Below are 72089 nucleotides of genomic sequence, written 5' to 3'. Positions count from 1 at the left end.
CTTGAACAACCAAAAACAGTTTCATTAAACTTTTAATATCTCTACAAAAACTAACTTAATACTTAATACTTAAAATGGCGTACATAATACAAAATGGAAGTTATCTAGATCCTTTCAGTTACCACCCAAAATTTGCTGAAATTTTATTGAATCCATTTTTCCTTCTACTCGTGAGATGTTCCCTGTGCCACTGGCTGCAACACAACCCCAAAGCATGATTGATCCAACCCCATGCTTAACAGTTGGACAGAGGTTCTTGTCATTAAATTCTGTGCCCCTTCTTCTCCAAACGTACCTTTGCTCATTCCAGCCAAAAAGTTCAATTTTAACCTCATCGGTCCACAGAACTTGTTTCCAAAATGCATCAGGCTTGTCTATATGTTCATTTGCAAAGTTCAAACGATGATTTTTGTGGTGAGGACGTAGAAGAGGTTTTCTTCTGATGACTCTTCCATGAAGACCATATTTGTACAAGTATCTCTTTATAGTGGAATAGTGACCACAACTCCAGTGTCTGCCAGATCTTTCTGGAGGGATCGTGCAGTCAAACGTGGGTTTTGAATTGTTTTTCTCACAATCCTGCGAGCTGTTCTGTCTGATATTTTTCTTGGTCTTCCAGATGTTGCTTTAACTTCCACTGTTCCTGATGACTGCCATTTCTTAATGACATTCCGAACAGAGGATATTGACATCTGAAAACGCTTTGCTATCTTCTTATAGCCTTCTCCAGCTTTGTGAGCGTCAACTATTTTCAGTTTCAGTTTTCTAGACAACTGCTTAGAAGAAGCCATGGTGCTGATTGTTGGGGCAAGGTCAGATGAGTCTGGGCATTTAAAACCTTTGAGATTGACATCACCTGGTCTTCCCAGATGATGATTGAGAACAATCCATGACGCTGGCAGGTCTCAGCTTGGCAAAGGGGGCAGTGCATGCTATAAATTCTGCAGGGTGCCCAAACTTTTGCAGACACCATTTTTTTTTTTTTCTGTTATTTTGAAAGTGTAAATGATGGAAATAAAATCTAACTTTTGTTGACATATTATAAGAATGTCTAATCTGTAATTTGATGCCTTTTGGAGATTTTTCCATCTTTCCTTGGCTTCTTTATGCACATTAATACAAATTTTTAGCTGGGGTGCCCAAACTTTCGATCTCCACTGTAAATGTATAAAGTGTACATTTCATTGACATTAAATCTTTTCCTATTGTTTAGTATCTTCACTTCATCCAGAATTAACACAATTTGCAATTGAATCCAAACAGAAAAACGTGTAAATTGTAAAGCGATCTCGTGGTGCCTTCTGGGTATTGCTTGTTAGGTGGAAATGGATGAATTTAATGCGTTTGGCACCAAATATGTTTATATGACTTCCTTGTAGTTTTATGAGGTTTTATTTTTATGTAAATTAGCCATTAATCATTAATTATTCATTTCTAGGTTCACTTTTCGACAGGTGAATCATATCATTCAGTAATAAAGTCCTATTTTTGTTGGCACTGAGGATTTCTATCCTCCTTGTAGTGTTTCCTTTCAATGTATTCATTGCGCTCAGCTGACCTGAAGAATTCTCTCCTGTCCTTGGGGACTCTCACACCTTTCTCCCATGTTGTCTCCTCCCTCATACTCCGTCACTTGACTCCTCCTCTTCTCATGAGCCGAATCCTAATTCACAGGACAGTCCACCCCCCTGATGACATCACACACCTTCTCGTGAGCCGAGTCCTAATTCACAGGACAGTCCGCCTCCCTGATGACATCACACGCCTTCTCATGAGCCCAGTCCTAATTCACAGGACAGTCCACCCCCCGATGACATCACACAGCTTCTCATGAGCCGAGTCCTAATTCGCAGGACAGTCCGCCCCCCTGATGACATCACACAGCTTCTCATGAGCCGAGTCCTAATTCGCAGGACAGTCCGCCCCCCTGATGACATCACACAGCTTCTCATGAGCCGAGTCCTAATTCGCAGGACAGTCCACCCCCCTGATGACATCACACACCTTCTCACGAGCCGAGTCCTAATTCGCAGGACAGTCCGCCCCCCTGATGACATCACACACCTTCTCATGAGCCCAGTCCTAATTCACAGGACAGTCCACCCCCCCGATGACTTCACACGCCTTCTCATGAGCCCAGTCCTAATTCACAGGACAGTCCACCCCCCCGATGACATCACACACCTTCTCATGAGCCCAGTCCTAATTCACAGGACAGTCCACCCCCCCCGATGACATCACACGCCTTCTCATGAGCCCAGTCCTAATTCACAGGACAGTCCACCCCCCCGATGACATCACACAGCTTCTCATGAGCCGAGTCCTAATTCACAGGACAGTCCACCCCCCCGATGACATCACACGCCTTCTCATGAGCCCAGTCCTAATTCACAGGACAGTCCACCCCCCCGATGACTTCACACGCCTTCTCATGAGCCCAGTCCTAATTCACAGGACAGTCCACCCCCCCGATGACATCACACACCTTCTCATGAGCCCAGTCCTAATTCACAGGACAGTCCACCCCCCCCGATGACATCACACGCCTTCTCATGAGCCCAGTCCTAATTCACAGGACAGTCCACCCCCCCGATGACATCACACAGCTTCTCATGAGCCGAGTCCTAATTCACAGGACAGTCCACCCCCCCGATGACATCACACGCCTTCTCATGAGCCCAGTCCTAATTCACAGGACAGTCCACCCCCCCGATGACATCACACACCTTCTCATGAGCCCAGTCCTAATTCACAGGACAGTCCACCCCCCCGATGACATCACACACCTTCTCATGAGCCGAGTCCTAATTCACAGGACAGTCCACCCCCCCGATGACATCACACACCTTCTCATGAGCCCAGTCCTAATTCACAGGACAGTCCACCCCCCCGATGACATCACACAGCTTCTCATGAGCCCAGTCCTAATTCACAGGACAGTCCACCCCCCCGATGACATCACACAGCTTCGCATGAGCCCAGTCCTAATTCACAGGACAGTCCACCCCCCCGATGACATCACACACCTTCTCATGAGCCCAGTCCTAATTCACAGGACAGTCCACCCCCCCGATGACATCACACAGCTTCTCATGAGCCCAGTCCTAATTCACAGGACAGTCCACCCCCCCGATGACATCACACAGCTTCTCATGAGCCCAGTCCTAATTCACAGGACAGTCCACCCCCCCAATGACATCACACACCTTCTCATGAGCCGAGTCCTAATTCACAGGACAGTCCACCCCCCTGATGACATCACACACCTTCTCATGAGCCGAGTCCTAATTCACAGGACAGTCCACCCCCCTGATGACATCACACACCTTCTATATAAGGGAATACAGATACAAAAGCATATTATGTCACAATAATGAACAAAAAACATTCAAATTATATACCAACATATACAGTATAAAAATAAAGAAGAGCAATAATTCTAGCGCAAGAGCTAACTTTTAACTAAATTGGTAACCCAGTGGTCACCAAACTGCGGCCCGGGGGCCAGATGTGGCCCTTTCCTTGCCTTTATTTGGCCCTTGGGCACTATTTTTCCCACTGACACCAACAATGGAGTACTAATCCTCCATTGACACCAATGATGGGGCACTATTCTTTTCACTGACACCAATGATAGGGCACTATTCTTTTTACTGACACCAAGGATGAAGCATTCCACCCACTGATACCAATGATGGGTCACTATTCCTCCCACTGACACCAATGATGGGGCACTATTCCTCCCACTGACACCAATGATGGGGCACTATTCCTCCCACTGACACCAATGATGGGGCACTATTCCTCCCACTGACACCAATGATGGGTCACTATTCCTCCCCCTGACACCAATGATGGGGCACTATTCCTCCCACTGACACCAATGATGAGGCACTATTCCTCCCACTGACACCAATGATGGGGCACTATTCCTCCCACTGACACCAATGATGGGGCACTATTCCTCTCACTGATACCAATGATGGGGCACTATTCCTCCACTGATACCAATGATGGGACACTATTCCTCCCACTGACACCAATGATGGGGCACTATTCCTCCCACTGATACCAATGATGGGGCACTATTCCTCCACTGATACCAATGATGGGACACTATTCCTCCCACTGACACCAATGATGGGGCACTATTCCTCCCACTGACACCAATGATGGGGCACTATTCCTCCCACTGACACCAATAATGGGGCACTATTCCTCCACTGACACCAGTGATGGGGCACTATTCTTTTCAATGACACCAAGGATGAAGCATTCCACCCACTGACACCAATGATGGGGCTCTATTCCTCCACCGACACCAGTGATGTGGCACTATTCTTTTCACTGACACCAAGGATGAAGCATTACACCCGATGATACCAATGATGGAGGCTCTATTCCTCTACCGACACCAATAGTGGAGCACTATTCTTTTCATTGACCAAGGATGAAGCATTCCTCCCACTGACACCAATGATGGGGCACTATTCCTCCATTGACACTAATGATGGGTTACTATTCCTCCCACTGACACCAATGATGGGGGCAGCACAGTAGCTAAATGGTTAGTACTTCTGCCTAGCAGTACTAGGGTTGTTGGTTTGAATCACAGCAATGGCACCACCTGCCTGGAGTTTGCATGTTCTCCCTGTGCCTGCATGGGTTTCCTCCAGGTACTCCGGTTTCCTCCCACACTCCAAAGACATGCTGGCAGGTGAATTGGCGCCTGTCTAAATTGTCCCTAGTATGTGTATGTATGAATGTGAGTTAGGGACCTTAGATTGTACGCCCCTTGAGGGTTAGGGACCGATGTGAATGTACAATATATATGTAAAGCGCTGCATAAACTGACAGCGATATACAGTTGCAAGAAAAAGTATGTGAACCCCTTGGGATTACGTGGAGTTTTGCATGAATTGGGCATAAAATGTGCTCTGAACGTCATCTAAGTCACAACAATAGAAGAACACAGTCTGCTGAACATAATACTACACAAACATTAGATGTTGCCATGGTTTAATTGCACATAACATGTAAACATTCACAGTGCAGGGAGGAAAAAGTATGTGAGGTCCTAGCTTAATGACTTCTCCCAGAGCTAATTGGAGCCAGGAGTGAGCCAACCTTGACTCCAATCAGTGTGATGATATTGGATGTGTTGCTGACAGCTGTCCTGCCCTTAAAAAACACACACCTGTTTTGGGTTTACTGGTTTCAAGAAGCACTGTCTGATGTGAACCATGCCTCGCAGAAAAGAGCTCTCAGAAGACCTACGATCAAGAATTGTTGACTTGCATGAAGCTGGAAAGGGTTACAAAAGTATCTCCAAAAGCCTTGATGTTCATGTGTCCACGGTAAGACAGACTGTCTACAAATGGAGAAAGTTTAGCACTGTTGCTACTCTCCCTAGGCGTGGTCGCCCTGTAAAAATGACTGCAAGAGCACAGCGCAGAATGCTGCATGAGGTAAAGAAGAATCCCAGAGTGTCAGCTAAAGACCTACAGAAATCTCTGGCACATGCTAACATTTTTGTTGACACATCTACAATAAGAAAAACATTAAACAAGAATGGAGTACATGGGAGGACACCACGGAGGAAGCCATTGCTGTCCAAAAAGAAGATTGCAGCACGTATGAAGTTTGCAGAAGAGCACCTGGATGTTCCACAGCACTACTGGCAAAATATACTGTGGACAGATGAAACCAAGATTGAGTTGTTTGGGAAGAACACACAACACTGTGTGTGGAGAAAAAAAGGCACAGTACACCAACATCAAAACCTCATCCCCACTGTGAAACATGGCGGAGGGAGCATCATGGTTTGGGGCTGCTTTGCTGCCTCAGGGCCTGGACGGATCGTTGTCATTGATGGGAAAATGAATTCCAGAGTTTATCAAGACATTTTGCAGGAAAACGTACGACCATCTGTCCGCCAACTGAAGCTCTGCAGAGGATGGGTGATGCAACAGGACAATGACCCAAAGCATACAAGTCATTCAACAAAACAATGGCTGCCACAGCACAGAATACGCCTTCTGGAGTGGCCCAGTCAGAGTCCTGACCTCAACCCGATTGAAATGCTGTGGCATGACCTTAAGAGAGTGATTCACACCAGACATCCCAAGAATATTGCTACACTGAAACAGTTTTGTGAAGAGGAGTGGTCCAAAATTACTCCAGATCGTTGTGCAGGTCTGATCTGCAACTACAGGAAACGTTTGGTTGAGGTTATTGCTGCCAAAGGAGGGTCAACCAGTTATTAAGTCCAAAGGTTCACATACTTTTTCCTCCCTGCACTGTGAATGTTTACATGTTATGTGCAATTAAACCATGGCAACATCTAATGTTTGTGTAGTATTATGTTCAGCAGACTGTGTTCTATTGTTGTGACTTAGATGACGTTCAGAGCACATTTTATGCCCAATTCATGCAAAACTCCACGAAATCCCAAGGGGTTCACATACTTTTTCTTGCAACTGTATAAGTACCTGAAATAAATATTCCTCTTACTGACACCAAGCATGAAACATTTCACCCACTGACACCAATGATGGGACACTATTCCTCCCACTGATACCAATGATGGGGCACTATTCCTCCCACTGACACCAATGATGGGGCACTATTCCTCCCACTGACACCAATGATGGGGCACTATTCCTCCCACTGACACCAATGATGGGGCACTATTCCTCCCACTGACACCAATGATGGGGCACTATTCCTTCCACTGACACCAATGATGGGGCACTATTCCTCCCACTGACACCAATGATGGGGCACTATTTCTCCCACTGACACCAATGATTGGGCATTATTCCTCCCACTGATACCAATGATGGGGCACTATTTCTCCCACTGACACCAATGATTGGGCACTATTCCTCCCACTGACACCAATGATGGGGCACTATTTCTCCCACTGACAACAATTATGAGGCACTATTTCTCCCACTGACACCAATGATGGGGCACTTTTCCTCCCACTGATACCAATGATGGGGCACTATTCCTCCCACTGACACCAATGATGGGGCACTATTCCTCCCACTGACACCAATGATGGGGCATTGTTTGCTTTTCTGCTCACAAGCAGTGGGCTCTCTCAAAGTCTGAAGGGCAAAAAACTGGTCCTTTGTTTAGAAAGTTTGAAGACCCCTGTGGTAGCCTGTGAAGGCTTTTAAAGCGTCACCTATGGACAGTATTAGATGCCTTCATTTCTTGCCATTTCACAGTTGTGCAAAATTTTAGTTTTTCCTGTTTGATGTCTATTTACTTGGCACAACATCATGTTTTAGATTTCACCCGTGCATGTTCAGAAAAGCATCGCGGTTTGATGACGTCAGACGACACTCATGCCGATCCCGGACATCTTGGAGATTCTGCCAGGCTTCACCATCCATGTTGCACATGCACAGCTCCGGCTGCTGGCGGACACCTTGGAGATTCCACCAGGCTTACCATCCATGTGGCACATGCACAGCTCCATCTGCTGGCGGACACCTTGGAGATTCTGTTAGGCTTACCATCCATGTGGCACATGCACAGCTCCATCTGCTGGCGGACGCCTTGGAGATTCCACCAGGCTTACCATCCATGTTGCACATGCACAGCTCCATCTGCTGGGCGGACACCTTGGAGATTCCACCAGGCTTACCATCCATGTTGCACATGCACAGCTTCTTCTGCTGGTGGACACCTTGGAGACTCCACCAGGCTTACCATCCATGTTGCACATGCACAGCTCCATCTGCTGGGCGGACACCTTGGAGATTCCACCAGGCTTACCATCCATGTTGCACATGCACAGCTTCTTCTGCTGGTGGACACCTTGGAGACTCCACCAGGCTTACCATCCATGTTGCACATGCACAGCACCGTCTGCTGGTGGACACCTTGGAGATTCCAAAAGGCTTACCATCCAAAATTTTTTTTTGTTAAAAAAAAGCTAAAAAATGCTAAAAACTGCAAACATGGGAAAACACCGCTAAACGCTAATGCAAAAACACTTAAAAACTCACGTTTTTAATGAGACTTTACATAGCTAACATTACCAGCATTATCAAAACGTCCCGCATGTATGAGGGCTTAGGTTGAACTGGATAAACACACACTCACCGGCCACTTTATTAGGTCCACCTCTTCAATTGCTTGGTAATACAAATTGCTAATCAGCCAATCACATGGCAGCAGCTCAATGCATTTAGGCCTCTAGATGTGGTGAAGACGATGAGCATAGGAATGGGGAAAAAAGGGGATTTAAGTGACTTTGAACATGACATTGTTGTTGGTGCCAGACAAGCTGAACTGAGTATTTCACAACCTGCTGATCTACTGGGATTTTCCCACACAACCATCTCTAGGGGTTACAGAGAACGGTCCGAAAAAGAGAAAATATCCAGTGAGGGGCAGTTGTGTGGAGGAAAATGCTTTGTTGATGTCAGAGGCCAGAGGAGAATGGGCAGACTGGTTGGAGATGATAGAAAGGCAACAGTAACTCCAATAACCACTCGTTACAACCAAGGTATGCAGAATACCATCTCTGAACACACAACACATCCAACCTTGAAGCAGATGGGCTACAGCAGCAGAAGACCACACCGGGTGCCAATCCTGTCAGCTAAGAACAGGAAACGAAGGCTACAATTCACACAAGAAAACCAAAACTGGACACTAGTATATTGGAAAAACGTTGCCTGGTCTGATGAGTCTGGATTTCGGCTGCAGCATTCAGATGGTAAGGTCAGGATTTGGCATCAACAACATGAAAGTTGAGTGTAAATTGGCAGTAAATTATTCTTTATTGACTTCCTTGTAGTTTTATTTATCTTTTCAAAGCCAATTGGTGCAGATTAAAGTTTATTGTTTATTATTATATTAGTGTGCTATAAGTGTATCATTTACCAGGCCAAGCAATTTCTATGTTAATAAAATCGTACTTTTTATCTTTACTTTAATTCCTGGCAGTTTTGCATTTAATGCTTCATTGTGCTCAGCTGACCTGAAGAATTATCTTAGCTAGACTTCCTTCTGGACATCTTCTCCTGTTTCTTCGTCCTCCTTCGTACTCATTCGCTTGAATCCTCTTCTTCTCACGTTCCAAGTCCTTATTTCACTGCTAGCCTACCGGACACTTCTACCCCCTTCCTGCCTACCGGGCACTTCCACCCCCTTCCTGCCTACAGGACACTTCCACCCCCTTCCTGCCTACAGGACACTTCCACCCCCTTCCTGCCTACAGGGCACTTCTACCCCCTTCCTGCCCACCGGGCACTTCTACCCCCTTCCTGCCCACCGGGCACTTCTACCCCCTTCCTGCCCACCGGGCACTTCTACCCCCTTCCTGCCTACAGGACACTTCTACCCCCTCCCTGCCTACAGGGCACTTCTACCCCCTTCCTGCCCACAGGACACTTCTACCCCCTTCCTGCCCACCGGGCACTTCTACCCCCTTCCTGCCCACCGGGCACTTCTACCCCCTTCCTGCCCACCGGGCACTTCTACCCCCTTCCTGCCCAGCGGGCACTTCTACCCCCTTCCTGCCCACAGGGCACTTCTACCCCCTTCCTGCCCACCGGGCACTTCTACCCCCTTCCTGCCTACAGGACACTTCTACCCCCTCCCTGCCTACAGGGCACTTCTACCCCCTTCCTGCCCACAGGACACTTCTACCCCCTTCCTGCCCACCGGGCACTTCTACCCCCTTCCTGCCCACAGGGCACTTCTACCCCCTTCCTGCCCACCGGGCACTTCTACCCCCTTCCTGCCCAGCGGGCACTTCTACCCCCTTCCTGCCCACAGGGCACTTCTACCCCCTTCCTGCCCACAGGGCACTTCTACCCCCTTCCTGCCTACCGGGCACTTCCACCCCCTTCCTGCCCACCGGGCACTTCCACCCCCTTCCTGCCTACAGGGCACTTCTACCCCCTTCCTGCCCACCGGGCACTTCCACCCCCTTCCTGCCCACAGGGCACTTCCACCCCCTTCCTGCCCACAGGACACTTCTACCCCCTTCCTGCCTACAGGGCACTTCTACCCCCTTCCTGCCTACAGGACACTTCTACCCCCTTCCTGCCTACCGGGCACTTCTACCCCCTTCCTGCCTACCGGGCACTTCTACCCCCTTCCTGCCTACCGGGCACTTCTACCCCCTTCCTGCCTACAGGACACTTCTACCCCCTTCCTGCCTACCGGGCACTTCTACCCCCTTCCTGCCTACAGGGCACTTCTACCCCCTTCCTGCCTACAGGGCGCTTCTACCCCCTTCCTGTCCAGACCAATTTCCAGCTGTCGCACTTTGAGTGACAATTGCGCGGTCATGCAACACTGTACCCATATGACTTTTTATCATTTTTTTGTGACAGATAGAGCTTTATTTTGTTGGTATTTAATCACCTCGGGGTTTTTTTATTTTTTTCTTAAACAAACCAAAAACCACTGAAAATTTTGAAAAAAATGTTTTTTCTTAGTTTTGGTTATAAAATTTTGTAAATAAGTGATTTTTCTCCTTCACTGATGTGCGCTAATGAGGTTGCAGTGATGGGCACTGATGAGGAGGCACTGGTAGGTGACACTGATGGGCATTGACAGGCATCACTGATGGGCACTGATAGGCGGCACTGACAGGCACTGATAGGTGACACTGAAAGGCAACTCAGATGGGCACTGATATGTGGCATTGATGTGCACTGGTAGGCACTGATATGTGGCATTGATGTGCACTGGTAGGCACTGATATGTGGCATTGATGTGCACTGGTAGGCACTGATATGTGGCATTGATGTGGCACTGATGAGCACTGACACAAGGCACTGATGGACACTGACAGGTGGCACTGCTGGGGCTACACTGATCATCAGGGCACACTGATCATCAGAGCCCTGATGATCAGTGTAGATGTCCCCTCTGAGGAATGCCGATTACCGGCTCTCCTCTCTTCTCCTCTGTCAGCGTGACAGCTCGTGAGAAGAGAAATGCTGATAACCGGCATTTCCCTGTTTACATGTGATCAGCTGTGATTGGACACAGCTGATCACATGACCGAGCTAACATCTTCGGCTCTTTCCGTGATCGGTGATCCACTGTGTCCGAGGGACACAGCGCACCACCGATCGCCGTGCTGCGCGCTCCCTGAGCCGCGCATGCACGGTGAGACTGGGAGGACATCATATGACATCCTCCCAGAACGAGAGAACCACCTTGCGTCCATCATGTTACTATATGGTGGGCGGGAGGTGGTGAAAGGCAGATTTATCTTTATTATCAATGTTAACAGTACAAAACATGAGAAATAATAATCAAATGGACAAATACGTGGATAGATAAGCATCATAGGCATGTCGATAGTCCATGCGGATGAATGAAAATGAGTCTAAACAACAACAAAATGGAAGTGTTTCAATAATACATATTACGGAAGTATAGAGAAAAATAAAAAAGAACATAGGTTCACGGGGAGCATCCCCAGACCAAATACATGTAACAAAGTGTGGTAACTCCGTGTAACCAAAAGTATAAACCCAAACAGAAAATAAAGAAGAAAAGAGACTACGGGGAAGAGAAAAAAGAGAAGTCAGTTGTAAAGATAGTGAGGGAGAAGAAGGGAGAGGGCTGGGGGACAGACATGGCAGAAAGTGGAGTCAAGGTGGCCCCACACCAGTATCCCATCAGAGTGACCCTGCCGCTCACACCCGGTACGGTCCGCGGGGCCAAACCGGCGAACATGCCAAAATGAGAATGCATCGGGGGAGCAAGGCTCAACTGGGGAACACATATCTCGGAGAGTCGAAGAGGAGGAGAATATTTTTATCATAGGTATCATTGGCAAATGGAAGCATTTCCTCTATATGCACAGAAACCCACATCGGCAGGGGTGGGGGGGTGGCCGTTTTCCAAAAGAAGGGGTATCAATTGGCGGGCTGGGGATAGAAAACAAAACAGACTTTTCTTCTGCGCAGCCATCGAGCCCGGTAATACCCCATGAGAGGAGAGCAGTTTCCAGCAAAGGGTCCAAGGACTCAACATACAGTGGGGCAAAAAAGTATTTAGTCCCCACCAATTGTACAAGTTCTCCCACTTACAAAGATGAGAGAGGCCTGTAATTGGCATCATAGGGAGACCTCAACTATGAGAGACAAAATGAGAAAACAAATCCAGACAATCACATTGGCTGATCTGGAAAGAATTTATTTGCAAATTATGGTGGAAAATAAGTATTTGGTGAATATGAAAAGTTCATGTCAATACTTTGTTATATATCCTTTGTTGGCAATGACAGAGGTCAGACGTTTCCTGGAAGTCTTCACAAGGTTGGCACACACTGTTGCTGGTATGTTGGCCCATCCTCCATGCAGATCTCCTCTAGAGCAGTGATGTTTTGGGGCTGTCGCTGGGCAACACGGACTTTCAACTCCCTCCAAAGGTTTTCTATGGGGTTGAGATCTGGAGACTGGCTAGGCCACTCCAGGACCTTGAAATGCTTCTTACGAAGCCACTCCTTCGTTGCCCGGGCGGTATGTTTGGGATCATTGTCATGTTGGAAGACCCAGCCACGTTTCATCTTCAATGCCCTTGCTGATGGAAGGAGGTTTGCACTCAAAATCTCATGATACATGGCCCCATTCATTCTGTCCTGTACATGGATCAGTCATCATGGTCCCTTTGCGAAGAAACAGCCCCAAAGCATGATGTTGCCACCCCCATGCTTCACAGTAGGTATAGTGTTCTTTGGATGCAACTCAGCATTCTCTCTCCTCCAAACACGACGAGTTGTGTTTCTACCAAACAGTTCTATTTTGGTTTCATCTGACCATATGACATTCTCCCAATCCTCTTCTGGATCATCCAAATGCTCTCTAGCAAACTTCAGACGGGCCCGGACATGTACTGGCTTAAGCAGGGGGACACGTCTGGCACTGCAGGATCTGAGTCCCTGGCGGCGTAGTGTTTTACTGATGGTAGCCTTTGTTACGTTGGTCCCAGCTCTCTGCAGGTCATTCACTAGGTCCCCCCATGTGGTCCTGGGATTTTTGCTCACCGTTCTTGTGATCATTTTGACCCCACGGGGTGAGATCTTACGTGGAGCCCCAGATCGAGGGAGATTATCAGTGGTCTTGTATGTCTTCCATTTTCTAATTATTGCTCCCACAGTTGATTTGTTCACACCAAGCTGCTTGCCTATTGCAGATTCAGTCTTCCCAGCCTGGTGCAGGTCTACAATTTGTTTCTGGTGTCCTTCGACAGCTCTTTAGTCTTCACCATAGTGGAGTTTGGAGTGTGACTGTTTGAGGTTGTGGACAGGTGTCTTTTATACTGATAACAAGTTCAAACAGGTGCCATTGATACAGGTAATGAGTTCAGGACAGAGGAGCCTCTTAAAGAAGAAGGTCCAGGTCTGTGAGAGCCAGAAATCTTGCTTGTTTGTAGGTGACCAAATACTTATTTTCCACCATAATTTGCAAATAAATTCTTTCCAGATCAGCCAATGTGATTGTCTGGATTTGTTTTCTCATTTTGTCTCTCATAGTTGAGGTCTCCCTATGATGCCAATTACAGGCCTCTCTCATCTTTGTAAGTGGGAGAACTTGCACAATTGGTGGTGACTAAATACTTGTTTGCCCCACTGTAGATCCTGTCATATACAGCAAAGACCTGTCGCCAGAAGGGTTGTATTAGGTCACAATCCCACCAAATATGGAGTTGTGTACCAACAGCTTTAGTACTGCGCCAGCAGAGATTAGTTGTAGAAGGAAATATTTTGTGTAGGGAGAGGGGGTCCCAGTACCATCGAGCAAGGAGATTAAAGTTCTTTTCTTTGGAATAGCAAGAAATGGACGATTTATGAGTGAAGTGGAATGACGTGGACCAGTCCGCATCCGATATGTCTTTACCTATGTCCCGAGCCCGCGCCTTTGCGTAGGGAGGGAGTTCGGAATGAAGAGCATCGTGTAATACTTTATAAAGGGAGGCTAGGACATGGCTCGGCGGTTCAGAGAGGGAGCACAACCGCTCAAATCAGTGAGCGGACGGTGTGTGTAGGAGGAGGAGTATAAATGTTCAGAAAATGAGGATAGATGTAAAGTGGTCAACCAATCCTTAGGCCCACCCTGAAGGAGCAGGAGACCCAATTGATGGCAAATAAAGTTTTGGGCTATGGGCTAGGAAGCGCATAAAGGGACCAATAATAGAAGAGCCCAACCCCTGAGGAAGAGCGGGGTTATCAAATAGGGATGATAAGGGAGAGGGATCAGAAGATAAGAGAGCAATAATGCCCCATTGGTACCACAAGCGCAGTACAGCCACAGTCAGTGGGGACAAGTTGGGAAAACGCAGAAGGTCCTGGCTATAACCCCATGGTAAAGCCTGAAGATCAACCTGAGCCAAATCTTGTTCTATCATACAAGAGGCTTTATGGAAAGGTCTAGGAAACCAATCAAGCATCCGGGCTAGTAACTTGGCTCTATAATAAAGGTCAAAGTCTGGTAATCCCACTCCGCCCCGGAGTTTTGGGTAAGTAAGTAACCTATATTTTAACCTTGAGAACCCTTGGTGTTAAATAAATCTAATCAAAAGGGAGAGTAGAGAGAAGAAGAAACTCTTAGGGACAGAAATTGGCACAGTCTGAAAAACGTAGAGTAACTTAAATAAGGTATCCATCTTGAGGGTGTTGATGCGGCCAAACCAGGGCAGAGCAGAAGCACCCCATGAAGCCAGATCTTTTTGGATATGTGAAAGCAAGGGTAAGTAATTAAGGGAATATAGAGCAGTAAGATCGGCAGAAATCATGATCCCCAGGTACGTAGTAGCCTTTAGGCGCCATTCAAAAGCGAAATTAGAGCGTAAGTTCACCTCCACATGGGCAGGTAAAGATATATTTAAGGCCTCCATTTTAGAGATATTAAGTTTGAAGTTACTAAATAAACCAAATCTGCGGAATTCGTGGAAAAGTCTGGGGAGTGGCTGACGTAAACTAGAAGGTCATCTGCGTATAAGGATAGCTTGTGATGTGCGGAGAGAGTGCGGATGCCCAAGATTGAGTCATTAGCTCGTATGGCTCTCGCTAGATGTTCCATTACTAAGACAAAGAGAAGGGGTGAGAAGGGCCAACCCTGTCTAGTCCCATTCGATATGGTGAAGGGCGAAGAGACTGTACCATTCACTAGGACAGATGCCGAAGGACGAGAATAGGGGGACATAATCCGTGCGAGGAACCGCAAACCCAAACCTATCTGTTCCAGGGTGAGATGTAGAAAGCACCAATCAACGTGGTCGAACGCTTTCTCAGTGTCAAATGAAAGGAGGCAAGCCTTTAACCGCATGCCGCCCAGCCACTGTACATATACGGTGGCAGGGCGGCACTCACAGGCAAAACCACGTTTTAAGACGTGTGCTTTGTAAACAAATAGGGGGCGCGCGCGAGGCGCGCCGCCGCCCTATTTGTCCCGCGGATCACCGCCGCAGATGTCAGTCACCGGGTCACAGCCGGTCCTTAGCGGCTATGTCCCGGCGATCGGCGGCAAACAGTGACAGAGAGCACAGCTGCAGTAGCTGTGCTGTCTGTCACTTCCCTGTCAGCTCGAGGATGAGCTCATTGAGAAAGAACAGTTTCTCTTTCTCGATCAGCCTTGTCCCGCCCAGTACACACCCCGCCCCCTAGTAAAATACTCCCCTCACTCCTATAACCCTTCCCTGAAAAATAAAGTTAACCCCTTCCTCCCCATTGCCATTAGTACAGTGTCAGTGTTTTTTTTTTTTGCACTGATCACTGTATTAATGTTTTTGGGGATGTCAGTGACCCCAAGTCAGTACCCCCCAATGTCAGAATGTCCGCCGCAGTCCCGCCATAAGTCACTGGTTGCCGTCATAAGTCCCTGATCGCCACCATAATTTGCTGATTGCCGCCATTATTAGTATAAAAAAAAACCTAAAAATCCCAGTATCTTTCCCGCCATTTGTAAACGCTATAACTTTCACGTAAACCAATTAATTTACACGTATTGGGATTTTTTTTAGCAAAGACATGTCGCAGAATGCATTTTGGCAGAAATTTATGACTAAATTTGATTTTTGCATTTTTTTTTACTGGACATGTTTTATAGCAAAAAGTCCAAAATATTGTTTTTTTTTCCTCAAAATTGTCAGCCTTTTTTTTTATAGCACAAAAAATAAAAACTGCACGGCGATCAAATACCACCGAAAGAAAGCTCAATTTGTGGGGAAAAAAGGATGCAAATTTCATTTATATAACGTATTGCATGACCGCGCAATTGTCCGTTAAACTAGCGCAGCGCTGTATAGCAAAAAAATGGCGTAAATTGCAGTATCTATACCATAGTTTGTAGACGCTATAACTTCCACACAAAGCAATCAATATACACTTATTGGGATATTTTTTACCAAAAACATGGAGCAGAATACATTTTGGCCTAAATTTATAACCAACTTTGAGTTTACTATATATTTTTTATAGCTGAAATAAAAAATATTGTTTTTCTTCAACATTTTTGGCCTTTTTTTGTTTATAGCGTGAAAAATAAAAAGCGCACAGGTGATCAAATACCACCGAAAGAAAGCTCTATTTGTGCGAAAAAAAGGACGTAAATTTCGCTTGGGTGCAGCATTGCATGACCGCGCAATTGTCAGTTGAATTAGTGCAGCGCCAAGTAGCAAAAAGAGGTGTGGTCATTAAGGGGGGTAAATCCTCAGGAGGTCAAGTGGTTAAACCATGCTGCTTGATATAAGAGATAAGATGGGTTGTTTTAGAAGTATTATCTCTAGCTTCAGGACCGGGGATAAAACCGACCTGATCGTGGTTGATCAGGGTTGGTAGAAAAGTTTAGCAAAAAAGCTTAACGTCCAGATTGAGTAGAGAAATTGGGTGATGGCTACCACAGAGAGAGGGGTCTTTACCCGGCTTAGGGATATCAGAAATACTGGAGGACAGGAAAGCGGTTGAAGGCAAGTTCATATCGTCGATAACATTAAAAGCTTGGGCTAGAAGCGAGGCCAGTTGGGCAGCGAATGTTTTGTAAAATCGCGGGGTAACCCTGTCCGGACCCGGGCACAATCCTGTTTTCAGGGCCTTAATTGCCCCAAGAACTTCCATAGTCAAGAAAGGCTCCTCTAGGTTCAATGTATCCTGGGCACCTAGAACAGGCAATGCCGTCTCCGTAACATATTGTGACATAGTCAGAAGGGAAGAAACAGAAGGAGCATCAGGAGTCACCGAGGATAGATTGTAAAGATGAGAATAAAAACGCGGAAGAAATTCCTTTATTATGGTAGAGATTAGTATTGTTAGGCGCCTTGATATGCTGGATCAGACGAAACGAACGGGGATGGAGTACACGTGCCAGGTGCTGGCCACATTTATTAGCTAGGGAGTAATGAGTGTTGCTTGCTCTGTCTCGTGCAACAAGGGAGGAAGAATGTAAAAGTTGGAGTAATGCAGGCCATAGATAGGTCAAAATCGGCCGATTTTTCGGCCGAAAATAAAATTTTCGGATCGTTAGTGGCCTAAATGTTCGGCTGTTTTTCGGTATTTTGGCAGATTTTTTTTATCGGTAAAGTTGGAAAAAAATCGGCCGATTTTGCCAATCGGCCGATTTTCGCGGCAATGATGGCCAAATCGGCCGATCTTTTACCGATAAAAAAATCTGCGCATAAGCAGTGACCTACAAGAGGAAGACAAAAAGAAGAAGAAAAAAGAAGAAGAGGATGAAGAAGAGGAAGAAGAAGAGGAAGAAGAAGAAGAGGATGAAGAAGAAGGAGAAGAGGATGAAGAGAAGAGGATGAAGAAGAAGCAGAAGAAGAAGAGGATGAAGAAGCAGAAGAGGCAGAAGAAGAAGAGGATGAAGAGGCAGAAGAATAAAATGATGAAGAAGAGGATGAAAAAGAAGAAGACGATGAAAAAGAAGAAGACGATGAAAAAGAAGAAGAAGAAGAGGATGAAAAAGAAGAAGAAGAAGAGGATGAAGAAGAAGAGGAGGATGAAGAAGAAGAAGAAGAAGAAGAGGATGAAGAAGAAGGTTCCTGTTCTCAATGTCATCTTGCTGATACATGAGCTGTTGTATTAAAACCGTATCAGAATTAAGGGTCTCTTCGTGGGATTGTAAGGCGTTACTCAGGCCGTATTTTCAATTTTAATCAGTGGAGACGTGTTCTCTGGAGTGACCGATCACGCTTCTCTGTCCAGCAATCCAATGGACGTGTCTGGGTTTGGCGGTTGTCAGAAGAACGGTACTTTCCTGACTGCATTGTGCCAAGTGTAAAGTTTGGTGGAGGGGGGATTATGGTGTGGGGTTGTTTTTCAGGGGTTGGGCTTGGCCCCCTAGTTCCAGTTAAGAGAACTCTTAAGGTGACATTTTGGACAATTGCCTACTCCCAACGTTGTGGGAAGAGTTTGGGGATGGCTTCTTCCTGTACCAGCATGACTGCGCACCAGTGCACAAAGCCTAAAAATGGGCAGAGTTTAACAAGATTGCCCCCCTGCCCCATAGACTTAAGTGGGATTCTCATCTAAATACTCTTCTCTTCTCTAAATGTCTATCAAGATTTGCTGAACTGTTAACAAAATTAAACCTGGTCCAGGGGCAAACTGACCATTCGAGCACTCGGGCACTTCCCGAGGGCCCGGGGTCAGTAGGGGGCCCCATGAGATGCTCCTGGTGCATTTCATTGGCTGTTTCAAAGGCTTTTTTGGGTGTGGGCGAGGACACAGGGGCCCCATGATCCCCTATTGCCCGGGGGCCCCATGAGTTGTCAGTCCGCCCCTGACCTGGTCAGATCCACCCATGAGAAACGTTTTGAAAAAGATGGAATTTAACCAAGGCAACCTCATCTTATATTGGTAAAGGTTGGCTTTAATAGAAAAAAAAAAACAACTTTGTTTTAGAACGGCTTTTGTCATATCCTTGAAACATGTTTCTCCTCGTTATCTCTCATCTTGAAAATCATGGCAGAAAAGATGCAGAGGTCCAAATTCCTAACAGAAGAGACAGGACAGTGCTTTCGAAATGTAGACGTCACTTCCATTCTTAAGACTTTATTCATGTGGACACTGAATGCTGCCAGTCTATGCCTAGGAGCCGCCCATTGATGCGTTTCACCTTCCTTGGCTTAATTAAGCAGAGGAGGGTGACATGACTCAGAGGGGAGAGGTTACTAGGTGGGACTGAAGGCATGAAGTGCCCATATGTCCATATAAATAAAACTTGATGAACTGAAGGGGCATAACTGGATTGTTGTTTCCTAGTATTATGTGGAGTTCATACAGAGTGTGGAAGGGCTCCTGTAGTCAGTAACCTGTTTTCCACAGCCGAGGGGAATGGTGGATATTGGAGTGGTGGGACTTCCTTGGTTTCTTTTTGAAGTCTTTAGAGAGAACCTTTGCTTTGCCAATGCTGTGCAAACCAGCCAGTTTACACTAATGGCAAACCCTCACCCCTAAACCGGTTTGCAAAGCTCCTGACAGCCCTGCCTGATTGATGAGATGATGGGACCAAAATACAACCTGAGCCACTTCCTTTAGAAATTATTCCAGGGATACTAAGAAGAGGGACCGGGTGGTGCTGGCAATCAAGCTAAGGGAGTCCAGGCAGTTGTAAAATCAGATACAAGAGAGAAGCAGCCTTTGGAACAACATTTGGTCCTCTAAGTTCTACCTAAAGCCTTTTGGAACTACCAAACCCAATGCTGAAATTAAGATTGCGATTTGGCCACCCAAATCCATAAAATTTGCTCCAATTTGAACGTCATCCAAAGTTCAGAATCAAATCTATTGAAAATCTGAATTATTTTGTAACCTCCAAGAAGTTGTATCTGGTCTGGATTCTGAAGGTGCATGCATTGTTGAAGATATGAGGTCTGAATGGCACACATTGGGGTAGATCGGAGGAGTGCTCTGCATGCATTGGGGTTTATCTCAGGTCTGAAGTTTATGCATCAGAGATAATCTGAAGTACATGCATTGGAGCTCCTATGAGGTCTGAATTGCATACATCGGGGCTGTTTTGAAGTGTATGTGTTAGGACTGATCTGTGTTTGCATTGGGGCTGACCCGAGGTCTGAAGTGCATGGATTGGTGTTGATCTCAGGTCTGAAGTGCATACACTGAGGAAGATGAGGTCTGGTGTTTATGCGTTGGGGCTTGGTCCGAGGTCTGAAGTGCAAACACTGAGGAAGATCTGAGGTCTGATGTTTATGCGTTGGGACTGGTCTGAGGTCTGAAGTGCATACACTGAGGAAGATGAGGTCTGGTGTTTATGCGTTGGGGCTGGTCCGAGGTCTGAAGTGCATACACTGAGGAAGATCTGAGGTCTGATGTTTATGCGTTGGGGCTGGTCCGAGGTCTGAAGTGCATACTCTGAGGAAGATGAGGTCTGGTGTTTATGCGTTGGGGCTTGGTCCGAGGTCTGAAGCGCAAACACTGAGGAAGATCTGAGGTTCAGTGTTTATGCGTTGGGGCTGGTCTGAGGTCTGAAGTGCATACACTGAGGAAGATCTGAGGTCTGATGTTTATGCGTTGGGGCTGGTCCGAAGTGCATACACTGAGGAAGATCTGAATTCTGATGTTTATGTGCTGAGGCTGGTCTGAGGTCTGAAGTGCATACACTGAAGAAGATCTGAGTTCTGATGTTTATGCGTTGGGGCTGGTCCGAGGTCTGAAGTGCATACACTGAGGAAGATCTGAGGTCTGGTGTTCATGTGTTGGGGCTGGTCCGAGGACTGAAGTGCATACACTGAGGAAGATCTGAGGTCTGGTGTTCATGTGTTGGGGCTGGTCCGAGGTCTGAAGTGCATACACTGAGGAAGATCTGAGGTCTGATGTTCATGCGTTGGGGCTGGTCCGAGGTCTGAAGTGTATACATTGGGGCTAGTCTGAGATCTGATTTTTATGCATCGGGGATAATCTAAAGTGCACGTATTGGAGCTACTCTGGGGTGTGAAGTGCATACATTTGGGCCAATCTGAAGACCATGCATTGGGGATGATCTGAGGTCTTAAAGGATAGGTTCACCTTTTAACCTCCCAGGCAGTCTGAGTATGTCAGTATTTTTGAATGTCAAAGCGGTGCATTGTTTTGCATGGAAATTTGTTGTTTTATATTGTAGGCCTGTAATTCTTAGGAATAATTCACTTAAATCTGTTGCTGACTTTTTCTCGGTTGGTGGGATGTAGCCCACGAAGTGACAACCAGTCAGGCGTTCCGGGTTGACAACGCCAACAGAACGGCAACCTCTATTCACAGCCATTGATGGTATTTGGTGATTCACAAAGATACATTCGGCAATTTTCCAAATGAAGTCAGTATTAATTATAGGCTTGTCAGTCTTTTTTTTAGCAGAATGTAGGCATTCGACAAGCATTGCTCAAGATGATGCCTGAAGATCTTCTTGTAGCACTTCTTTTGCTGTTTCCTCATTGCTGGGTAGAATGTCATTGCTGGGTCGGCTCTGTCGACACCTCCCATGGTGCAATTGTAGTCTATCACTACTTGTGGCTTCCCCACCACTCCCTGAAGTATTATTAGGCCCAGAAATTTCCAAATGTCATCTTTGGTCACTGCTTCCCACTTTCTGCTTCTTGGAAACTTCCAATGCAGAGTAGCCAATTGTTACTCTTGGTACTGGTTTGTCTCTGTAACTATTTTTTCAATAAGCTCATCGGTCAGAAATAATTGTAAGTATGCCAAGGCGTTGTCGTGTTCAATGTCTACTTTCATACCAGATGCTCTAATAAATGGGAATCTTGGGGGGGCGTTCCCTGATCCGTACCACAGTCAATAGAGCACCAAGTTCACACATCAGTGAGCTCAGTTGCAGAATGGTCGCCACTTTCAGTGTCTGATGAGGAATTTCCCCCACGAATCATTATCACTCAATTCTGCAAGTGGTTCTGATTTACTATCGCTGTTCTCTAGCCGGTCTAAAACCGCGTCTGACCTAAAGGGACGCTTTTTGGACGCTTCTCAGTTTCCAGGCAGAATGAACAGTACAGGCAGGGCGCCGGACAAAGCACTCGGGACACAATTGAGTGGAAATAGTTTGATACAGTAATGGAATCCTAACAGATTACAATGTATTGTGTGTATATCATGTTTTTACTTTTTTTGAATCTCCCGCCGGTTCCACCCCCCCTTGCATCATGATGCGCACAGGGAAGAGAACCCTGAAGACAATGCCGGCATTGGCCGGAAGACATGGCTGGAGGACACCGCGGAAGGACATCAGGGGATGGCAGGATGAGGTAAGGATTGGGGGGATGGCAGGATGAGGTAAGGATCGGGGGATGGCAGGATGAGGCAAGGATCGGGGGATGGCAGGACGAGGCAAGGAACGGGGGATGGCAGGACGAGGTAAGGATCGGGGGATGGCAGGACCAGGTAAGGATCGGGGGTTGGCAGGACGAGGTAAGGATGGGGGGGATGGCAGGACGAGGTAAGGCTCGGGGGGATGGCAGGACGAGGTAAGGATCGGGGGGATGGCAGGACGAAGTAAGGATCGGGGGGATGGCAGGACGAGGTAAGGATCGGGGGGATGACAGGACGAGGTAAGGATCGGGGGGATGACAGGACGAGGTAAGGATCGGGGGGATGACAGGACGAGGTAAGGATCGGGGGGATGGCAGGACGAGGTAAGGATCGGGGGGTGGCAGGACGAGGTAAGGATCAGGGGATGGCAGGACGAGGTAAGGCTCGGGGGGGATGGCAGGACGAGGTAAGGATCGGGGGATGGCAGGACGAGGTAAGGATCGGGGGATGGCAGGACGAGGTAAGGATCGGGGGATGGCAGGACGAGGTAAGGATCGGGGGATGGCAGGACGAGGTAAGGATCGGGGGATGGCAGGACGAGGTAAGGATCGGGGGATGGCAGGACGAGGTAAGGATCGGGGGATGGCAGGACGAGGTAAGGCTCGGGGGGGATGGCAGGACGAGGTAAGGCTCGGGGGGGATGGCAGGACGAGGTAAGGCTCGGGGGGGATGGCAGGACGAGGTAAGGATCGGGGGATCACAGGACAAGGTAAGGATCGGGGGATGGCAGGAAAAGGACTACAGTGTTATTCTGAGTGTAGCTCGGGGGGGTTACTGCTTTTGGCACTGAAAATTAACCCCGAGCCACACTCAGGATTACCGCCAGGGAGGTCAACAAAAAATTTTTTTACAGGTAAAAAAAAAGTTAATTTATTATTTTTTGTTTGGGGAGCCTCTAAAGCATTGCAGCAGCGATCATACGGGACGCCCCCTGACCTGTCACTGTATCTGCGCTCATACATCCCGTACCAGCATGCAGATACTACTGAAGGAAGGTTCAATGAACAGTTAGGCTCCATGTACACTGCGGCTGATGAACTGACATTCAGGAGCTGTTCAGCATTTTGTTCAGCAGCCCCTGAACTCCCCCTAATGTCCTCCTATGTCTCCATGAACACATCGTCCTGTACAGGCAGTTGAGTTTACAGTCGATTTTTTTAATGCCCCAAACATGCGTTCAGGAGTAGATTTTATCAGCGTTTCAAATGCCAAACGCGTGTAAACGCATTTAGAACCGTTTTTTAACTGTTCCATATCCAGATGCTGCCCACAGTCTTTTTTAATCATCAGAAATGCATGCAAAGCGTTTTCCATGTATTCAAGTGGACCCGGTACACCAGCGCAGTCAGTTCCAGGTTTCGTGTGAAGACAAAATATGGTAGAACGCGCCGCATTATGCTCATGATGGGATCCATAGAGAATACAACCTGAAAAGACCGGTCATCTCCACACATACTGCTCTCTCTGCTTCTGCTCTCTCTATTCCTCTCAAAATGTCTGAAATAGTTAATTATTTACTGTTTTTCAGTGCATTCTGGGCATTTGGGAGGATCTCCTGAGGTTATCTTTTAAAAACGCTTCTAAATGCAGACGCGCATAAACGCGTTATGCAAACGCGGCTAAACTGACGTTTTTTTAACCTACATTTTCCAGCAGTCAGTTTCCATCGTTCAGAAATGTTTTCCAAACGTCCCGTGTCCATGGAGCCCTTATTCTGGAGAAGAATGCTGACCTCAGTTATAATAAACCCGGATAACTGGTCACAAGAGAGCCTTCCACTACCACCACCCTCCATACGCCAGCCACCCCCCCCCCTCCCAAGAGAGCCTTCCACTACCACCACCCTCCATACGCCAGCCATCCCCCCCCCCCCTCCCAAGAGAGTCTCCCACTACCACCACCCTCCATACGCCAGCCACCCCCCCCCCCTCCCAAGAGAGCCTTCCACTACCACCACCCTCCATACGCCAGCCATCCCCCCCCTCCCAAGAGAGCCTTCCACTACCACCACCCTCCATACGCCAGCCATCCCCCCCCCCCTCCCAAGAGAGTCTCCCACTACCACCACCCTCCATACGCCAGCCATCCCCCCCCCCCTCCCAAGAGAGTCTCCCACTACCACCACCCTCCATACGCCAGCCACCCCCCCCCCTCCCAAGAGAGCCTTCCACTACCACCACCCTCCATACGCCAGCCATCCCCCCCCTCCCAAGAGAGTCTTCCACTACCACCACCCTCCATACGCCAGCCATCCCCCCCCTCCCAAGAGAGCCTTCCACTACCACCACCCTCCATACGCCAGCCATCCCCCCCCTCCCAAGAGAGCCTTCCACTACCACCACCCTCCATACGCCAGCCATCCCCCCCCTCCCAAGAGAGCCTTCCACTACCACCACCCTCCATACGCCAGCCATTCCCCCCCCCCCTCCCAAGAGAGTCTCCCACTACCACCACCCTCCATACGCCAGCCACCCCCCCCCCTCCCAAGAGAGTCTCCCACTACCACCACCCTCCATACGCCAGCCATCCCCCCCCCCCTCCCAAGAGAGCCTTCCACTACCACCACCCTCCATACGCCAACCACCCCCCCCCCCCCCTCCCAAGAGAGCCTTCCACTACCACCACCCTCCATACGCCAGCCATCCCCCCCCCCCTCCCAAGAGAGTCTCCCACTACCACCACCCTCCATACGCCAGCCATCCCCTCCCCCCTCCCAAGAGAGTCTCCCACTACCACCACCCTCCATACGCCAGCCACCCCCCCCCTCCCAAGAGAGCCTTCCACTACCACCACCCTCCATACACATGCAAATCCCCCCCCCCTCCCAAGAGAGCCTTCCATTACCTCCACCCTCCCTACGCCAGCCATCCCCCCCCCCTCCCAAGAGAGCCTTCCACTACCACCACCCTCCATACGCCAGCCACCCCCCCTCCCAAGAGAGCCTTCCACTACCACCACCCTCCATACGCCAGCCACCCCCCCCCTCCCAAGAGAGCCTTCCACTACCACCACCCTCCATACGCCAGCCACCCCCCCCTCCCAAGAGAGCCTTCCACTACCACCACCCTCCATACGCCAGTCACCCCCCCCTCCCAAGAGAGCCTTCCACTACCACCACCCTCCATACGCCAGCCACCCCCCCCCCTCCCAAGAGAGCCTTCCACTACCACCACCCTCCATACGCCAGCCATCCCCCCCCCCTCCCAAGAGAGTCTCCCACTACCACCACCCTCCATACGCCAGCCATCCCCTCCCCCCTCCCAAAAGAGCCTTCCACTACCCCCCCCCCCTCCCAAAAGAGCCTTCCACTACCACCACCCTCCATACGCCAGCCATCCCCCCCCTCCCAAGAGAGCCTTCCACTACCACCACCCTCCATACGCCAGCCATCCCCCCCCTCCCAAGAGAGCCTTCCACTACCACCACCCTCCATACGCCAGCCATCCCCCCCCCTCCCAAGAGAGTCTCCCACTACCACCACCCTCCATACGCCAGCCACCCCCCCCCCTCCCAAGAGAGTCTCCCACTACCACCACCCTCCATACGCCAGCCATCCCCCCCCCCTCCCAAGAGAGCCTTCCACTACCACCACCCTCCATACGCCAGCCATCCCCCCCCCCTCCCAAGAGAGCCTTCCACTACCACCACCCTCCATACGCCAGCCACCCCCCCCCTCCCAAGAGAGCCTTCCACTACCACCACCCTCCATACGCCAGCCATCCCCCCCCCCTCCCAAGAGAGTCTCCCACTACCACCACCCTCCATACGCCAGCCACCCCCCCCCTCCCAAGAGAGCCTTCCACTACCACCACCCTCCATACACATGCAAATCCCCCCCCCTCCCAAGAGAGCCTTCCACTACCACCACCCTCCATACACATGCAAATCCCCCCCCTCCCAAGAGAGCCTTCCATTACCTCCACCCTCCATACGCCAGCCATCCCCCCCCCCCCTCCCAAGAGAGCCTTCCACTACCACCACCCTCCATACGCCAGCCATCCCCCCCCCCCTCCCAAGAGAGCCTTCCACTACCACCACCCTCCATACGCCAGCCACCCCCCCTCCCAAGAGAGCCTTCCACTACCACCACCCTCCATACGCCAGCCACCCCCCCCCTCCCAAGAGAGCCTTCCACTACCACCACCCTCCATACGCCAGCCACCCCCCCCTCCCAAGAGAGCCTTCCACTACCACCACCCTCCATACGCCAGCCACCCCCCCCTCCCAAGAGAGCCTTCCACTACCACCACCCTCCATACGCCAGTCACCCCCCCCTCCCAAGAGAGCCTTCCACTACCACCACCCTCCATACGCCAGTCACCCCCCCCTCCCAAGAAAGCCTTCCACTAACACCACCCTCCATACGCCAGCCACCCCCCCCCCTCCCAAGAGAGCCTTCCACTACCCCCCCCCCTCCCAAGAGAGCCTTCCACTACCCCCCCCCTCCCAAGAGAGCCTTCCACTACCCCCCCCTCCCAAGAGAGCCTTCCACTACCCCCCCCCTCCCAAGAGAGCCTTCCACTACCACCACCCTCCATACGCCAGCCCCCCCTCCCAAGAGAGCCTTCCACTACCACCACCCTCCATATGCCAGCCACCCCCCCCTCCCAAGAGAGCCTTCCACTACCACCACCCTCCATACGCCAGCCACCCCCCCCTCCCAAGAGAGCCTTCCACTACCACCACCCTCCATACGCCAGCCACCCCCCCCCTCCCAAGAGAGCCTTCCACTACCACCACCCTCCATACACATGCAAATCCCCCCCCCCTCCCAAGAGAGCCTTCCACTACCACCACCCTCCATACACATGCAAATCCCCCCCCTCCCAAGAGAGCCTTCCATTACCTCCACCCTCCATACGCCAGCCATCCCCCCCCCCCCTCCCAAGAGAGCCTTCCACTACCACCACCCTCCATACGCCAGCCATCCCCCCCCCCCTCCCAAGAGAGCCTTCCACTACCACCACCCTCCATACGCCAGCCACCCCCCCTCCCAAGAGAGCCTTCCACTACCACCACCCTCCATACGCCAGCCACCCCCCCCCTCCCAAGAGAGCCTTCCACTACCACCACCCTCCATACGCCAGCCACCCCCCCCTCCCAAGAGAGCCTTCCACTACCACCACCCTCCATACGCCAGCCACCCCCCCTCCCAAGAGAGCCTTCCACTACCACCACCCTCCATACGCCAGTCACCCCCCCCTCCCAAGAGAGCCTTCCACTACCACCACCCTCCATACGCCAGTCACCCCCCCCTCCCAAGAAAGCCTTCCACTAACACCACCCTCCATACGCCAGCCACCCCCCCCCCTCCCAAGAGAGCCTTCCACTACCCCCCCCCCTCCCAAGAGAGCCTTCCACTACCCCCCCCTCCCAAGAGAGCCTTCCACTACCCCCCCCTCCCAAGAGAGCCTTCCACTACCCCCCCCCTCCCAAGAGAGCCTTCCACTACCACCACCCTCCATACGCCAGCCCCCCCTCCCAAGAGAGCCTTCCACTACCACCACCCTCCATATGCCAGCCACCCCCCCCTCCCAAGAGAGCCTTCCACTACCACCACCCTCCATACGCCAGCCACCCCCCCCTCCCAAGAGAGCCTTCCACTACCACCACCCTCCATACGCCAGCCACCCCCCCCCTCCCAAGAGAGCCTTCCACTACCACCACCCTCCATACACATGCAAATCCCCCCCCCCTCCCAAGAGAGCCTTCCACTACCACCACCCTCCATACACATGCAAATCCCCCCCCTCCCAAGAGAGCCTTCCATTACCTCCACCCTCCATACGCCAGCCATCCCCCCCCCCTCCCAAGAGAGCCTTCCACTACCACCACCCTCCATACGCCAGCCATCCCCCCCCCCCTCCCAAGAGAGCCTTCCACTACCACCACCCTCCATACGCCAGCCACCCCCCCTCCCAAGAGAGCCTTCCACTACCACCACCCTCCATACGCCAGCCACCCCCCCCCCTCCCAAGAGAGCCTTCCACTACCACCACCCTCCATACGCCAGCCACCCCCCCCTCCCAAGAGAGCCTTCCACTACCACCACCCTCCATACGCCAGCCACCCCCCCCTCCCAAGAGAGCCTTCCACTACCACCACCCTCCATACGCCAGTCACCCCCCCCTCCCAAGAGAGCCTTCCACTACCACCACCCTCCATACGCCAGTCACCCCCCCCTCCCAAGAAAGCCTTCCACTAACACCACCCTCCATACGCCAGCCACCCCCCCCCTCCCAAGAGAGCCTTCCACTACCCCCCCCCCTCCCAAGAGAGCCTTCCACTACCCCCCCCTCCCAAGAGAGCCTTCCACTACCCCCCCCCTCCCAAGAGAGCCTTCCACTACCACCACCCTCCATACGCCAGCCCCCCCTCCCAAGAGAGCCTTCCACTACCACCACCCTCCATATGCCAGCCACCCCCCCCCTCCCAAGAGAGCCTTCCACTACCACCACCCTCCATACGCCAGCCACCCCCCCCTCCCAAGAGAGCCTTCCACTACCACCACCCTCCATACACCAGCCACCCCCCCCCCCCCTCCCCAGCTAGAGAAGGAAAGACACTCACCTTCACAGCTCCAGATATCCCCTGGAATGAGAGTCAGGCTCTGCATACACCGTCAATCAAGGACCACACAGCCTCTCTTGGATCTCACCAGGTCCCCGTGCCGCGTGTGTCCCTTCTTCCAGGGGCAGTGCTGCCCCCCTGAAAAATGCCACCCTAGGCAAATGCCTTGTTTGCCTTGTGGTAAATACACCCCTGATTCCCACTCTGAGAGACAGAATTAAAAAAAAAAAAATTCAGGAAACCACATTGTATGATTTGTAAAGAATGTATTTGTCTTGCACTGCTGAACAGAAGTATTTGAACGCCTAAGAAACAGCAAGAATTCTGGCTCTCAAAGACCTGTTACTGCGCCTTTAAAAAGTCCACCTCTACTCCACTCATTAATCTAACTTAGTAGCACCTGTCTGAGCTCTTTAAAGACACCTGTCCACCCCACAGTCAGACGCCAACTACTACCATGGGCAAGACCAAAGAGCTGTCAAAAGACACCAGAGACAAAATTGTGGACCTCCACAAGGCTGGAAAGGGCTACGGGGCAATTGCCAAGCAGCTTGGTGAAAATAGATCAACTGTTGGAGCAATTGTTAGAAAATGGAAGAGGCTAAAGACGACGGTCAGTCTCCCTCGGACTGGGGCTCCATGCAAGATCTCACCTCGTGGGGTATCACTGATGATAAGAAAGGTGAGGAATCAGCCCAGAACTACAAGGGAGGAGCTGGTCAATGACATGAAGAGAGCTGGGACCACAGTTTCAAAGGTCACTGTCGGTAGAACACTACGCCGTCATGGTTTCCAATCATGCATTGCACGGAAGGTTCCCCTGCTCCAGTCATCACATGTCCAGGCCCGTCTGAAGGTTGCCAATGACCATCTGGATGATCCAGAGGAGACATGGGAGAAAGTCATGTGGTCACATGAGACCAAAGTAGAACTTTTTGGTCTAAACTTCACTCGTCGTGTTTGGAGGAAAAAGAAGGATGAGTTGCATCCCAAGAACACCATCCCTACTGTGAAGCATGGGGGTGGTAACATCATGCTTTGGGGGTGCTTTTCTGTGAAGGGGACAGGATGACTGCACTGTATTAAGGAGAAGATGAATGGGGCCATTTATTGTGAGATTTTCAGCAACAACCTCCTTCCCTCAGTCAGAGCATTGAAGACGGGTCGTGGCTGGGTCTTCCAACATGACAACGACCCGAAGCACACAGCCAGGATAACCAAGGAGTGGCTCCGTAAGAAGCATATCAAGGTTCTGGAGTGGCCTAACCAGTCTCCAGACCTAAATCCAGCAGAACATCTTTGGAGGGAGCTCAAACTCCATGTTGCTCAGCGACAGCCCCAAAACCTGACAGATCTAGAGGAGATCAGTGTGGAGGAGGGGGCCAAAATCCCTGTTGCAGTGCAAACCTGGTCAGGAACTACAGGAAACGTCTGACCTCTGTAATTGCAGACAAAGGCTTCTGTACCAAATATTAACACAGATCTTCTCAGGGGTTCAAATACTTCTGTTCAGCAGTGCAAGACAAATACATTCTTTACAAATCATACAATGTGGTTTCCTGAATTTGTTTTAAAATTCTGTCACTCAGAGTGGGAATGCACCTACAATGTGAATGTCAGACCCCTCCATGATGGAGAAGTGGGAGAACTTGCAAAATCGCAGGGGGTTCAAATACTTCTGTTCCTCACTGTATGTCAGAGCTATATAAATGTATGATAAGAATAGTGTGTGACTGTGGGGGAGGGGACATTAGAGTGCACATTTTTGTTTATTAAAAATCTTACAAACAAACAACATAATACAACACATATTTACATATATATACAATGAAGGAAATGCGTATTTGCTCCCCTGCTGATGTTGAATGTTCGCCCCTCACACAGAAATGATCGGTCTACAAATCGAATGTTCGGTGTATTGTAACACTGAGAGACAGAATACAACAACAAATTCAGCAGAAATGCGTCTAACAAATGATGACTGATTTGCATGTTCATGAGGGAAAGAAGGATTTGATCCTCTATCATTCAGCAGGATTTCTGGCTCCCAGGTGTCTTTCATACAGGTAACAAGCTGAGATTAGAAGCAGTCTCTTAAAGGGAGTGCTGCTAATCTCATTGTGTTACCTGTATAAAAGACACCTGTCCACAGGAGCAATCAAACCATCAGATTCCAAACTCTCCACCATGGCAAAGACCAAAGAGCTGTCCAAGGATGTCAGGGACAAGATGGTAGACCTACACAAGGCTGGACTGGGCTACCAAACTATGGCCAAGCAGCTTGGTGAGAAGGTGACAACAGTTGGTGCAATCATTCACAAATGGAAGAAACACAAAACAAGTGTCAGTCTCCCTAGGTCTGGTGCACCATGCAAGATCTCACCTCGTGGAGTGTCAATGATCATGAGAACAGTGAGGAATCATCCCAGAACTACACGTGAGGATCTTGTCAATGATCTCCAGGCAGCTGGGACCACAGTCACCAAGAAAACAATTGGTAACACACTACGCCGACAAGGACTGAAATCCTGCAGTGCCCGCAAGGTCCCTCTGCTCAAGAAAGCACATGTCCAGGCCCGTCTGAAGTCTGCCACTGAACATCTGAATGATGCAGAGGAGGACTGGTGGGAAGTGTTGTGGTCAGATGAGACCAAAACCAAGCTCTTTGGCATCAACTCAACTCGCCGTGTTTGGAGGAGGAGGAATGCTGCCTATGACCCCCAAGAACACCATCCCAACTGTGATACATGGTGGTGGAAACATTCTGTTTTGGGGGTGTTTTTCTGCTAAGGGGACAGGACAACTGCACCACATCAAAGGAACGATGGACGGGGCAATGTACCATCACATCTTGGGTGAGAACCTTCCCTTAGCCAGGGCATTAAAAATGGGTCGTGGATGGGTGTTCCAGCATGACAATGACCCAAAACACACGGCCAAGGCAACAAAGGAGCGGCTCAAGAAGAAGCACATTAAGGTCCTGGAGTGGCCTAGCCAGTCTCCAGACCTTAATCCGATTGAAAATTTGTGGAGGGAGCTGAAAGTTCAAGTTGCCAAACATCAGCCACCAAACCTTCATGACTTGGAGAGGATCTGCCAAGAGGAGTGGGCCAACATCCCTCCTGAGATGTGTGCGAACCTGGGGGCCAACTCCAGGAAACGTCTGACCTCTGATTGCCAACAAGGGATTTGCCACCAACTACTAAGTCATGTTTTGTGAAGGGGATCAAATCCCTATTTCCCTCATGAACATGCAGATCAGTCATCATTTGTTAGACGCATTTCTGCTGAATTTGTTGTTGTATTCTGTCTCTCAGTGTTACACCGAACATTCCATTGTTAGACCGATCATTTCTGTGTGAGGGGCGAACATTCCATTGTTAGACCGATCATTTCTTTGTGAGGGGCGAACATTCACCATCAGAGGGGAGCAAATACACATTTCCTTCACTGTATATAAAATTAAACAAAAACAGCTTACTTCAGCATAGAAAACAATAAACGGCTTTCTTGACGGGAAAAACAAACAGAACCAATCATATTTTATTATTATCTTTATGTTGTATCTCAGCCGACCCGACCGTCACCTAACCCCCCCCTCAGGCTAGGAAACGATGAAACATTGATCCCATGCATGGAGCCTTTTTTCAAAAATCTGATCTTACAAAAATCTAGAGGACGTGAAAGGACAGAAAGAGAAGCCACGCCCCCAGAGCCTGACAGACAGCAGCTACGGGGACCTGACATTCCTCCACACCTTTGTCAAGGCTCCTGGCCACCACTCGTCCTTCTCAAGACCCCAAATCTTTCCAACCTCACCCAGAATGTTGTTCACCACCACCTCGACGGGACGGACTTTTTTCCACGTGGAAAACTGACACTGTGCATTCCACGTGTAGTAACGGACTACTAAGCTAACTAGAAAAAGTGTCTCAAAAACAAAGTCCTGGTGAGCTTGAAAGGCTCCGTCCATCATCTCCTCCACCCCACCACACTCCACTCTTGGACAACCACGGTTCTCCACAGAGCGATGCTTCAGGTTGCCCTTCACATAGAGTCTGCCATGGAACAATCGCCAGACCAAATCCTTGAACTTTAAAGGGATTCTCTCCAGATTCATCAAACGCAGACCCTCCCTCATAACCGGGCCTGGGCAATCCCTCAAGACCAATGGCTCGCTAAAGGCGGATTCAACAACCCTCCTCTCCAGAGCTTCCTAGGAAGAGACTTAAGTTCCCTCTCGCCATTGCCAAAGCATTCTCAGGCACGGGGCAACATAAGTCGGGAGCTTACCATGTTGGACCCTCAGGCTTTTCACTGGCCCACCATTCTCCCAGCTCCATAGAAAAGCCTTAAACCAGGACTGAAAAAGACAATCCACCCAGGCGGTTCCTCTGCCAGCATGCAACCAAAATTATGTTTCAAAAACATGAGAGAAAAGCAAACCACCGGGTTGACCATACCTAGGCCACCCAAGGTAGGATACAGACCTCTTAATGAGGTTTAGTCTGTTCCCTCATAACAGCTGGAAGAAACAACTGTATATCTTCGGCCTTGGGACGAGTCCCTTCTACTCCAGCAGACCCCTATACATATGGTCATACTTCTCCTAGAAAATATCGAGAGACTCGGGGAGCACAAAGGACGGTCATACTCATAGGAGCCCACCGGACTGATCAAAGCGAAGATGTCATCAGCCTTAAAACCCATCGCCAAATCTTGTCCACAACCAACCTCCTGACAGTGGGAGAACCCCCACCTTCAGCAGCAGTCCTCCCCCAGAGCTGACAGCCAGATGTGACCCCCTCCTCCCAGCCAGAGCCCCAGCCTAGGTTTTATTTGCAGCATGAGATGTACCGGACCTTAAAGCTGCACCCCGCCCATTGGTTGCAGGCAACACAGAACCCCGCTCTGCAAACTAACATCAGTGGCAACATCAGCAGCCACTCCATCCACCAACACACATGCATTCTCCTTTCCAGCATTGCAAGAACTTTTATCATTCACATGTTTCCTTTCACTCGTGGCACTACTGCTCCCAGCAGACCCACTCACACCAGATGCTCCTGCTCTCCCCCTCCCCAACATACTCCTCTGAGGCAAAAGCCTTCCACTCCTGGTCACTCTCCCCTGGGTTTCAGCAACACCTTTCATAGTGCAGCTGACATTTCCCCCCCACCATTTTCTGCCATCAGCAGGGATTGTCCAGCCAAAATGTCAGTTTCCACTTTTACCTCCCCCCCAGCAGAGTCCACAGGATTCCCAGTCCCAGCAGAGTCACAGTCACAGGATTCCCAGCAGAGTCCGCAGTCACAGGATTCCCCATTCCAAGCAGAGCCCCAGTCACAGGATTCCCAGTCCCAGCAGAGTCCGCGGTCACAGGATTCCCAGTCCCAGCAGAGTCCGCAGTCACAGGATTCCCAGTCCCAGCAGAGTCCGCAGTCACAGGATTCCCAGTCCCAGCAGAGGTCCGCAGTCACAGGATTCCCAGCAGAGTCCACAGTCACAGGATTCCCAGCAGAGTCACGCAGTCACAGGATTCCCATTCCAAGCAGAGTCCCCAGTCACAGGATTCCCAGTCCCAGCAGAGTCCGCGGTCACAGGATTCCCAGTCCCAGCAGAGTCCGCGGTCACAGGATTCCCAGTCCCAGCAGAGTCCGCAGTCACAGGATTCCCAGTCCCAGCAGAGTCCGCAGTCACAGGATTCCCAGTCCCAGCAGAGTCCGCAGTCCACAGGATTCCCAGCAGAGTCCCCGGTCACAGGATTCCAAGTCCCAGCAGAGTCCGCAGTCACAGGATTCCCAGCAGAGTCCCCGGTCACAGGATTCCCAGTCCCAGCAGAGTCCACGGTTACAGGATTCCCGGTCCCAGCAGAGTCCCGCAGTCACAGGATTCCCAGCTGAGTCTGCAGTCACAGGATTCCCAGTCCCAGCAGAGTCCGCCGTCACAGGATTCCCAGTCCCAGCAGAGTCCGCGGTCACAGGATTCCCAGTCCCAGCAGAGTCCCGCGGTCACAGGATTCCCAGCTGAGTCCGCAGTCACAGGATTCCCCAGTCCAGCAGAGTCCGCGGTCACAGGATTCCCAGTCCCAGCTGTGTCCGCGGTCACAGGATTCCCAGTCCCAGCAGAGTCCGCGGTCACAGGATTCCCAGTCCCAGCAGAGTCCGCGGTCACAGGATTCCCAGTCCCAGCAGAGTCCGCGGTCACAGGATTCCAGTCCCAGCAGAGTCCGCGGTCACAGGATTCCCAGTCCCAGCAGAGTCCGCGGTCACAGGATCCCAGTCCCAGCAGAGTCCGCGGTCACAGGATTCCCAGTCCCAGCAGAATCCGCGGTCACAGGATTCCCAGTCCCAGCAGAGTCCGCGGTCACAGGATTCCCAGTCCCAGCAGAGTCCGCGGTCACAGGATTCCAGTCCCAAGCAGAGTCCGCGGTCACAGGATTCCCAGTCCCAGCCAGAATCCGCAGTCACAGGATTCCCAGTCCCAGCAGAAGTCCGCGGTCACAGGATTCCCAGTCCCAGCAGTCCTGCAGGCACAGCAGCCATCTTCCCTGCAGAGCTCTGTGCACACACAGAGGATTCCCTCCAAACTCTGCACATGGCTGTCCCATACTGGAGTCCAAACTGTCAGATTTAATAAAGCATGGCTTCTCAGTCTTTTTTTCCTTTACAGGACCAGGTACAGAGTCCTCACCGTCATCTCCATCCGCAAAATCCTCGGAAAACCCAGAAGGTTCTTCTCCTTAGGGGAGACTTTAGCAGCCCTCCGCCATTTTCCTCTACCTCCTGTGCTGTTCCTCCAGCTTGCTGGGGAGGGAGGGATGCAGAGGCTGACATTTCCTCCAGGGAAGCAGATCCTGAGGTGGATGGGATAACAGGGACAGCATCCAGGACCCCCTCCTCGCTCTCCACCTGTACTGCCACCGCCGATGCTGGATCTTTACTGGTGTCTCCCTTCATTTTCCGGAACCTTTCCTCATTCTGGAACTTCTCCTTGAACGCGCCACTCTTTTCCTTCAGTGCTTTCACCAAACTCTGCCGCTGTTTGATGGCGTCCTCCAAACCTTTCAGCTCCGGCTTTAGACTCTGCCGCTGCTTGATGGCGTCCTCCAAACCTTTCAGCTCCGGCTTTAGACTCTGCCGCTGCTTGATGGCGTCCTCCAAACCTTTCAGCTCCAGCTTCAGACTCTGCCGCTGCTTGATGGCGTCCTCCAAACCTTTCAGCTCTGCTTTCAGACTCTGCTGCTGCTTGATGGCGTCCTCCAAACCTTTCAGCTCCGCTTTCAGACTCTGCCGCTGCTTGATGGCGTCCTCCAAACCTTTCAGCTCCGGCTTCAGACTCTGCCGCTGCTTGATGGCGTCCTCCAAACCTTTCAGCTCCGGCTTCAGACTCTGCCGCTGCTTGATGGCGTCCTCCAAACCTTTCAGCTCTGGCTTCAGACTCTGCCGCTTCTTGATGGCGTCCTCCAAACCTTTCAGCTCCGGCTTCAGACTCTGCCGCTGCTTGATGGCGTCCTCCAAACCTTTCAGCTCCGGCTTTAGACTCTGCCGCTGCTTGATGGCGTCCTTCAAACCTTTCAGCTCCGGCTTCAGACTCTGCCGCTGCTTGATGGCGTCCTCCAAACCTTTCAGCTCCGGCTTCAGACTCTGCCGCTGCTTGATGGCGTCCTCCAAACCTTTCAGCTCCGGCTTCAGACTCTGCCGCTGCTTGATGGCGTCCTCCAAACCTTTCAGCTCCGGCTTCAGACTCTGCCGCTGCTTGATGGCGTCCTCCAAACCTTTCAGCTCTGGCTTTCAGACTCTGCCGCTGCTTGATGGCGTCCTCCAAACCTTTCAGCTCTGCTTTCAGACTCTGCCGCTGCTTGATGGCGTCCTCCAAACCTTTCAGCTCCGGCTTTAGACTCTGCCGCTGCTTGATGGCGTCCTTCAAACCTTCAGCTCTGGCTTCAGACTCTGCCGCTGCTTGATGGCGTCCTCCAAACCTTTCAGCTCCGGCTTCAGACTCTGCCGCTGCTTGATGGCGTCCTCCAAACCTTTCAGCTCCGGCTTTAGTCTCTGCCGCTGCTTGATGACATCCTCCAAACCTTTCAGCTCCGGCTTCAGACCTGCCGCTGCTTGATGGAGTCCTCCAAACCTTTCAGCTCCGGCTTCAGACTCTGCCGCTGCTTGATGGCGTCCTCCAAACCTCCAAACAGGTTCATCAGCTTTCCTCCTCCTTTGCAATTCTCAGCAAATAGTCAGCAACCCGCTCACTGAAGGCAGGGAGGGATTCCCATCTTTTAGGGCCACAGCCAAGATCTTCTGGTGTAGGTGAAGCTTGGGAGCGCAAGCTGGGTCCCTAAGGGAGAACATGGCCTGAGCCTATCCCAAAATCAGCCATCTTGCTGTGGTCAGGCAAGCAGGCCTGCCCCCTAGTGTCTGGAGAGGGAGAGCAACAGCACAAGCAACCTCCCTGGTACAGAGACTGATGGGACTGCGGGGGAGGGGAGATTAGAGCGTAAGCTCCTCTGGTACAGAGACTGATGGGACTGCGGGGGAGGGGACATTAGAGCGTAACCTCCTCTGGTACAGAGACTGATGGGACTGCGGGGGAGGGGACATTAGAGCGTAAGCTCCTCTGGTACAGAGACTGATGGGACTGTGGGGGGAGGGACATTAGAGCGTAAGCTCCTCTGGTACAGAGACTGATGGGACTGTGGGGGGAGGGGACATTAGAGCGTAAGCTCCTCTGGTACAGAGACTGATGTGACTGCGGGGGAGGGACATTAGAGTGTAAGCTCCTCTGTACAGAGACTGATGTGACGCTGGGGGAGGGGACATTAGAGCTTAAACTCCTCTGGTACAGAGACTGATGTGACGCTGGGGGAGGGGACATTAGAGTGTAAGCTCCTCTGGTGCAGAGACTGATGTGACTGTGGGGGAGGGGACATTAGAGCGTAAGCTCCTCTGGTGCAGAGACTGATGTGACTGTGGGGGAGGGGACATTAGAGCGTAAGCTCCTCTGGTACAGAGACCGATGGGACTGTGGGGGGAGGGGACATTAGAGCGTAAGCTCCTCTTGTACAGAGACTGATGTGACGCTGGGGGAGGGGACATAGGAGCGTAAGCTCCTCTGGTGCAGAGACTGATGTGACTGTGGGGGAGGGGACATTAGAGTGTAAGCTCCTCTGGTGCAGAGACTGATGTGACTGTGGGGGAGGGGACATTAGAGTGTAAGCTCCTCTGATGCAGAGACTGATGTGAATGGCTCAGTGTTCTCCGTACAGCACTGTGGTATATGTCAGAGCTATATAAATGTATAATAATGTGTGATGGGGGGGGGGGGCATTACATTCTAGACACCTGACATGTCATATAATCTTTTGTACTTGTACATGAGGACAGTACGATCACCTGAGAACCTTTGACTAATGACTTGTTCTGGTCACAGCCAGGAGGAGACTCTGGTGGGATTGTCTTCTATTATATACAAGTACTGAGGAGCCCACCAATGGAGGAGGCTGCAAGCTAAAAGGCGAATGTTAACCTACATCAGGTGTGTATAGCGCCCCTCTGGTGGTGGATACAAGTAACAACACCGGCAGGGTTTAGTTCTAAACAGTAATATGGAGAACTCTGGAGCACAGCAGTGACCCCTGCAGCCCACACTTTCATTTGAGGCACGTTTCTTCATTTGCCCCATGGTGGCACGTCACCCAGCAATCATTGTGTTTTCATGTACAATAGTTATTGCAAGTGACTCTGTGGCTATATTGTACAATGGGGGTCTCCAGACTTTCCAGTATGAGGGCCACATCATATACTTTACAAATATTCGGGGATGAAAAAAAATTGGACTCCATCTGACATCAGGGTCCCTATCAGAGCCCCCCATACATCAGCCTGACCTTCAGAGTACCCCCTAATCATCAAGACCCCATCAGAGTCCTCCCTGACCTTCAGAGTACCCCCCTAACGTCAGGGTCCCCTTCAGACCCCCATACATCAGCTTGTGCTTCAGAGTACCCCCTTACATCAAGGTCCCCATCAGAGTCCCCCTTACATTAGCCTCACCTTCAGAGCCCTCCCTGACATCAAGGTCCCCATCAGAGCCCTCCCTGACATCAGCCTCACCTTCAGAGTACCCCCTTACATCATGGTCCCCAACAGAGACCCTTTACATCAGCCTCACCTTCAAAGTCCCTCCTTACAACAGATTTCCTATAAGAGCCCCCTTACACCAACCTCACTTTCACCTTCCATCAAGGTCCCCATCAGAGCCCCCTTACATCAGCCTTACCATCTTACATCAGGGTCCCAATCAGAGTCTCCTCCAGTAGCCCTTTACATCAGAAGCCAAGACCATAGGTAGCCTATGCTGACTTATCCTCAACCAGTGCCATGTGACCTGCGGGCAATAATCTGGAGACCCCTGCTGTAGAACAGACTCACCTGTCCTGTCTCTGAAGGTTTTCATTCATCTAGATCAGGGGGTCTCCGAACTTTCTACACAAAGGGCCAGTTCACCGTTCTTCAGACTTTGCGGGGGCTGAGCTGTGGCCGGTGTGAGATGAAAATGTGCTGGTATCAATGGAAGTAAACAATGCCCTATTAGCATTAGGAGCAATAGCGCCCCATCAATGGTGCCAGAGGGAAGCAATAGCGCCCCATCAATGGTGCCAGGGAGAGCAATAGCGGCCCCATCCTTGGTGCCAGGGAGAGCAATAGCGGCCCCATCCTTGGTGCCAGGGAGAGCAATAGCGGCCCCATCCTTGGTGCCAGGGAGAGCAATAGCGGCCCCATCCTTGGTGCAAGTAAAAGCTCAATACAGAATGTAACAATTTGCACCCCATCCTTGGGGTCAGGGGGAGGAATAGCGCCCCATCCTGTATCAGAGCAAAAGCCATGAGTTCAAAAGGAACTGTCTGCAAGGCTCAGAGACAGGATTATTGCAAGGCACAGATCTGGAGAAGGCTACAAAAAAAAAAAAAAAAAAAAAAAAAAGGCTGAAACTGCACTGAAGGTTCCCAAAAGCAGTGGCCTCCATAATTCTCAAACGGAAGACCTTGAGAGTCCTTCATTTGTTTTTCCCCAAACTTCAAGCAGGCTTTCATGTGTTTTGTGCTGCAGGCCCAAACTTTACCCATTATGGGGTATGCACCCCTGCAGGGTCTTCAGAGACTCTACTCTCTTCCACGAGGATGACCACACTGGACTTGGAGAGCACCTTGCCAGAAATGTCCCTTAGGCACGCTGTACACAGGCGCTTGCTGCCCGCAGGTTTCAGCACCAAATGGAAGACATTAGAGGCCGTTCTTGCTCTCGCATGCAGGGATTTAGGTTTAGTCGCCTCTTGGCCTGCTGGCCATAGTGACTGATCCAGATGAAGCCCACCAGGAACAGGTCTAGGGATGTGGGAAAGTCAGAGACACGGGGAGCAAATACATCCTTCAGATACTAGCACAAGACAGAGGTTTAGCCAAGCTGGGAGGGGTTATGCCTGCTGAAGGTGGCAGCATAACCCAAGTAGTCAGGAATATCAACTCCTCTGTGTCCTGCGATCTACAGTTCAGAAACCTGGCCAGGATATTCCAGGCTGGAGCTACTCTGAAGGCAAACTTCTGAAGAAGATTCCTCAAAGAAGAAGCAATGGTAGATCCGAAGACACGGCCTAACCGCTTGCCGACCACCCTATAGCAGAAATACTACTCCAGGGCTGCAGCGGTGCGCACCCTACCCACGCCACCATTCACAGCTGCAGCTGTCAGTCACCGGGCCACAGCTGGTGTAATTACCAGGCGCCCAGTGAATTCCAACGGGGAGGACCACTGTTTTGTTTACCAACAGTCCTGTCAGCTCCTGCACACTGCACACTGCACAGCCATCCAGAGCAGTGTGATTACAGTGAAGCACACAGACACCGCCCCCTAGTAACACTCCCAGCACAGTTAACCCTTTGATCACCCCTCATATTAACCTGAGGATGCCAGTGACATCCAGTCCCCCCCCCGTGTCAGAACGTCTGCTGCAGTCCCGCTATAAGTCACTGATCACCACCATTACTAGTAGAAAAAAAAATAAATTCCCAGAAGAAATACCACTATTTGTACACGCTATAAAAAACTTTCACGTAAACCAATTAATTTACACGTATTGGGATTTTTATTTTTAGCAGACACGGAGCGGAATACATTTTGGCCTAAACTTATGACGAAATTTGATTTTTTACATTTTTTTTTTACTGGACATGTCTAATAGCAAAAAGTCAAAACTATTCTCACAATTTTTCTTTTAGGCTCCATGCAGACGGGGCGTTTTGATAACGCTGGTAATGTTAGCTGTGTACAGTCACGTTAGCGTTTATCGGCTTTTTCACGCATTTGCGGTTTTAAAAAAAAAAAAAAAAATGTAATTTTGGTCAAATATCATCCAAAGACGCCGGTTTTTGTCATTTGTAGACGCTCTAACTTTCACGTAAACCAAATAATTTACACATATTGGGATTTTTTTTTTTTTTTTTTTTTTTTTTTTTTTTAGCAAAGCCATGGAGCAGAATGTGACAAAATTTGATTTTTAAATTTTTTTTTACTGGGCATTTAATAGCAAAAATTCAAAAAAAAGTTCACAAAATTTTATTTTTAGGCTCCATGTACACGGGGGGGGGGGGCTTTTAAATAATGCTGGTAACATTAGCTGTGTAAAGTCACGTTAGCGATTTTGCATTAGCATTTAGCAGCTTTTTCCCGTGTTTGCGGTTTTTAGCATTTTTTTTTGTTCTTTAACCACTTGCCGTCTGGCCGCTGTTTATTCGGCAGGACGGTGGCAGTCCAGGGGCTGTTTGTCATTCATAAACAGCACCTGCATTTTCAAGCTGTGCACCCTGGTGGAACACCGATCGTCATACGGGACCACTGTGTGAGGTGCCAATCAGTGATCACATGCAGAGTAGTAAGCAAGATGTCACGTCCCACATCATTGCTTACTACGTGTGAAATCGGTGAATGCTCACAGAGGTCACATGGTACAGGGCTATTCACAACAGCCTTGTACCATGTGACAAGCTGTGACCATTAAATACCAATGATGTACCGCGCTCCAATATAGTCAACCTTAAAACTACATCCCCCAGAGGAAGCTACGAGTCCCTGTAGCGTAACGCGTAGGGGAGGGGCGGTGACGTCATCACGCATCCACAGAGGAACGGCGAGTATATTCACTGAAGGCAAACACACCTGCAAGGCTGCCTGTAGAACTATCTGGATACATTTTTACACAATGCGAGTGGGAGATCAAAGCATAATAAATGATCGTTATCCCGGATAAGACACTATGTTTCTTTTCCCTTCTCTGTATGTTCCGTATATGGAGGAATAAACCAAGCAGCCAGCGGAGAAAGTCCTATTGAGAAGGCTGAGCTGAGGAGAGAGGAGAGGAGAAAGGAGAGAGAGGTTCACGCAGTGAACACAGACTCATCACACAGATTAGATTGAACTACAATACCATCTCATTCCCAAAGAAGTGAACTGTTGTTCCCATTTCAAAATTAATTAATTTCTTTCTCATTTAAATCTTTTTCTCATATATGTTTTATTTATTTATTCTTTCACACCTATTAATTAATTTATATATTTAGGTATAACCGATTTATAAAATTACTGGATTATTGGTGGTACACTTATTAATTTATAATATCACATAAGGTTGAATATATTGGAGCGCGGTACATCATATGGTCACATTCATACACCTGGAGAGGGTGTAATAAGTACCTAGCGATCTAATATTTTATGAAATTTATTTAAGCACGTAATGAACTAATTAGTAATATTTTGGTAGTTCACATATATATTTTTTATATATTTTTCATGCACAAAATTAATTGATCACAGATAAAGAAAACTTCTAGTGGCTCACAAGTAATTATCCAATTACAAGCTGTGACCAATCACACCTCACACACAGTATTTCTCAATGGCTGCAAGAAGGCAGCCAGAGAGGAGAAATTATTGCTTTTACAGCCTTTATGGGTGTAAAAGCAATCAGTGTAAAAAAAAAAAAAAAATATATCTTCATCACCCCCCACAAGTACAGTGTCATCATGGTGCTAGGGCGACAGTATCTAAAAAATAAAAATGTACAGAAATTTAGAAATTATAATTTTTGGTTATAAACTAATTTGGGTTACTTTTTTTTTTACTAAAAAAAAAAAAAAAAAAAAAAAAAAAAAGAAGATAGCTGAATACATTTTGGCCAAGATTTATGATGAAATATTTATTTGCAAAATTTTATAAGGAAAAAAAAAAAACCCTCAATTTGACTTTCCATTTATATAGCAAAAAAAAAAAAAAAAAAAATCCCAGTGGTGAATAAATACCACCAAAATAAAGCTTTATCGGTCTCAAAAAAAAAATGCTAAGAAATTCATATGGGTATGGTGTTGCATGACCGCGCAATTGTCATTCAAAGTGGGATGGTGCTGAAAGCTGAAAAATTGGCCTGGGCAGGAAGGGGGGGGAAGTGTCCGGACTGTTAGTGGTTAACAAAAAAAAAAAAAACATCCAAAAATGCCAGTTTGTGACGTTTTAGTGTTTTTACAGCTAAAAAAACTCCTCTAGAAGCTCACTAATCCGGAGTTTTTTTTTTCCAAAAAACGTTGATTCCAGTCTATGTGTGTATGGACACCGAGGAGAACATGCTGGGAGGTTATTGGCTGTAGAAAAAAAAAACAAAAACGTCAAAAACCAAAACACAGCTGCTGTAACAACGTCCCGTGTGTGAGGACTTAAAAGCGCAAAAATAAACGCACAGGAGATCAAATACCACCGAAAGAAATCTCAATTTGTGGGGGGGGGGGGAAGCATGAATTTAATTTAGGTGCAGTGTTGCATGACCGCACAATTGTCAAAGTAACGCAGCGCAAAAATTGGCCCGGTCAGGGGGAGGGGGGGGGGGGAATACTCAGGAGGGGGAGGAGTTAACAGGCATTTCATTCTTTACATAAGAAGACCGTTTTTTGCCCAGAAGGCCCTTACAATGGGTGTCCTCGCCGGCTGCCTGCTCATCCTCCATGTCACCTCCTACACACTCATGTTGCGGATCCACAAAGCGAGTTGAGTCCGACATTAGAGGGAACCAGTTTATTGAACGATTACATAACTGGAAGTCCTGAAAATTTTATTTAAAAAAAAAAAATACTGACTGGAGGAGGCAGTAATATCTGAATGGGGGGAGAAGTGCAGCGACTGAGGGCGAAAATAATAAAACAAGGCGGAGATGTTAAAAGAAGTCTACGTCATCCGGTGCGTCCAGGTCGCGGTACTCGATGATAGAGCGCGGGTCTCCTCGCATCATCCTGTAGGAGGAACAAGGAGCATTTAGGAAATCAGAAGACGAAAGAACAAATAAAAAAACGGGCTGAAGCACTGCAGGTCATCTCACCGGTTGCGTGGTTTGGGGTAGACGCCTTGGCCCCTGAAAGCGTCATATCCTCGCCCAGCGCCATACGGATTGGGGGGAAACTGAGGAGCTAAGAGAAGAGATGATAAAGGATTTCCGAATATTCCTACATCGTTGTCACCCCAAACCCAGTACACACTCACCTCCGTAACCCATCATCTGGGGCCGCGGCTGATTATAGGGCAGGAGGGCCTGGGGTCCCTGGTGGGGGTAAAGCAGTCCGGGGGCCAATCCTGAAAAACACAAAAAACGAGTGTAAAAAAAATAATGATAATAATCTGGGGTGACACACTGAAGCTGAGTCTATCCTCCTCCTGCAGGGTGACACAGAAGGGGCTATGAGTCTGTCCTCCTCCTGCAGGGTGACACAGAAGGGGCTATGAGTCTGTCCTCCTCCTGCAGGGTGACACAGAAGGGGCTATGAGTCTGTCCTCCTCCTGCAGGGTGACACAGAAGGGGCTATGAGTCTGTCCTCCTCCTGCAGGGTGACACACTGAAGCTATGAGTCTGTCCTCCTCCTGCAGGGTGACACACTGAAGCTATGAGTCTGTCCTCCTCCTGCCGGGTGACACACTGAAGCTATGAGTCTGTCCTCCTCCTGCAGGGTGACACACAGAAGGGGCTATGAGTCTGTCCTCCTCCTGCAGGGTGACACACTGAAGCTATGAGTCTGTCCTCCTCCTGCGGGGTGACATATAGAAGGGGCTATGAGTCTGTCCTCCTCCTGCAGGGTGACACACAGAAGGGGCTATGAGTCTGTCCTCCTCCTGCAGGGTGACATATAGAAGGGGCTATGAGTCTGTACTCCTCCTGCAGGATGACAGAAGTGAGCTATCCCTCCCCCAGCTCAGTGACAATACAGGACATACCTTGTGCAGCAGCCACCGGAGGTTGGATGGGTTTGACCTCTGGAAGTGCTGGCCGTTTTGTGTCAATCAGAAAATTGTTGAAGAAGGCCACTTCCTTTTTAACCTCTTCGATCTTCTCGGCGTGTTTGTTGAAGATGTGTTTCCGGACAAACTCGGGACCCTGAGCAGACAGAACATCGGTATTGTTACCATACACTGTGGTGGGAGAGAGGGAGGAGAATAGGAGAGCAAGGGAGAGAGACGCTCCCACCTTCAACCCTGCACTCGGCCCGTAGCCACTCCCCCTCGACCCTGCACTCGGCCCGTAGCCACTCCCCCTCGACCCTGCACTCGGCCCGTAGCCACTCCCCCTCGACCCTGCACTCGGCCCGTAGCCACTCCCCCTCTACCCTGCACTCGGCCCGTAGCCACCTATATAATGGGGCACTATTCCTCCCACTGACACCAATGATGGGACACTATTAGTGTCAGTGGGAGTAGTGCCTCATCATTGGTGTCAGTGGGAGGAATAGTGCCCCATCATTGGTATAAGTGGGAGGAATAGTGCCCCATCATTGGTGTCAGTGGGAGGAATAGTGCCCCATCATTGGTGTCAGTGGGAGGAATAGTGCCCCATCATTGGTGTCAGTGGGAGGAATAGTGCCCCATCATTGGTGTCAGTGGGAGGAATAGTGCCCCATCATTGGTGTCAGTGGGAGGAATAGTGCCCCATCATTGGTGTCAGTGGGAGGAATAGTGCCCCATCATTGGTGTCAGTGGGAGGAATAGTGCCCCATCATTGGTGTCAGTGGGAGGAATAGTGCCCCATCATTGGTATCAGTGGGAGGAATAGTGCCCCATCATTGGTGTCAGTGGGAGGAATAGTGCCCCATCATTGGTGTCAGTGGGAGGAATAGTGCCCCATCGTTGGTATCAGTGGGAGGAATAGTGCCCCATCATTGGTATCAGTGGGAGGAATAGTGCCCCATCATTTGTGTCAGTGGGAGGAATAGTGCCTCATCATTGGTGTCAGTGGGAGGAATAGTGCCCCATCATTGGTGTCAGTGGGAGGAATAGTGCCCCATCATTGGTGTCAGTGGGAGGAATAGTGCCCCATCATTGGTGTCAGTGGGAGGAATAGCGCCCCATCATTGGAATACCATACTGAAATAGCATACCATATTGAAATCAAATCTGATGTTTTTTCATTTTTATTTGGTGTGCGTTGGAAGAGGGGTAGTCCTATACGGCGAGTATAGCTCAAACCCTGTATTTTAACAGGAAAAGTAGGGGGTCGTCTTATACGCCGGTAAATACGGATGTTACTAAAGTCTCTTTTTAAAGATGCAGGAGATAAAAAAAAATACAAAATGTTGACTGCAGGTTTAAAGCTGTAAAACTTGATATTCTGTTTGCACCGTATTGCTATTAAGCTGTTGCTGTTATGTTTAAATTGACATAATAAAGATATGTTATAATTGCAGTTTTTTATATTTTGGACTCTTTATTCTAAAGAAAAATGTAATTTCATAAGCTTTAAGGGGGCGTGGTTGAAAGACAGGCCGGGGGTGGGGTTGGAGGTGGACCTGGGCAAGGTTGGGTGGGACAACTGGTGGAGAGTAAGGCTTGTGCCTGGCTAGTAGGTCTAGACTCAAAATTTTAAACCCTACACTAAGAGTGTGGAAAAGTGTATGGCCCCAACCCTTTCCCCAGCCCCTCTTCCCTATAAGAGGATCTGAACCCCTGGAGGAGTTTCCCGGGTTTCCTGATCATGTGATCCATCTCTTGGTTCTTCTTATGTGACCAGGAGCTGTTGGTGACGGCCATAGTGCTAGGGGCGTTGGCTTCAATTTGCACCCACCACAACACAGGTACATATGTGGCAGAATGGAACAAGGCCCACCTCCATCCCATCCCATAGAGGAGGCCGGTTACGGGGGGCCAAAAATCTGGAACGGAGTTTTAATTACTCATCCTGGCCAGTGCTCAGACAATTCAGGCCAACAAGAAGACTCTTGTCTCCATGGTGCCCCAACGACTGATGAAGGGGTTAGCTGCCCAGGCTATGCCTGCACACTGACCTTGAATTTCTTGCCACTCAGAGGACACAGCCATTTCTCTTTGCCCAGCTCCTGGGTGTTCGCCGTCACAAACTTCTCCACTTCCTGTTCCGGATCCTTCTTCCCAATCTTCAGCGCCTCTTCCTCAGACAAACTCTCCCGAACAGCAAAGAGAGGGGCAAGCTTCTCCTCAAAGGTCTTCTGCCAGTCGGCCACTGAGAGGAAAAGACAGTTACCTGATGTGTTGTCAACACAACCTTTTCTGCACTTCAGCTACGTACCACGCACGTCGCTGGAGTTTGAGCCGTTATACCGGGATGACACCCACAGCTGCAGGCATCACCCTGGCACCATTTAGAGGTGTTTGGCTCTCTTGTAATAGCAATCAGAGCAGCTAATTAGCTGCTCAATTGAAATTGCAACCCACGGCTGTAACGAAACCGTCCCAGCCTGCGCCGAGTACTTCCATTAGAATACCGGTTCCCCGTCCGAACACCGACCACAGACACCACAGCTGACCATACAAGACTAGACAACACCAGTCTTGAAGTAAAACCAGGAAACAGACTACTTTATTTTAACACAGATACAAGATATATACACTCAAGGGAACAACCCCCCCTCCCTGCATAATGACACAGGGCGGGGCAATCTACCTTTAGTAACGAGAGACACCAGCACACAGTCCTATCAGGAGGGAGGCTGCTGGAGACACTTCCAACCAAGCCAATACACAGACACATACATCCCATAATAGTTTGCTCCCAAGCCAGACACACAATAGAACAATGGGATGCAGCCACATGGTATTAACAAATGAGCAACCCCCCACCCCAATATTAGGACAGATCACCCTGTACCCCTAACAGGCACAGGGTGACTTACACATAAGAAAGATATGGGGAGCTGAGACAGGGGTCTCCCCACCTCTCCAAAGTGAGCTGTGTTCCATGGGCCCCCCACCCAAAGTGACTCCCATCACAGTGGCTTTAACAGGATCTCCCGTCCCACCAGGAGTCTTGATCGACCAGCTGGCACTCCCACCGGCTGATCATAGAGCCAAACAAAGACCAGATCGGCTATGTTCTCCCAGAAGGGATGACCTTACAACACTTTTGATTTACTTGGAAATACACAACGCCATTTTTTTGCAGAGAAGGGATCTGGGGTTTTATTCAATAAAGAGAATTCGAGTATCGGCTGCTCACCCCCAAAACAGAAAAATACCCCCTTGGGACTTTAATGCAGCCTAAATACCACACATACATCGATATATATATATACATACAGTCAGGTCCATAAATATTGGGACATGGACACAATTCTAACATTTTTGGCTCTATACACCACCACAATGGATTTGAAATGAAACGAACAAGATGTGCTTTAACTGCAGACTGTCAGCTTTAATTTGAGGGTATTTACATCCAAATCAGGTGAACGGTGTAGGAATTACAACAGTTTGCATATGTGCCTCCCACTTATTAAGGGACGAAAAGTAATGGGACAATTGGCTTCTCAGCTGTTCCATGGCCAGGTGTGTGTTATTCCCTCATTATCCCAATTACAATGTGCAGATAAAAGGTTCAGAGTTCATTTCAAGTGTGCTATTTGCATTTGGAATCTGTTGCTGTCAACTCTCAAGATGAGATCCAAAGAGCTGTCACTATCAGTGAAGCCATCATTAGGCTGAAAAAACAAAACAAACCCATCAGAGAGATAGCAAAAACATTAGGCGTGGCCTAATGCTGTTTGGAACATTCTTAAAAAGAAGGAATGCACCGGTGAGCTCAGCAACACCAAAAGACCCGGAAGACCACGGAAAACAACTGTGGTGGATGAGCGAAGAATTCTTTCCCTGGTGAAGAAAACACCCTTCACAACAGTTGGCCAGATCAAGAACACTCTCCAGGAGGTAGGTGTATGTGTGTCAAAGTCACCAATCAAGAGAAGACTTCACCAGAGTGAATACAGAGGGTTCACCACAAGATGGAAACCATTGGTGAGCCTCAAAAACAGGAAGGCCAGATTAGAGTTTGCCAAACGACATGTAAAAAAGCCTTCACAGTTCTGGAACAACATCCTATGGACAGATGAGACCGACATCAACTTGTACCAGAGTGATGGGAAGAGAAGAGTATGGAGAAGGAACTGCTCATGATCCTAAGCATACCACCTCATCAGTGATCATGGTGGTGGTAGTGTCATGGCGTGGGCATGTATGGCTGCCAATGGAACTGCTTCTCTTGTATTTATTGATGATGTGACTGCTGACAGAAGCAGCCGGATGAATTCTGAAGTGTTTCGGGAATATTATCGGCTCATATTCAGCCAAATGCTTCACAACTCATTGGACGCTTCACAGTGCAGATGGACAATGACCCAAAGCAGACTGCAAAAGCAACCAAAGAGTTTAAGGGAAAGAAGTGGAATGTTCTGCAATGGCCAATCACCTGACCTGAATCCGATGGAGCATTTCACTTGCTGAAGACAAAACTGAAGGGAAAATGCCCCAAGAACAAGCAGGAACTGAAGACAGTTGCAGTAGAGGCCTGGCAGAGCATCACCAGGGATGAAACCCAGCGTCTGGTGATGTCTATGCGTTCCACACTTCAGGCTGTAATTGACTGCAAAGGATTTGCAACCAAGTATTAAAAAGTGAAAGTTTGATTTATGATTATTATTCTGTCCCATTACTTTCGGTCCCTTAACAAGTGGGAGGCACGTATGCAAACTGTTGTAATTCCTACACCGTTCACCTGATTTGGATGTAAATGCCCTCAAATTAAAGCTGACAGTCTGCAGTTAAAGCACATCTTGTTCGTTTCATTTCAAATCCATTGTGGTGGTGTATAGAGCCAAAAATGTTAGAATCGTGTCGATGTCCCAATATTTATGGACCTGACTGTATATGGAAAAAAAAGTTTGTATACTTTATATAATTTTACAAAAATACCTAGAAAATACACAGCGACTGGATGATGCCGGCTACACAGTAGACAGTGTCAGTTTTGAACCCATTCACACTTGTGCGACTTGTCGTGATTTTGGACATCAAAGTCACATGACAAATCGTACCTCATGGTTTCCAATGTTAACCATTTACATAGGTGTGATTTAAACTCACAGCGACTTCAGAGTAGTTCATGCACTACTGTGGTCCGACTTTCATGCAACTTGAGAGCCGCAGACTTCTATGTTAATCCTCAAGTGTTACATGAAAGTCGTACCTGAATGTTTTACATGCCAACAGTGGTTACAACTTTGCAGGACAAGTCACATCCAAGTCGCACCATCCAAAGTCACGCAACCTTGGAGTCCTACAAGTGTGAATGGAGGCAAGAGAAATGGCCTGTTCCTGTCAGTGCTGGCAGCCCAAATAGATTTTTCCTAGTGGGTTCCTTTTAAGGAGGAACTTGTCATACTTGCCTGTCCTGGGATCCAGCATCCAGGTCTTCTACCGAGAGTCGGCATTGTGGCCAGTTTGGTGGTACCTCTCCTGATCAGCATTGTGGCCAATCAGGAAACAGTCTGAAAAGGGGTAGGCAATGCGTGTCTCAGAATTCACTACGTCTAAGAACAGCCCCTTGCTGCAGTATACTTACCCGTGTCCTCCACGCTCTCTCAGCCTAGTAGGCTTCACTTTTCCACTGCTCCTCTCCTGTGTCCCAGTGCACCCCAGACCACCCTATGTCATCCAGCGACCCAAATGCCCCGTGACTGCAGTGCACCCAAAGAATCGTGTCATCTAGAGACCCCCAAACTCATCTAGTGACCCCATTGTACCCCCTTTGGCTCCAGTGCCATCTAGTAAGCTCCGTGGACCATAGAGTATCCTGTGTCTTCTGGTGACCCCAAGTGTATCCCTGTCACTCCAGTGCATCCTAATTCATCTAGTGACCCAACTGTACCCCCTGTGACTCTAGTGCAGGCAAATTTATCACATGACCCCAGTGCACCCTCTAACTACAGAGAATCCTGTGTCTGGTGACCACCAGTGCGCCCCAACTCTTCTGGTGACCACCAGTGCGCCCCAACTCTTCTGGTGACCACCAGTGCGCCCCAACTCTTCTGGTGACCACCAGTGCGCCCCAACTCTTCTGGTGACCACCAGTGCGCCCCAACTCTTCTGGTGACCACCAGTGCGCCCCAACTCTTCTGGTGACCACCAGTGCGCCCCAACTCTTCTGGTGACCACCAGTGCACCTCACCTTATCAAGTGACCCAACTGTACCCCCTGGGGTTCTAGTGCAGGCAAATTCATCACATGACCCCAGTGCACCCTGTAATTACAGAGTGTCCTGAGTCTTCTGGTGGCATCAGTGCCCCCCCAATCCATCTAGTGGCATCAGTGCCCCCCCAATCCATCTAGTGGCCCCAGTGCCCCCCCAATCCATCTAGTGGCCCCAGTGCCCCCCCAATCCATCTAGTGGCCCCAGTGCCCCCCCAATCCATCTAGTGGCCCCAGTGCCCCCCCAATCCATCTAGTGGCCCCAGTGCCCCCCCAATCCATCTAGTGGCCCCAGTGCCCCCCCAATTCATCTAGTGGCCCCAGTGCCCCCCCAATTCATCTAGTGGCCCCAGTGCCCCCCCAATTCATCTAGTGGCCCCAGTGCCCCCCCAATTCATCTAGTGGCCCCAGTGCCCCCCCAATTCATCTAGTGGCCCCAGTGCCCCCCCAATTCATCTAGTGGCCCCAGTGCCCCCCCAATTCATCTAGTGGCCCCAGTGCCCCCCCAATTCATCTAGTGGCCCCAGTGCCCCCCCAATTCATCTAGTGGCCCCAGTGCCCCCCAATTCATCTAGTGGCCCCAGTGCCCCCCAATTCATCTAGTGGCCCCAGTGCCCCCCAATTCATCTAGTGGCCCCAGTGCCCCCCAATTCATCTAGTGGCCCCTTGTGGCTCTAGTGCAGGTCAATTTATCACGTAACCCCAGTGCACCCTGTAACTACAGAGCATCCGGTGTCATCTAGTGACCCCCATGCACCATACAGTATCCTGTGTCTTGTGGTGACCCCAAGTGCATCCCTGTCATTCCAGTGCATCCTAATTCATCTACTGACCCCAGTGCACCTCACATCAAGTGACCCCATTGTACCCCCTGTGGCTCTAGTGCAGGCCATTCATCACATGACCCCAGTGCACCCTGCAACTACAGAGCACCCTGTGTCTTCTGGTGACCCCAAATGCAACCCTGTGACTCCAGTGCACCCTAATTCATCTAGTGACTCCAGTGCACCCACCTCATCAAGTGACCCCATTGTACTCCCTGTGACTCTAATGCAAGTCAATGCTTCACATGACCCCAGTGCACCCTGCAACTACAGAGCATCCTGTGTCATCTAGTGACCCCTGTGCACCATAGAGTATCCTGGGTCTTCTAGTGACCCCAAGTGCATCCCTGTGATTCCAGTGCACCCCAATTCATGCAGTGCACCCCAATTCATGCAGTGCACCCCGGACAGCCTCCAATATGCTTCTGCATCACCTGAGCAGTCCTCGGTGAATATGGACCTCTGTCTGACAGAACAAAGGCGTTAAGTACAATAAAGTTGTGAATTTTAAACTGACTGACGGCAAACCACCAATTCCTTGACCCGTGAGGAGGATGCAGCCTAACATTCTCTCCGCTGCTTACCTTCTCTGTGGGAAACTCGATTGGGCGGGATGGGCCCTCGGACGTGCATGATTCCACAACGGGTCGGCATCTCGTCTTCGCTGGGATAGTCGCAGGTGATGTAATAATCTACGGAATGTACGATACGCAGGTACAGGAGCAGCTTGTCCAGGACCTGTGCAGACAAGACATTCGGATGAACAATGCAGTGACACCGGTGTGTTCGATCAGCACACGGACTACCGCGGTCTGTACCTTGATCAGCTTGTCATCTCTCTCCACCGTGATCTCCGTCGGATTGCCTTCCTTTGGAGGTTCGGCTCCAGCTGTCCTTCCTGCACCCCACAGCAAGTCCTCCTCTTCAGCACTAACCTCATCTATGAGGTAATCTGTGATGTTCTTCAGGATAGGGTTCTGTGCTGCCACCTCCTACAAACAGAAGGCAATAAATGGTTGGACAGCAATTCATCCAATCACATCGCTGAACTGGTTTGGTGGATCTGCTCCACTTTTAGGTCATTGTATTGATCTGCATTACCTATTATTCTGTAGTATACCGACATCTAGTGGCAGTTTTGGGGCACTACAACTTGTTTACTAATGAGATTTAGGTATCTTCCTGTTCTTCCCTCCTATTTAGAGCTAGTTAGTCTAGTGTTCGCTAGACCCTCTACACCTCATCCATCAAAATCAATGTTTAAGTAGAACTATAGGCAAACCCCCCCCCCCCCCTCCCTTTTGGATAGAGCGGCGGTCAGCAACCAGTAAACCTCAGCCAGGTGACTGGTAGATCTTGGTCTGGGCTTGCTGACCCGCATCAGAGTGCAATGCACAGAGACTACTTGAAAAGTTGGATCACTAGTAAGAAGCAAGAGCCATATAAGTTGAGGTCTCCTCCGTAGCTCTGTCACAGCTTCGGGGTGTAGCACTTGCCAAACACGACCCATTCAAATCAATGAGGCCACTCTGCAAGGGCCCTGCAAACAAGGGGTTAAACAGGCAGCGGTGTGTTGCTTTCTCACATGTTTTAACCCCTTGGACCCCGCAGAAGCATGCAGTTGCAGGGCACTGGCAGAGTGGCCCTATTTACTTGAATGGGTCTCGAATGACAGGCGGTAGCACCTACCAAAAGCAACAGGGGATGTAATGCCTGCTGCAGCATCTCTATACCTTTGGCTGCTGCCTCAGCAGCTAAAGGGGGTAGGGATTGGGGGCGGTAAAACCATGACTCAACCGCAGGGTTTTAACACCCCCCAAATTTACATGTGAACGAGCCCTAAGAGTGTTGCTACCGGATGCAACTAAAGGCTCACTCACAAGTGCAGCGGACCCTACTGCTCCTCTGCAAATCGATCTGAGTGTGACAGGTGGTGAGGAGGCGGTATGTTGCCTCAACACTCGATTTAAACTCGTGATTTTACAGCAAAGCACACGATTGTGACACGGAAGTACTGCAAGTAGAGGTTTGAATCAGGTGTGAGGAAGCGACACCAACACACAATGTGCCGGTGATCTTTGACTTCTCCCATGTTGTTCAGGTAGATCTTCACCTCTAACCGCCTCCCACCAGCCATATAAGGTAATGATGGGTGCAAGGCGGTTCCCTTGTTCTGGGAGGAGTCATATGGCGCCCTCCCATTCTAACCACGTGTGCGCGGCTCCGGGAGCGCACAGCGCGGCGATCGGTGGTACGTTGTGTCCCTCGGACACAGCGGATCACCGATCAATGGAAAGAGCCGAAGATGTCGGCTCGGTCATGTGATCAGCTGTGTCCAATCACAGCTGATCACATGTAAATAGGGAAACGCTGGTTATCGGCATTTCTCTCCTCACGAGCCGTCACGCTGACAGAGGAGAGGAGAGCCGGTAATCGGCATTCTGCAGAGGGGACATGTACACTGATCATCAGGGCACTGATGATCAGTGTAGCCCCAGCAGTGCCACCTGCCAGTGTGCTTCAATGCCAGCTGTCAGTGCCCATCAATGCCACGTATCGGTGCCTACCAGTGCCCATCAATGCCACGTATCGGTGCCTACCAGTGCCCATCAATGCCACGTATCGGTGCCTACCAGTGCCACGTATCGGTGCCTACCAGTGCCACGTATCGGTGCCTACCAGTGCCCATCAATGCCACGTATCGGGGCCTACCAGTGCCCATCAATGCCACGTATCGGGGCCTACCAGTGCCCATCAATGCCACGTATCGGGGCCTACCAGTGCCCATCAATGCCACGTATCGGGGCCTACCAGTGCCCATCAATGCCACATATCGGTGCCTACCAGTGCCCATCAATGCCACATATCGGTGCCTACCAGTGCCCATCAATGCCACATATCGGTGCCTACCAGAGTACATCAATGCCACATATCGGTGCCTACCAGTGTACATCAATGCCACATATCGGTGCTTACCAGAGTACATCAATGCCACATATCGGTGCCTACCAGTGTACATCAATGCCACATATCAGTGCCTACCAGTGTACATCAATGCCACATATCAGTGCCCATCTGAGCTGCCTTTCAGTGCCGCCAGTCAGTGCCACCTAACAGTGCCATATATGAGTGCTGCCTTTCAGTGCCCAGTGATGCCTGTCAATGCCCATCAGTGCCACCTACCAGTGCCTCCTCATCAGTGCCACCTATCAGTGCCACCTCAGTGCCAATCAGTGCAGCCTCATTAGCACACATCAGTGAAGGAGAAAAAAAATCACTTTAAAAAATTTTCATAACAAAAACTAAGAAAAAACTGCAGTTTGTTTTGCATTTTTCTACACGTTTTTTACCGCGTTTCGCATTTTGTTCAAAATTTTCAGTTTCTTGGTTTGGTTAGCAAAAAATAAAAACCCCGAGGTGATTAAATACCACCAAAAGAAAGCTCTAGCTCAAAAAAAAAAAAAAAATGCTACAAATTTCATATGGGTACAGTGTTGCATAACTGCGCAATTGTCATTCAAAGTGTGGCCATGCTTAAAACTGGCCTGGGCAGGAAGGGGGTATAAATGCCCGGTAGGCGAGGGGTTAAGGTTGCCTACCCCCCGGGATGAAGCAAGGAAAGGTTATAACCCATATCAGATTTTTTTTTTTTCCCGTCTGTCTCCCATTGGGGAGATTTCCCTTCACTTCCTGTCCCATAGCCAAACAGGAAGTGAGAGGAAATCCCTGCAAAGTTAAGGGAATTCCTTGGGGACCTCCAAGTCTCTAGAACTAGTGTCCCCATTGGAAGGTTTCCCCTCTCTTACTTTTCCAGGGGACAACCCAAAATTTGCGGTGGGGCTGTGGGGGGGGGGGAGCAGCACACAGTTTTTTTTACCTTCACGCATAGAATGCATGAGGGTAAAAAACCTTTAGCCTTTCCAACCACTTTAATGTTTTTCCAAAGCAAAGTACTATCTTGTTACACTTTAAGAGACTGGAAAAACATCCTCTGTGCTGAAATCGGCTGACAATCGTATTGGATTCAACTTCTGTGTCCTATTGAAAGAGTTAAACTGCCTGTGGATAGCGCCAAGTCAGGAGGTGACCATTTTGCCTGGATGTACCGGGTCTAAGGAGGCATTGTCATTGCATAAAGCAGCATTTAAATAAAACAGAACGTCGGAAGTCTCACCTGGCCATCTTGTGTCTCCATCCACAGCTGTCCCCGCTCGTCCAGGGCATGGATGAGTTTGGCGGCCAGCTTGATGTCGTTGCGCAGGATCGGTCGGTGCTGTGTGATCCCGTTCACATGCCGGATTCGCCAGGACAGCTCTCTGTTCACCACTGGGCTGAGCTCACAATCACGCAGCTGAAAATAAAACACAATGAGACTGCGAGGGGTGACATACAAAGCATGGAAAGTGAAAGCGACGTCATCAGGGTATCGGAAGGAACACAAAGGTTACTAGAGGCTGAGGACCAGAATCCAGGACCAGGCTTGGTATGCAAGAAGCAGCACCAGAAATTACCATCTGGCATGTGCGTAGTAAATAGCTTCTAATAAACATGGATATTATGGCCGTTGTCATGTTTCACATGACTGTCATATGCCTTTAAGTGTTCTCTGTATTTTGTCTCTGCTCCTCCCTTTCCTTTGGTTTAGTTCATGCTGTATAGATAGCCCCACCCCTTTTTCCCAGTAATGCATTTCAGCTTCAAGCCTCATGTCATGAAGTAGATCACATTATGATCTTTTGACCTATCCGATGGTCATTGTAAGATTCTCTCAGTTTATGGAATAAACTTCACAAGATCTAGAAGGTGTCGTCTGGATTGAGTCACTGCCTGTGGTATCCAACTAAGATTGGAGTTATCGCTATCTCATCACAACTGCAAGTTACAGAGATCACACTATCAATGCTTAGATTGGAGAGACAGAACAGCCGTGTTTTACCTCCATCCGCACCCCTATGCCATGAAATGTCACTACAGTTCTAGGTTATAGTTCTGAGAGGACAGAAAACGCTTTGGCCGCTTTGACATGGGCCTTCCGTATGTCCGTTCTTCATCTGTCCGTTTATGGATGAAAACCGGACCCCCATGTATTTCTATGGACTTGTGGATGTAAACGGATGAACATCTTTTTACATCCGTTAATGTCTGCATCAGTTAACTTTTTTTTTTTTTTTTTTAAAATGGAAGGAAACCCTATTTTTCTTCTGCCAAAAAAAAAAAAAAATGAACGGACGTAAAAAAAACACTTTTTTTCAAAAGTTTGTCTTTTTTCATTTATTTTGTGATTAAAGCGGCGTTCGGCCCCTCCCCGAAAGCATTAAAAGTCAGCAGCTACAAATACTGTAAATGCTGACTTAATATTTTATTTATTTCAGGTACTTATATATCGCTGTCCATTTACACAGCACTTTACATATATATTGTACATTCTCAGTCCCTAACCCTCAAGGAGCGTACAATCTAAGGTCCCCAACCCTCAAGGAGCGTACAATCTAAGGTCCCTAACTCACATTCATACATACACATACTAGGGACAATTTAGACAGGAGCCAATTCACCAGCGTGTCTTTGGAGTGTGGGAGGAAACCAGAGTACCCGGAGGAAACCCATGCAGGCACAAGGAGAACATGCAAACTCCAGGCAGGTGGTGCCATGGCTGGGATTCGAACCAACGACCCGAGTACTGCCAGGCGAAGTGCTAACCATTTAGCCACTGTGGTGCCTAGGGATCCAGCGGTGTCCTCAATTCTTCAATTAGCTGTCGGAGGCTGGCACCGCCATCTTGACTAAGGGAAACCGACGGTGAAGCCTCGTGGCTTCACAGCCGGTTTCCTATTGCTCATGCGTGAAGAACGCTGCACTTTGTGAATGGGCCGCAGTCCACTTCACGGGTCCCAAAGCTCTGTGGGAGGACGACGACTCCTGGCTCACAAGCCAGAGGTACCAGTCAAAACCAGGTAGCCACACCCCCCAAAAGGTACCAAATGTGGCAGCAGAAGGAGGAAGATAAGCGGAGCTTTCACTTTTGGGTGGAACTCTGATTTAGATGCCACCAAAACATACCCTCGTCTTCTCGCAGGTCCTCAAGTGTAGGTTCTCCATCACCAAACACAAAACGATCTGTAAAGCTCTCCCACAGCAATCCAGGGCCACCAAAGTCATATCCCTCCGGAGAGCATTCAGTTGTCACCCCTAAATATTCCTGCTCTGCGTACCATTTCAGAGCCCGATATCTGTTGTCCAGCTCTATCTCCTGCTGGACCAGCCTGTCCAACTCAGTCACCCATTTCTCCTGGGGTCGCTCTTCCAGGAATGGCATCCGTAACTCCCATTGGTATGTTGCAAGAACGGCCCGCAGCAGCCCTGGGAACTCTGATGCTAGGTCTATATCTCCACTGGGGTGACCGACGTCCACTTTCCTCATCTTGAATCTCGGTGGTGGTTTGGACGTGTTCATATCTTGGAAGCACAATCCCACCGCTTGCCACCAATGTAACGGAACCAGACCGCGACTGCACTGGGGTATTTCCATTAGACTCCCGCTTCCCTGTCCGAACACAGATCCACGGACACCACCGCTGACCAAACAAGACTAGACAACACCAGTCTGTCTAAACATGGAACTCTATTTTAAACTCAAACAGGCTTTTTATGCAATTACACACAGAATGATCACATGATCATATGCAAACGCAGCTATATACAGAAATAGACTTCACACTCTAAACAGTAAGTTCATTAGGTTAGCTAGATGGGTGATGGAAACAAAAGATGAACAGGAATTCACACCTAGACAATGGTTGGATGAATTAGGATCTCACTACAGAGCACACGGTTCGGCTTCTTCAATTCACATGTCTAGTTCAGAATCAGCAACCAGGAATAGTCTTCATATGGCTGATAAATATTACTGTTCCATCTGAAGTCATTCCAACCGCATTCTCAGCGTCCATCAGTCACCCTGTGCCCCTAAGAGACACAGGGTGACTTACACATAGGAGGGATATGGGGAGCTGAGACAGGGGTCTCCCCACCTCTCCAAAGGGGGCTGTGTTCCATGGGCCCCACACCCAAAGTGAGTCCCATCACATATCTCCCCTTTCAGCAGGAGACTAACGCAGGAGGAAACCCCGGACAGGTGGACTCCGAAGTTAGTCTGTACTTCCAGTCCCCCAATGCCAGCACCCACACAGTACCCCAAGCAAATGGTCCCACACAAAGCATTACTCACCCAGCCAACCTCTGCCTCTCTCGTAGAACATACCCGCCTCTGGAGAGAAGTACGGACTGGTCCTTCTCCCTGAAGTCCTCTCATCCACTGGAGAGAAGACAGGGTGGCTGGGCCGGCTCCATCATGCTGTTCGGGATCTGGGCCGACTGCCCAGCTTCCCTGGGGTATCCAGGCAGTGACTGTAGTTGCTAGGTGGAGGCCAGCGGCGCTCTGTCCTGTTGCCAGCACTTCTGCTGGGGACCCCACATCTGCTCCAGCTAACCATAGGGGAGGGACGCCAGCTTCCTCCACTCCCAGACTGTGATCTGCTGCTGGGATGGCATTCCTCTGTCACTGTCCCCCTGGTGCACAAATCCTGGCTTAGGAGGGAAGACAGTTTCTGGCTGACTGTGGAGGAGGGAGGACAACAACCTCCTCTCCCTTCTCCCCCTGGGCCTCTGAAACTACCACAGGTGTGGGGCAGAGGTCCTGGACCCTCTGTCTGGTTGTCAGCGCTTCAGCTGGAGAAGTTTCTTCTACCTCCAAAGCTGCCGCTGGCAAGAAATCCCATGTCCCTGCCAGTGGTGTAGGAGAAAGGCCGTCCACCTCTTCTCTCGGGGGTCTGAAGCTGTTGTTGGTACTGGGAAGAGCTCAGCAAAGTGTGGCTCTGTTGCCAGCTCTTCTGCTGGAGGCTCGCCGGCTTGTTCCTTCTCAGCAGAAAAGTCAATCAAATCCCCAGTCTCTGTAACTGGTGTCTGGGATAGGGGTTCACCATCTCCTGTCCGTGGAACCCAGAAGATGTTACCAGTGCTGGGCAGAGTTCAGAAATGTTTGGCCCTGTTGCCAGCTCTTCTGCTGGAGGCTCACCAGGTTGTTTTTCCTCAGCAGAGAAGTCTATCAAATCCCCAGTCTCTGGAATTTCCACTGCCGATTCTTGGGTATGCTGCTGAACATGTTTTAGCAGTTGCCTGTACGCACTTTCCAGATCCTGTTCTTTCATCAGCAGGTATTCCAGATCTGGTTCCTCTGAGACCCCTGTGAGACCGAACATAGCCTCTGTCTTCTCACAGGTCCTCAAGGGTAGGCTCACAGGTCCTCAAGGGTAGGTTCTCTTTCATCGCCAAATAATCTGTAAGGCTCTCCTACAGCAATCCAGGGCCACCAAAGTCATATCCCTCCGGTGAGCATTCTGTTGTCACCCCTAAATATTCCTGTTCTGCGTACCATTGCAGAGCCCGATATCGGTTGTCCAGCTCTATCTCCTGCTGGACCAGCCTGTCCAACTCAGTCACCCATTGCTCCTGGGGTCGCTCTCCCAGGAATGGCATCCGTAACTCCCATTGGTCTCTGGCCCTTTCCCCTGGGGTTGGATAGCACTTGCCCTTGTACATACCAGCAACCTAGAAAACTCCACTCCACAGCAGCACTCTAATCCACTGCCTGAGATCCAGGTACTCATCCGCAGACACAGTCCTGGGGTATGCTGCAAGAACGGTCCGCAGCAGCCCAGGGAACTCTGATGCCAGGTCCATATCTCCACTGGGGTGACCGACGTCTACTTTCCTCATATTGAATCTCGGTGGTGGTTTGGACGTGTTCATAGCTTAAAAGCACAATCCCACCGCTTGCCACCAATGTAACTGAACCGGACCCCGACTTCACTGAGGTATTTCCATTAGACTCCGGCTTCCCTGTCCAAACAGAGATCCACGGACACCACCGCTGACCAAACAAGACTAGGCGACACCAGTCTGAGTTTAAAATAAAGAGTTCCATGTTCAGACAAACAGGCTTTTTATACAATACACACAGACTGATCACATGGTCATATGTAAAGGCAGCTATATACGGAAATAGACTTCACACTCTAAACAGTAAGTGGATTAGGTTAGCTAGCTGGGTGACCTAAACAAAAGGTGAATGGGAATTCACACCTAGACAATGGTTGGATGAATTAGGATCTCACTACAGAGCAGACGGTCCAGCTCCTTCTATTCACATGTCCAGTTCAGAATCAGCAACCAGGAATAGTCTTCATATGGCTGATAAATATTACTGTCACATCTGAAGTAATTCCAACCGCATTCTCAGTGTCCATTAGTCACCCTGTGCCCCTAAGAGACACAGGGTGACTTACACATAGGAGGGATATGGGGAGCTGAGACGGGGTCTTCCCACCTCTCCAAAGTGAGCTGTGCTCCATGGGCCCCCCACCCAAAGTGACTCCTGTCACAGACTGTAAATTGTCAAAGTGTGACAGAGCTGAGAATTGGTCTGGGCAGGAAGGGGGTGTCAGTTATTGAAGTGGTTAAACAAAAAAAAAAAAACAAAAAAAAAAAAAAAAAAAAAAAAAAAAAAAAGGAGGTCAAATTGCATTAACCACTTGCCTATCGGGCAAATTCTTACATTTCTCTCCTACATGTAAAATCATCTTTTTGCCTAAAAATTACTTAAAACCCCCAAACTTAACAAATGCCCTAGAGAATTAAATGGCGGGTGTTGCAATTTTTTTGTCACATGGCATTTACGAAGCAATATTTCAAACGCATTTTTTTGGGGGAAAAAAATACACTAATGAATTTTAATGCAAACAAAACTAAATACCAGACCAAGAGACACAAAAAGACCCAGACCAGACCAAGAGACACAAAAAGACCCAGACCAGACCAAGAGACACAAAAAGACCCAGACCAGACCAAGAGACACAAAAAGACCCAGACCAGACCAAGAGACACAAAAAGACCCAGACCAGACCAAGAGACACAAAAAGACCCAGACCAGACCAAGAGACACAAAAAGACCCAGACCAGACCAAGAGACACAAAAAGACCCAGACCAGACCAAGAGACACAAAAGACCCAGACCAGACCAAGAGACACAAAAAGACCCAGACCAGACCAAGAGACACAAAAAGACCCAGACCAGACCAAGAGACACAAAAAGACCCAGACCAGACCAAGAGACACAAAAAGACCCAGACCAGACCAAGAGACACAAAAAGACCCAGACCAGACCAAGAGACACAAAAAGACCCAGACCAGACCAAGAGACACAAAAAGACCCAGACCAGACCAAGAGACACAAAAAGACCCAGACCAGACCAAGAGACACAAAAAGACCCAGACCAGACCAAGACACAAAAGACCAGACCAGACCAAGACACAAAAGACCAGACCAGACCAAGACACAAACAAAGACCTATGCATGCATTCACTTCTGTGGAGATGCATGAGAGGACAGGTGCTTTTTTTTTTTACCACTTTTATTCCTAATCACAAGAAATGTAAACATCCTTTGTGATAGAAATGAGGCATGACAGGTCCTTATGGAGACATCTTGGTTCTCTAAGACCCCAGATGTCTCCTCTACCGTGGAAAGCAAGAGATAAAAATAAATAAAGCTCTCTGCTTTCCGGGAAAAAAACCCAAAAAAAAAAAAAATATGGTAGCGTCTACATCTGAATTGGAAAGTGGTAATGTCATGACGTCGTTTCCTGCCTCCAAGGATCATAGAGATGATCATGAACCATCTGGTCCTCAGACAGCTATATAGCAACCTAGTGGCAATATCAGATTGGATACGAGGCTTCCTTTGCACATGGCGGAGCCCGGAGAGGCACCGGTGGGGGAAGGATGTTGCGTCTTCTCTCGCTGCCTGTTAAAAGCAATCCAGCAGGTAATCAGCCACTAGGATGGCTTTTACAAAAGACGGATTTACTGGCTGCAAGGAAAGAACGGAAAGCCAAGTTTGTCCATAAACGTCCACCCGTCGTGAAGTGGTTAAAAAATAAAGAAAAAAATCAAGATTTCTAAAAATGTATGACCGGCCAGGAATGAGAAGGAAGAGATTAATACATACCCGAATGTTCTGCAGATTCCAGCAGATCTCCTTAATGTTGACCCCTCGATCAAACGTCACGTAACCCTTGCGGAGAAACCTGCAAAACGATCAGAGTCAGGGGTGGAGCCGATACATTATTGCTTTGGGTGCTGCTGGGTTGCTTTTGCATTCACATTATTTTTTAGGAGAAGCCTGGCAGCTCAGAAGCAACAGTTGGGTCCATATATATTTGGACACAGGCACAATTTTAGTTTTTTTCAGGTATTTACCAAAATATTCAAGCTCTAGTTCTATGATGGATATGGGCAGACAGTGCGCACTCTAAGGTGTAATTTGAGGGTATGTACATCCAAATTGGAGGAAGGGTTTAGGAATTATAGCTCTTCAGAGTAGCCATTGTCCAATTGAATCAAAAGCTGTTTCATGGCCAAGTGTGGGCTACTCCATTATTTCTTCATCAATTAAGCAGGTAAAAGGTCTGGAGTTGATTCTAAGTGTGGTATTTGCATTTGGAATCTATTGCTGTGAACCTCCATTATGCGTTCAAAGGAGCTGTCCATGCAAGTGAAACAGGCCATTGTAAGGCTTCAAAAACAAAAAACAAATCCATCAGAGAGATCGCAGCAACATCAGGAGTGGCCAAACCAACAGTTTGGTCCATCCTGAGGAAAGAAGAACGCACCGGTGAGCTCAGCAACATAAAAAGGCATGGAGGTCCACAGAGGACAACAGTGGTGGATGATCGCAGGATCCTCTCTATGGTAACATCCAGACCAGTGAAGGACACTCTCCAGGAGGTGGGCATATCATTGTCAAAGTCTACAAACAAGAGAAGACTTCATAAGAAGTCAGAGGGTTCACCACAAGGTGCAAATACAGAGGGGTCACCACAAGGTGCAAATACAGAGGGGTCACCACAAGGTGCAAATACAGAGGGGTCACCACAAGGTGCAAATACAGAGGGGTCACCACAAGGTGCAAATACAGAGGGGTCACCACAAGGTGCAAATACAGAGGGGTCACCACAAGGTGCAAATACAGAGGGGTCACCACAAGGTGCAAATACAGAGGGGTCACCACAAGGTGCAAATACAGAGGGGTCACCACAAGGTGAAAACCATTCATAAGCCTGAAGAATAGAAAAGCCAGATTAGACTTTGCCAAAAATCACCTAAAAAAGCCGGACCAGTTCTGGAAAAGCATTCTTTGGATGGACGAAACTAAGATGAATCTGTACCAGAATGATGGGAAGAAAAAAGTGTGGAGAAGGCTGGGAAAAGCTCATGACCCAAAGCACACAACGTCATGTGTAAAAGATGGCGGAGGCAGTGTGATGGCATGGGTGGAGGCAGTGTGATGGTATGGGCATGCATGGCTTCCAGTGGCACTGGGTCAGTGGTGGTTATTGATGATGTGACAGAAGCAGCCGGGTGAATTCTGCCCTGTTCACAGATATACGGTCAGCCCAGATTCAGCCAAATGCAGCAAAGGTGATTGGACGGCGCTTCACAGTACAGATGGACAATGATCCAAAACACACTGCAAAAGCAACCCAGGAGCTTGTGAAGGAAAAGAAGTGGAATATTCTTCAATGGCCGAGTCAATGGCCTGATCTCAACCCCATTGAGCATTCATTTCACTTGCTGAAGGCAAAACTAAAGGCAGAAAGACCCACAAATAAAAGAACGACTGAAGACAGCTGCAGATAGAGCCTGGCAAAGCATCAGAAAGGAGGAAACCCAGTCTTTGGTCATGTCCATGGGTTCCAGACTTCAGGCAAAGCATCAGAAAGGAGGAAACCCAGTCTTTGGTCATGTCCATGGGTTCCAGACTTCAGCCAAAGCATCAGAAAGGAGGAAGCTCAGTTTTTGGTCATGTCCATGGGTTCCAGACTTCAGCCAAAGCATCAGAAAGGGGGAAGCTCAGTTTTTGGTAATGTCCATGGGTTCCAGACTTCAGGCAGTCATTGTCAGTAAAGGATTCTCAACAAAATATTACAAATCAACATTTTATGAATATATTAATTTGACCAATTACATTTGAGCCCCTGAAAATGGAGGGACTGAGTATAGAAATGGTTGCAGTTCCTAAAATGTGTACTTGATATTTATGTTCAACCCCTTGAATTAAAGCTGAAAGTCTGCACTTCACATTCATTTGGATTGTTTCCTTTTTATTCATTCTGGTGGCATACAGAGCCGGAAGTATGAAAATTGTGCCTGTGTCCAAATATATATGGACCCAACTGTATAGCCTAGACTGCTCTTCTGGTAGCCAAATGTAGCCCCCCCACCCACCTACCCAGTTAGGCCTTCCCTTTTCTCACCTCCTCTCAGGCTGAGGGTCAGACAGCGCCACCCGCAGGAATCCTGGGTATCGCTTACACAGCTGGAAAAAGAACAGCGAAAGAAAATAAGATCAGCTGAAGGAAAACACAGCATGAATAAACGCTGACTGAACCCCAATCACTCCTTCAGCCCAATGACTGCCCAAGTCTAGCCAACTTCACCGCCATAACATTTCCAAAATATGCTCCTTACACACCAAGCTATTTATTGCCTCCGTTGTTACATCTCACCTCAACTAATGCCATCGGCTATAGGTATGAACCATTTGCAAACCTCCAAAAGCCTGGCCGAAAAACTCCCAGAGATGGTATAATCCCGTCCTGCCATGTTGCTAAGACGTTGCTAGGACACTCCCAGCCAATTCAATCCCCTCCACATGTATCCCCTCCCTTGTCACAGTAGCTCTGAGCTCAGCAATGCTGTTGTGAAGGAGATAATGGAAAGGTTTGAGAGCTCGCTCCTGTGGTGGTGAGCTGTAATGGTTGGGTGCGTCTTAGCAACATCCTAGCAACAAGGCACGACAGGGTGATGCCAGCACTACTAAGCACACAGGAGAACCCTAATGTATACACAGGTAATGATCTGATCACATTCACAAAATGCAATGTAGCTAGGACAGACGCCCTCAGGATGGGGTTCTCACCGCAGTGATTTCGGCCTTGGAAATGTTGGGGGCCACGTTCCTCATGAAGAGGGAGCAGGTCTTGTGTAAGGGGCGGGGCTTCACTACATCCTCCTTTGGTTTTTCTTTTGGCTTCTCCTCTTCTTCCTTCTTAGGGGAATCCTCTGCCCAATCAAAACAATAACAGCTTAGTTAGACAATAAATCCTCCCTCTGGCCTTGTCTTCAATTGTATTGTATCCTCTCCTGGTCTGAAATGGCTCAATGATTTCACCGCACACTCTGAGCTCCTCACAATGTGCATTAGAAGCTGCAGTAAGTCAGATAGAGCTCCGCCTCCTCTCCTGGCTGGAGGACATCCAGCATTATCTAGCCCCACCAGCCTGACAGTCCTTAGCCCCTCCCTTTTCATTGGATTTCAGTACTTGCAATCGTGGAGGTTCCATGCAAATGTCTAGGAAGGCACAGGAGGATGGAAGCAGGCATGTCTCCTCCCTTACCTGCTAGCATCAGAGCTGAGGGATTGACAGAAGTACTGAGGCAGGGTGCTGGAATGTTTTCAGGGAGCCATGTACAGCACCTCCCACCAGCCATGATCAACCTGCATGGCATAGAGAAGCACAAGGACCCAGTGATTACTTCACTGGATTGAAAAGAAGGCATGTAAATGAAAAAAGAAAGGTTTTAAAAAATGTCATTAGCATGTTAATGAGGGAGAGGGGTGGGATGGCTTTTGGGAGGAGTTATGCAAATATGAAATGAATGTCCTAGATTGTAAGCTCCCAGGACCAGGTCCTCCTATCCCTCTTGTATTGAACTGTATTGTCTCCCATTATATTGTAAAGCGCTCAGCAAACTGTTGGCGCCATAAATCCTGTATAACGTCAGTCTGGAGGAGATCGCATTCTTAGGCAGACTGCCTTAAGCCACGCCCACATGTGATGCTGAGCTATGTTTGAAGGAGCTGAAATCCAATGAAGAAAGAAAAGGCTAGATGATGCTGGAAGTCCTCCGGCTAGAAAATAAGATGTCATTTTGGTGAGGAGGAATCAGGGGAGGCAAAAATGTAAGGCTCCGTTCACATCTGTCCAACTTGTCATACGACTCTGGACACTAAAGTCGTATGACAAGACGTCCCCCCATGTTTCTCAATGACAACCATTCAAATATGGACGCCTTAAAAGTTACCAGTAGTTCCTGCACTACTTTGGTACGACTTTCATGCAACTTGAGTGCCATAGACTGCAATGTAAACACTCAAGTCGTGTGAAAGTTGCAGCTGAATGTCATACATGCACCGGCTGTCCACCATCATTAAAGCGGAGTTCCACCCACTCAAAAAAAAAAAAAAAAAAAAAAAAAAGTCATCAGCTACAAAACCTAGCTGCTGACTTTTAAAAAAACAGCCACTTACCTGTCCCACGATCCCATGTTGCCCCCGCCGCAGCCCGTTTCACCAGCCGTCCTGTATTCCAGGCACCATCTTCAGTGTGGGCTTCCTGCTGTGACAGCTTGCGGCTTGACAGCCGGGTGCCCACTGCGCATGTGCGAGGAGTAGCGATGCGCTTCCTGAACGGCCGCGTCTTCTGGGACCTGTCACGTGTCCCACAAGACTTCAGGGAGGGAGGGTAGGACAACTTCCGTTTCCCATCACCTAGGCGATCGCAGCGGGAGTGGGTACCTGTCAAATTCGGGTACCCGTTCCCCCCCCCCCCCCGCTCCCCAAAGGTGCCAATCCTTAATGGGGAGTGGGGGACCAATCTTTAAATCAGAACTTCCCCTTTTTAGTGGAACTCCGCATTAATGAAAGCCAAAGTCGTATACAGGAGAGGACTGACCATTTGGAAACTCGGGCACTGCCCTAGGGGCCCCATGAGATGCCCCTGGTACCTTTTTCATAGGCTTTTTTGAGTTTGGGCAAGGACACAGGGACCCCATGATACACGAATGCCCAGGGTCCCCATGAGTTGTCAGTCCAGCCCTGGTGGTATACAAGTTGCACCCATCCAAAGTAGTGTCAAACGAGTGAATGGAACCCAAAATAACCGCTTGCCCACCACCTTGTAGTAGTGCTGCTACAGGGCGGCAGGGCTGCGCAAAATCACGTATATATACACAAACACGTGACTTGTATTTCCGGGTAGCGGGCACGCCACCCTACCTGCGCCACTACTGGCGGCCAGGGATGTCAATCACCGGGTCCCGGCCGACACTCGGCGATCGTTGGGTAAAGCCGACAGGGGAGAGACGTGTAAACAGCACAGGTCTCCCTCCTGTCAGCAAGGACATGCTGCTTTGCATTTCTCTGCACAGCATGTCTCCCAAGTACAACAGAGCACACAGTTAACCCTTTGATTGCCCCAGATGTTAACCCCTTCCTGCCCAGTGCTATTAGTACAGCGTCAGTGCTTTTTATTAGCACTGATCACTGTATTAGTGGCACTGGGGATGTCAGTGGCAGTCAGTTCCCCCCCCCCCCCCCAGTGTCAGAATGGCCACCGCAGTCCCGCTATAAGTCGCTGATCGCCGCCATTAGTAGTAAAAATTAAAAATCCCAGCATCTATACCGCCATTTGTAGACGCTAAAACTTTCACGTAAACCATTTACACATATTGGGATTTTTTATTTTTATTATTTTAGCAAAGACACGGAGCAGAAGACATTTTTTTATTGGATATGTTTTATAACAAAAAGTTAAAAATAATTTTTTTTTTCAGCAAAGTTGGTCTTATCGTTTATAGATCAAAAAAAAAAAAAAAAAAAAATTAAACACAGGCGATCAAATACCACCGAAAGAAAGCTCTACTGTATGTGTGGGGAAAAAAAAAAAAAAGACAAATTTCATTTGGGTGCAGCGTTGCATGACCGCACAATTGTCAGTTAAAGTAACGCAGCGCCGTATCGCGAAAAATGGCCTGGTCGGGGGAAGAGGGTGGGGGGGGGGGGGGGGTTAAACCCTCTGGAGGGCAAGGGGTTAAAATGCTGCTGCCTTGCCCATGCAGGAAAAATGTAAAGAGGCTGAAACATCTATAAAGGTTTCTATTGCTTTCCCCCTTCTAGTCCTAGTGACATCAGGGATGGAGCATTCATCACGGATGGGGGGGAGCACATTTGTGTGAAGAATTTTGGAGCAGACTTTTTTTGGGACGGAGCACAATTTATAGAATTTGTGGACTTTATATATAATTTTTTGGGGGACTTTTTATTTATAGTATTTTAATTTTTATATATCATTTTATTTGCGCTGTGGAGTGTTTAAAATTGTTGGATTGTTTTTTTTTTTTTTTAGAACAGCAGCATTTACATTTCTGAAAATTTATATACATTTTTCGGTGGCGCAAATTTATATTTCTTTTGTTCTAGTGACATCCGCACACATTTCTTATCCTGAGGTCACCAGAACAGGTACAGAGAGCAATAAAAACTTAGGCTGGCCATACACTATACAATTTTCTGTCCAATTTCCTTTAGATTTACCTTCAGCTACAGGGTGATTGAACAGTAACTGCCTATTTTAAACTATTTACAAATTTTTTTGTATGAAGTTACTTTTTTCTCAATTCTTTAACCTCCCTAGCGGTATTCCCGAGTGTAGCTCGGGGTAAAATGTCAGTACCAAAAGCGGTAACCCCCCCGAGCTACACTCGGGCTTACCATGCGGCGCTGCATAGGGAGTCCCTGCAGACCTTACCTTGTCCTTCGCTCCCGCGATGCGTCCCCTGCAGCGTTCCCGGCCATCTCCTCTGGCTGATGCCGGCATCCGGCTCCTGTGTTCCGGTCCCTGTGACGTTGGGACGTACGGGCGCCGCCGGCGGCGGGAAATTAGAAAATTTTTAAAAAATTTCATTTTTTTCCAAACAAATTTTACATTTAAACATTGCTGTTTCAACCCATTTCACATACATTTTGTCCCGAGTGCTTTGTCCGGCGCCCTGCCTGTATTTTTACTGTTCTTTCTGCCTGGAAACTGAGAAACGTCCATGGCGTCCAAAAAGCGTCCCTTTAGGTCAGACGCGGTTTTAGACCGGCTAGAGAACAGCGATAGTAAATCAGAACCACTTGCAGAATTGAGTGATAATGATTGGTGGGGGAAATTCCTCATCAGACACTGAAAACGATTCTGCGACTGAGCTCAGCGATGTGCCAACTTGGCGCTATATTTCACATTTCAGTGATTTTGGTTTGATTATATTATTGAATTAAATGTATTATTTTTTATGATTATTTATTAAATTATAATTACGTGTTTCAAATTTTATCCTCCCCGGGATGTTTACTAGACTCTTGTTCGGGACAGATTTCAGGGAGTTATTCCTAAGAATTACAGGCCTATAATAAAGAAACTACATATTTCCATGCAAAAAAATGTACCGCTTTCAGCACCAAAAATCTGAAATAATCAGACCGCCAGGGAGGTTAATGTATGTTCCATAATCTATGACAATTAAATCTGCGATACCATGAATGCCGAAAGGTATCTCACTATGCCGCAAGATGAAATCTGGCCAGTGGTCAATACCTGGGAGAATATTGAAGACTTGATTTTGAACCCCTTTGCGCCGGACGCACACAAATGTGCGGCCTCCCGGGGTCTGGGCCTAGACGCCGAGCGGCCGCACAATTGCGTTCATGTAACAAAAAACATGTGCTGAGAGCGCGCGCCCCCAGCACACATGCGTGGTACTCACGAAAAGGTCCCGGTCCGCTCTTTCGATCGGGACCTTTCCTGATCATGTGACCGCCGTGATGACGCATCACGGCGGTCACGATTCCTAAACCACACCCCGCCTCCCAGCGTCTGAAACTCTTAAAGGGCCAGGAGGTGCTGGCGGGAAGGGGTTAAGCAAGGTGGTGCTCCCCCACATTTTGCTATTGTTGGTGAATGGCTGAATGAACATTTTCCTGGGAGACGGTTGGGTCGACGTGGTCCGCATGAGTGGCCGGCCAGAAGCCCCGATTTAACACCCTGCGACTTTTTTCTTTGGGGTTGGTTGAAGGAACAAGTTTACTCTACGAAACCAAAGACTTTAGAAGACATGAAGGGCGACTACGAGAAGTTATTTCTGCCGTCCCACAAGAGTTCCTGCGAAGATCAGTTGATGCGATGATTCCCGAGCGGCTTCAGAAGCTGCAGGCGAATGCTGGCGCACATATCGAATTTTAAATAAAACTCCATGTTATGTGTGTTCTTCTCATATTCATTTTTTTGTAAAAAATAATTAAAAAATTATAATATTTTTAAAATAAGGGGTTACTTTTCAATCACCCTGAATGTAGTGCAATGGCCGGCCTAATTGGATACAATTGAAAGTGTTGTTTAGGTTGGACCTCATATGGTTTTTGGTAAATCTAAAGCAAAATTCTCAAAAACACAAATTGTACAATGTATGGCCTTACAGGCATGAAAAGTATGAAAGTCTTACGCTTCGGATAGGACCACACACACGATTAAACCTTGTCGGTAGTGAGATTTGACTGCATGATGACAGTTCTCAGATTCAAAAGGGGAAGACGGACTAAAACTGGAGCGCTCAGAATCCGGGGCAGCTGTGCATAGTAGCCAATCAGCTTCTAACTTCAGCTTGTTCAATTAACCCCTTAGTGACTAAGTAACAAACGTTAACCTCCCTAGCGGTCTGATTATGTCCATATTTCTGCGCTCAAAGCGGTATTTTTTTTTTTTGCATGGAAATATGTTTTGTTGTTTTTTTTTTATTGTAGGCCTGTAATTTTTTAGGAATAACTCCCTGAAATCTGTCCGAACAAGAGTCTAGTAAACATCCCGGGGAGGAT

General features: G+C 48.9%; 1 protein-coding gene across 1 annotated transcript; it reads right to left on the bottom strand.

The window, feature by feature from the left end:
* Positions 1-43982: 43982 nt before the first annotated feature.
* SRRT (serrate, RNA effector molecule) lies at positions 43983-66483 on the bottom strand (the record flags this gene model as incomplete). The annotated part of the gene is made up of 11 exons (XM_089661195.1): positions 43983-44212; positions 44299-44386; positions 44460-44549; positions 45186-45345; positions 47246-47439; positions 52864-53017; positions 53098-53271; positions 56454-56630; positions 63345-63423; positions 65653-65714; positions 66318-66483. Coding segments are annotated over 11 exons (1420 nt in total), but the record flags the coding sequence as incomplete, so codon positions are not given.
* Positions 66484-72089: the final 5606 nt, after the last annotated feature.

This window comes from Staurois parvus, unplaced genomic scaffold (genome assembly GCF_062004578.1).
Source record: "Staurois parvus isolate SC_StPar_1 unplaced genomic scaffold, SC_StPar_1.0 ptg001324l, whole genome shotgun sequence".
In the NCBI taxonomy this organism is placed as follows: domain Eukaryota; kingdom Metazoa; phylum Chordata; class Amphibia; order Anura; family Ranidae; genus Staurois; species Staurois parvus.
This window is presented reverse-complemented; position numbering and strand designations above follow the sequence as displayed.